At 38.6% G+C, this 70960-nt stretch overlaps 7 protein-coding genes, 1 long non-coding RNA gene and 1 pseudogene across 8 annotated transcripts in view; 2 read left to right on the plus strand and 7 right to left on the minus strand.

Annotated features, from left to right (window-relative positions):
• The first annotated feature begins 14124 nt into the window (after nt 1-14124).
• LOC147281990 (uncharacterized) lies at nt 14125-14931 on the plus strand. The gene has a single exon (XM_086248149.1). The coding sequence runs from the start codon at nt 14125-14127 to the stop codon at nt 14929-14931; it is 807 nt and encodes a 268-aa protein (XP_086104275.1).
• Nucleotides 14932-16462: 1531 nt separating this feature from the next.
• LOC147281991 (protein BUD31 homolog 1-like) lies at nt 16463-19707 on the minus strand. The gene is made up of 4 exons (XM_086248693.1): nt 19574-19707; nt 17783-17883; nt 17457-17644; nt 16463-16862 (listed from the first exon to the last, which is right to left on the minus strand). Exons 2-4 carry the CDS (start codon nt 17874-17876, stop codon nt 16707-16709), a joined length of 438 nt encoding a protein of 145 aa, XP_086104819.1. The 5' UTR covers nt 17877-17883; nt 19574-19707; the 3' UTR covers nt 16463-16706.
• A 749-nt stretch (nt 19708-20456) lies between these two features.
• LOC147281992 (ubiquitin-protein ligase) lies at nt 20457-29300 on the minus strand. The gene is made up of 17 exons (XM_086247981.1): nt 29200-29300; nt 28957-29095; nt 28813-28862; nt 28116-28204; nt 27922-28027; nt 27068-27104; nt 26817-26968; nt 25652-26183; nt 24853-25128; nt 23995-24140; nt 23366-23713; nt 22620-22863; nt 22270-22325; nt 21699-21779; nt 21482-21526; nt 21313-21381; nt 20457-21215 (listed from the first exon to the last, which is right to left on the minus strand). The coding sequence occupies exons 2-17, from the start codon at nt 29069-29071 to the stop codon at nt 21042-21044; spliced, it is 2520 nt and encodes an 839-aa protein (XP_086104107.1). The 5' UTR covers nt 29072-29095; nt 29200-29300; the 3' UTR covers nt 20457-21041.
• Nucleotides 29301-41509: 12209 nt separating this feature from the next.
• Nucleotides 41510-42055, minus strand: LOC147281993 (uncharacterized). The gene is made up of 3 exons (XR_015122900.1): nt 41839-42055; nt 41682-41732; nt 41510-41530 (listed from the first exon to the last, which is right to left on the minus strand). It is a non-coding gene; the product is annotated as an uncharacterized LOC147281993 (long non-coding RNA).
• A 1885-nt stretch (nt 42056-43940) lies between these two features.
• LOC147281994 (Protein kinase superfamily protein) lies at nt 43941-49082 on the minus strand. Its single transcript, XM_086246288.1, has 3 exons — nt 48851-49082; nt 45795-48101; nt 43941-45145 (listed from the first exon to the last, which is right to left on the minus strand). The coding sequence occupies exons 2-3, from the start codon at nt 47873-47875 to the stop codon at nt 44299-44301; spliced, it is 2928 nt and encodes a 975-aa protein (XP_086102414.1). The 5' UTR covers nt 47876-48101; nt 48851-49082; the 3' UTR covers nt 43941-44298.
• A 6811-nt stretch (nt 49083-55893) lies between these two features.
• On the plus strand, nt 55894-59444 carry LOC147281995 (monodehydroascorbate reductase). The gene is made up of 10 exons (XM_086246971.1): nt 55894-56053; nt 56482-56553; nt 56948-56999; nt 57171-57251; nt 57459-57577; nt 57673-57892; nt 58004-58122; nt 58214-58339; nt 58722-58862; nt 58965-59444. The coding sequence occupies exons 1-10, from the start codon at nt 56003-56005 to the stop codon at nt 59286-59288; spliced, it is 1305 nt and encodes a 434-aa protein (XP_086103097.1). The 5' UTR covers nt 55894-56002; the 3' UTR covers nt 59289-59444.
• A 1456-nt stretch (nt 59445-60900) lies between these two features.
• Nucleotides 60901-62704, minus strand: LOC147281996 (large ribosomal subunit protein P2y-like). The gene is made up of 4 exons (XM_086246861.1): nt 62602-62704; nt 62423-62516; nt 61528-61760; nt 60901-61125 (listed from the first exon to the last, which is right to left on the minus strand). The coding sequence occupies exons 2-4, from the start codon at nt 62508-62510 to the stop codon at nt 61099-61101; spliced, it is 348 nt and encodes a 115-aa protein (XP_086102987.1). The 5' UTR covers nt 62511-62516; nt 62602-62704; the 3' UTR covers nt 60901-61098.
• Nucleotides 62705-64535: 1831 nt separating this feature from the next.
• LOC147281997 (UPF0481 protein At3g47200-like) lies at nt 64536-65976 on the minus strand (annotated as a pseudogene).
• Nucleotides 65977-67752: 1776 nt separating this feature from the next.
• The window catches only part of LOC147281998 (UPF0481 protein At3g47200-like), a 4823-nt gene continuing 1615 nt past the window's right edge, over nt 67753-70960 (minus strand). Inside the window, exon 2 of the mRNA XM_086248150.1 lies at nt 67753-69187. Within this exon, the coding sequence (XP_086104276.1) occupies nt 67821-69187 (1367 nt within the window). The 3' untranslated portion in view covers nt 67753-67820. The remainder of the gene's footprint in view (nt 69188-70960) is intronic.

Raw genomic sequence — 70960 nt, forward strand, 5'->3', positions numbered from 1 at the left:
TCCCATTCTCTCATTCTTCTTCTCTTGATCCACCCCTCTCAACCCTTCTTTGTTTCTCTCTCATTCTCTCTCTAGCTCTCCCATTCTTCTGCATATCCACCCCCGCTCAAACCCTCCTTCTATTTTTATTTCTAAAAAATATATGTTGTTATTATCCACATAGTGCCAATTGGGTTTCTATATAAGAAAAAGACATTATGCATGTTATGTCACTGCTTATCGGTTGACCAAACGGTTAACTTAACGGAAGTTTGACAATTGATGATATTGACTTAAATTGAAAGTATATGTACTATATTGAAAAAATTAAAACCCCAAGGATTGAAGATGACAACAGACCTGAGAGGGTACTTTGTAATTAGCCTAAACAAAAATCATACATTTGTAGTTTACCTTACGTTGCAACTTGCAACTGAAGGGGGTTTTAAAGGCATACCAAACGGAAATGCCCTTACTCGTGGCAACCATGTAATTGATGTTTGACTTTTTTGTCAATCTCATTACCAAATTCAACAATTTGAACTTGATTGCACTCTGACGTAAACTACAAATATATGACAAATTTTTGAATTATAAAAACGAAAATGAAAGCCCCAACAAATTATACGGTGACAAAAAAATTGAGGATTTAAGATTATAATAAGAGATAATCACGCTTAATATTGGTCACCCCATATATAGGCCAAAGTAAGAATGTCAATCTTGGTAGAAATAGAAGCAGTAGTCTCTTAGTACTATTTCATTGATGCATTAAATATTAATGGAGATAGAGCTACTAGTGTTTTTGGGCACCTGAAAAAAATTCATAGCCTTGGTTGTCATGCATATGAATATTTGATGATGCATCGGACGAATTAGTCTTTGTGTTGGTTTTTCTTGGTATCTTGACCGCCTACAACAAGAGTGTGGGCGCCAACAGGATATACTTGCCCCTGCTGCCTAACATGAACAAAAGCCTATCCATAATTGTCATTTTTCAATTAAACAATTGTCTAGACACCATTAAAAATTTTTTAAAATGTGTAATCCCAAGTAGAAAAAAACTGAATCGACAGTACTAGCTTAGGGTGTAGATGCAATTGGAGAATTTTTTCAATGTAATCGATACATTGTCATGTGATGTAACCAATCCAACGTATAAGGGTATTACTAGACGGTATATTTATATTAGTAGGGTATAATATTAATAACATTCACTCATATTATGACACATATACGGGTTACATCACATGGCGGTGTATCGGTTACAATAAAAAAATCTCTCATTGGATTGGAGTCTCGGTAAAATCTAAGTATTTTCTTTTTTCTTTTTATGTTCTCTTGATTTAAAAAAGGAAATCATAAAATAAGCTAGTAAGTAGTAACATATTTTCTTAAAATTAAGGAAAATTATTATACATAGAAAGAATGTGTGTTGAATAGTCTATTGATAGAAATATGTCATGGTATTAAATTGTGAATAAAGATCATACACTAGCTACCTGATTTTATCTCAATAATCTTGATTTACAATCTCACAATATAATATATTTCAGTCTCAAATTGTCTAAAACAATATACAAAATTTTCTTATATATAATAAATCGACATAAAATGGATAAACAAAATATATAATTTTAATCGTTTGACCAATTAAAGAAAACATTATCAAAGAAAAAAAATGATCTCCCAACGAATCTTAAAAGCCAAGGATTTTCTGTGTTTGTAGAACATGACCAAAAATTCACCCATTGCATTGTTGAGTATTTTGGTTGATAAGAGATACAACTCTTAACAGTACCACGCATATGGTGTCCGTACATGTTAAACATAAAAATATTAGAGTATTTAACCATAAATGAAGAGACAAACTTTATTTTTCTAATGTAAAATACTAACTCTCAACACTCCTCACCTTAATTTGAAACTGTCCCAACAACGAACATAACCTTTTTAAGGAAAAAATAAAAGAGAACTTTGATGGTATTTATGGGAAAATATTTGAAACCTGCCGACACTCATATGGTTTTTTTTTTTTTTTTTTTTTTTTTTTTAATTTGATAGATACTCGTATGGATTTTCATAAGAGTCCATTAATAAACAGGTACTGACAATTTTTTTTTTTTAATCAAACACACCCAAAGTTCCATTATTTCTTTGCGGGCCACATTCTGTAAAAATTCAATAGCTTATTCTTCTTTTGCGGTCCACTTGCTAGATCCCTGCGCAACCTTGTTTTACCTGCATCTACACATAATCTACAGTTTCACCTGCATCTACACATAATCTACAATTTCACCTGCATTTACACATGATCTGCAGTTGCAACTTCAATAAACTGTAGTTTCAGTTCACTTACAACGTTCCAAAAATTGCAGTTTTAGAATTAAGCTTAAAAAAAAAAACTACAGTTTCAGAAACTGCAGTTAGTAATTGCAACTGCAAGTCTGCAATAAACTGCAGTTTCATTTGCAATTAGTAACTGCAACTACAAGCTTGCACCTCTAATAGTAACTGCAACTGCAAGTCTGCAATAAACTGCAATTTCACTTGCAATTAGTAACTGCAACTGCAAACTTGCAACTCTAATAAACTGTAGTTTCAGTTCACATACAATGTTCCAGAAATTGCAGTTTCAGAAACTGAGCTTAAAAAAAAAAAAATCAAGAACTTTCTACTGATAAGAAATCAAAGTAGGAGTCTACCACGAGCTGTGATCATGTCCAATCGAGGAGAAGCCGGAGTGGTCAGAGCAGATCCAAAAGGCTTCCATCGAGCTCGGAGTAGATCCATTGCTTCTTAGTCAGCGTTGAGATTTTCAAGGCCGTTAACAGCAGCGCTGCTCGTGGTGGTGGTGTTCGTCCCAGAGGTGCTTGCTCTACGAAGAAGAAGAACAAGAAAAACAAGAAGATGATGAAGAGGAAAGAGAAGAAAGACATAGCGGGGGGAGAGAGAGAAGAAATAGAAAGGCAAAAAGGAAATAAAATGACAATTGATCAGATTTCAAAATAAGCTACCTAAGCTACAACTTACCTTGCTGGCTTGCTGTTAAATAAAATTAATTGGTGTATTGGAGAGTAAAAACAATAGAAAATTAGGATTAAATACCAAATATTAATAGTTTTTCAATAAAGCAGCAAGCCACTAATTTTTTTTAGTTTAGGTACTAACCTAGAGTAAAACATTTTGGATTAGGTCACAAATCAGTTTGTTATATAGTTGTGATTGTCGAACAGTCACAGTTGTGATTAAACTGTGATTGTTTCAAATTTATAAAAATTTAAAATTTTTAAGAGTTTAATACTTTTGATTTAGGCTTGAGGGATGAAGTCATATAACTCAAAGACTAAACATTAAAGTTTAAGCCTTGCAAATATTGGAAAAATAACAAATCAATAAAAAAGTTATGACTGTTATACAGTCACAGCTCGATATAACCATGTTTTTTAAAATTGGTACCTAAACTGAAATTTAGCACCTAAAGTAAAATGACATAAATGTTTTGGTAGTTAAATGAAAAAATATTATAATTTGGTACCTAAAATTAACGAACCTTAAAAACAATAAGTAAAAGATATCTTAGGATAATTAATTCTTTTCATAACTCATAAGTAACTGAAAAGTATTAGCCAACCTTTGCCGCGTGGAAATTTGGGGCAATGAAGCCAATTGATGAGTATTGACAATGAATTTTTTTTGGTCATCTATTGACAATGACTTTGTATTAATACATCATGCTCAGTCTAGCAAGGATTCAAGGAAACGACAATGGAGTACAAAAACAGGTCAATTTTGCAATTAATGCTATATGATCAAGCATATAATCCAAATCAACCAAGGGATTAAATTAAGGGTTTTGAATTAATGCTGAGTAGTTGTTACACGTTACCTAGTCATGTATTTCAATCTGATTTTAGATTTCATATCTTTTGTTTTTTGAGAAACATTTAGATATCTATCTATAATTTTTGGTCAACATTATACCTTTATATATCTCTTTTAAGTTTTAATATTGGCTTTAGCCTTTGAGTCATCACTCATACGAAATATTGTATGGTATTTCGATTGATATGTGGTCACTTCTGATCCCTCGATCTCCATCTTATCTTTAACGAAAGGATAAATAAAAACCTCAGCTATTTCTAGTTAATTGGACCAATGAAAAAATGTTCATCAGTTTGTTGGGATATTGTTTATTAGCTTATATAAAATTGATTTACATAGCTTTCATAGAAAATATTTTTAATATTGTCTATGAATATTGAAATGAAAATTCTCTAAATTGGTTTTGGTCCTCCTTCTTCTTTAGGATTAAACTGACTATGTTAACTAATTAGATTTCTTGTGTATTGAAGGAGTAAGATGTTAAATGCCTTCTAACTTGAAGGAAGAAAATGAATTAGTCATAAGGGGTTAATAACTAAAGCAAATTATATTTGCTAACCCTTATGATTAATTATCTTATTCTTTCAAATTAGAAGTTTCTTTCTTAAATAGACATAAAGTCTAGTTATTTAATATATCCAATCTACTTATTGACACTAAACGAAGCCTAATAAATCAATGTGAGTGAATTATGATGACTTCACCTCTCGGAGTCTTCTTCATCTTGAGAAATTATTATATGTGGCCATAATACTATATGGCATAGTGACGTAATGTTAACAATGTACTCAAATTTTGAAATCTTAAACTCTTAAAAAAGTATATACGTATTATATTTTGAAAAGATTGATAACACTACGTTAACATGCTATATAATATTAAAATTATATATATACAATAATTTTTCAGATCCATGAAGCAATTTTTCAGGTACGTGGGGTCCCCGTCCCCAATTCAACGTCTTCTAGAAGCAAAGCAAAACAAACAAAGAAGCTTCTATATAAGTGCTACCCAAAAGTACAGAGTACAGACGCACCCGGCTCCTCCTAGCTATTATGTTCCCACCTTCCAACCAAAACCAATTCATAAAGATTAATGAGCCAAACTCGTACGTGGCTAACAACTCAGCTGTTGATCGACATGTGGTGATTAATTAGCATCAGATCTTCAGATGATAACATTGACCTGTGAGTCTCCCTGATTGTGACTACGAAATGTCAAATTATTTGTGTTGCTGATAGCGGTGAATTCAGAAATTAACTATTATGGGGTCAAGATTAAGATGTCAAAGATTAACAATGGTGGAGGCTGGTAATGGAGAGCTAGCAGGGCAGCAGAGGTTCAGGTCTGTGCGCAGGAGCAGAGGTTCAAATTTCACTAATTTGTTTAATTAACTTGCTAAAACGATGTCATTTTGACAAGTTTAGAATTTAAAGAAAAAACCCATATGCATGATGCATCTCACGTGCTGCAAATTCAGCCTTTCTCTTTCCTCTGTTCAAACTGTTTTGGTTCTTCTTATTCTTGCCCTTGCCAGTCATGGCTGTCACCAATAGTCTTGGTTCATTCATAGGGTCAAGAATTTTTATCAAGCCAAGCATTTCTGGGTTCATGAGATCAAGTGACCCTATTGACCCCACTGTAGATCCGCCCCTGGTTGCTGACGTGGTTGGTCAGTCCAGTTTCTCAGATTGAAATTGAATGTTGGACATGAATATGAAAATGTGACAATGGAGGCATACTTTTAAGGAGTCTAAAGGGATGGCAGAGCTATCCTTATATTTATTAATTTATGGAGTTATTTTATATTACGAATATGTATATCATAACATAAATTCTTATGTTTTAGTAGGAGAAAGTTAAAAGAAATATTTATATATCATATATGTTGGTAATGCTAGAATTTAGAATTTTGTATTTCATGTACTGCCAGGTGTTAGCAATCTTTGATTTTCATTACGATAGCAATTTTGGACTGTTTTGGAATTGGAGGTCTTGTTTCCAAATCTTCTCTTATTGGATAATGCATAAAAGTCTTTAGCAATAAAAATCTATAATGTGCATATGTACATGTATTTTTTTGTTTTTGGTCAAGGCATATATGTACATGTATATAAGAGCATCCTCTTGCTTACGAACCAAATATATATTATAACCCAAAAAGAAAATAGCAGTGGGTATTCTGCTTGATATACATATGAGATATTATTTTCTAATATTAAAAAAATAAAAGTCTTTGGTTACTGGGTAATTTAATTGCTTTGCACAATGCAGTCTACCAATGAATTGAAAATTTGATAATATTCCTGTGTTCAACTGTTCAAGTCTCTTGGTCTTGAAGTTTGACTAGGATGTATACATCTTCATCTTGTCAACAATCCAAGAAAGTTTAAGAATAAATATGTTACATGGATCCCTCCATTGCAGCGACTATCCCTTCAACTCAATCTTTAGCTGTGGAATCTTAGTTGGCTCCGATTATGGTGAGCCTCCCCATAGATTCTTTAGATCATGACGGCTGCAATTAATGGTTGCAAACTTGCAACTTGCACCTTGCTTCACAACCTAGATTGGTCAAACACAAGGCGACTTCTAGTGTACTGAAATTTTACTGTCTTTATATAAAGACTTGTTACTTCTAAAATTACTCAAAATGTCACTCGCTTAATTTGCTACTCAAAATAACTGTCCACAGCTAGCTGAAGCGCAATTGCATCTACATCTATACTGCGACTCCATATTTTTTCTTTGTTTTTCTACTTAATATTAATGTTTGTAGGGTTTATTAAGGTTTTTTCAGTATTTTTAAGTATGTTTTGGGTTGATTAAGTAAAATTAGTATTTTTTTTTACTAAAAATATATAATGGAGCTATAATATTGTAACTGCAGATACAATTGACAATAGTTTTTGTCATAATCTAATTATATATCATTTTGAGCGAAGTACCCAAAAATATATATATAATTAAGAGCATGTGTGTTGCTATGCTAAGTGCTTGTCTAAAGACAAGATTTAGTCCAAAAATTAAAAAAATTCTACATAGCTGGACCAAATGCAAGGTTATTATTGCCATGATAAAATTTAGGTTAAATTTAGCCTCAAATCTTGTTATTGCTATTTGCAAAGCCAAGATAAGGTGGAGCCCAGCTGAGAAAAGCAACTGCTGTAGAGCCCACACGGCAAAAATTGAGTGGACAAGACGGGACTCGTGCGCAGCTCCTGACCCGACCCACCTTCCCCTGATGTGCGCTAGCCCCAGCCCATGGGCTGCCGACACATGGCGGCATGGGTCACAAATTTGACCACTGCTTCTTCCCGTTGCAATATTAATAGGGGCAAAAATTTCACCAGCCAATGGCTGCACGCCATGTGGCCCTCCAGTGGCTTAAAGAGTTAATTTTGCTTATTTGTTTTTTGTTTAATTCGATTTTTGTCATTTTTTTTTCTATTTAAATATATTTAATATTATACTTATATTAAAGATCTTCTTAAAATAATTACAATAGTTTAATTAAACTATATTAATTTATAAATTTTAATTTATAAAAGTATATATGAATATACTTAGGGCTCGTTTAGTACGTCGGACTGTATTGACTAATTTCTGTCGGATAGTATTAATCTATTCCGGAGAGTACTGAATGTTTATCCATAATATTATCAGGCGTTTGGTGCTCTGTCGGATAGCAGCGGATCAGACTATTTTTTTAATTCTTTGATAACTTAGTAAAAATTAAAATTCATATGACACAAATTATTTTTGGCAAGATTCATACAACCAAGATTTTTTTTTCTTTTGTTTTTGCCAAGATCTATAGGACAAGAGGACATGAGGAAATTCATTCTCATAATTGTAGAACTTAGGATCATACGTTTTACATAGTATATAAGCACATCTTTATTCAAGAACAAATCATAACCTAATTTCCAAAAAAATGTAATAAAATAATCTATTGAATAAATTTAAAAGAAAAAATAAGAAGAGATAATTAGACATCATACATAGAAGAGGAAATATATAAACAAAGAGAAGAACAGAGAAGAAGCATATTGGAGAAAGTATGAGAGAGAGAGAGAGAGTGAGAGATGGATACCTGGAGAAAAGTGAAGAGAAGAACCTGTGGAGAAGATAGCAGAGAAAACCCTAGGGAGAAGAAGATGAAAATAACGTCTGTTGATTTTCAGCGTGTTTTTGTTTTCTCAATTTAAGCGTGTATTATCTAATCCTAGGTGTGTGTTGTATTAGTTAGTCAAGTAAGGAGAGTATTAAAAGCCCAGTCTGGTTTACATAGTCAGGTAATTAAATAATACAAGTGGACACCAAACAACTGACATAGATTATTTATTCCTATCCAGAGCCTAATACGATGTACCAAACATACCCTTAGTAAATTAAATAGATGAGTTTTAGCCTTTAGTCTTTTAGTAATGTACAGGTTTGTGCATTTGGCTATAAAAGCAAAAGCTAAATCTTGCCTTTAGCCTTGTCTTTTGCCTTTAGTAATGTATATGTTCTAATGAATTAAAATTCATGAATCAATATATACCGCTATTGTAGAATAACCCAAAAACCAAAGACAGTGGTTCACAACCTAGATGGGTTGAAAATGAGCTCAATGTACAAACTCTAGCAATCTGCATCATGCAAGGTTGGTTCCTTGAAAAAAAAAAAACTGCAAAAAGCATTAGTCAATTGGATCAATGGGAGTACTATTATACTAAGTTACTAACCATATAAAAATAATTTTATTAATTACTGCAGCATTATATGTAAGGGCTCCTGTTTTGAGGTTTCAATTAATTCAGTTTATTGGTATATGCATAATTTAAGCTTCTGTAACAATCAAGAGGGTCAACAATGATAATTTAGGTAATTAGGTCAGACGAAAAAAAAAAGGGAAAAACCTGCCCAAGATGCGCAACTAGTGTCTGAATGCATGACCTGCCAGTACAGCTCAATTCATGCATGTATCTGTCAAAGCTTATTGACTGCAAGCATCACATTTTAATTAATTAATTTCTTAACAATAATTTGGAGAAAAGTTTCAAGTTGGAATCTATCTTCAATTAAACAAAAGAAAAATAATAACTAGGTAATGATATAGTGAGATTTCTAGTTTGACCTAGTAGAGCTTAGTACGAGTTCGATTATTGACCTCTTGGCGCCTCACTGGAATAAAAATTAGCTCATGAGAGAAAATATTGGGGCCAAATAGAATATATATATATATATATATCAATACAATAATACTAGAAAGATCAAATTTTTCTCAAATTTTAATTAACAAATAATGTGGCATACTTATAATATGTGCAAACAATGACCAAATATGATTAAATAAAACATTATTACGTTAGTTAGTACTTAGTATCTTAAAATCAAAGATTTGTTTTTTAGGATCAATGCTCACCATCAATGAAGTTACAAGCTAGCTCATTTGGGATTTGCTTTGTTATTTGAAAAAACTAAGTTATGGGCTGCACGTGTCACATGTTTATAACTTTCCAAACAATAATTTGGTGATGGTTTGGGCAAATGTTGGAGGCAAATGTGATATCGCATAAAAGTAGAAGCTCACATGGTGAACTTTTCCCATGTCTAGCTTGATCCATCTGTCATATTTGTTGTCATGTTAAAGAGTGAAACATATTTTGAATGCCATTACAATTTACAAGAAACGAAAAAAAAGAATAATAATAAAGTACATGTTAGTTGAATAAAACCTGCACTCATTTCAATTTTGTGCTTAAAATAATTTAAATTTTGAACCTAGCTATTGTCAATGTTGAAAGCGATTTGATTCCAATATTCTTGATTTGATGTGGCTCTCTCTCTCTCTCTCTCTCTCTCTCTCTCTCTCTCTCTCTCTCTCTTGTTTTCACTTTTTTTTTTTTTTTTCTCAAATAAAATATACATTTCTATAATTGGCATCCATGTGTGGGATACTAGATTTGCGATTTTATTCCCTCTCCTTACAGAGTTTGCTGACAGTCGTGTACTATTTGATTCATGTCGTTTTACAAGATTCTTGAAAGGCATATTCAATATGGGCAATGCCTTATTGGTCTTCATTAAAAAGTCCAGATCCTATATTTGTGTATTGATTTCATCAAGTTTTTATTTGATTTTCTTTCTAATATTATAAAGAGAAATTTGTAAATTTACCACCCATATCATAAGGGGTGTATGCAATTACTATCCAAATAAATTTTTATTAGTAATTGCCATTTAGACTTTGCGCCATATAACAACGTGACACCTATGTCAGTAGTTTTGATCAGTAGTTCAGTACAAGTAATCAGAGCACAAAACATATTATCACAAAATCTTAATTATTCTCTAATGTAATTACAATTTTGGTCGAAAATTACAGAGCAGCCTCACAGAAGTCAAATAACCCGCCAATAATAGGACATTAGGTCTAAACTATGTACTGCTTGATATATGGTTTACATGAATCCAAAATGACAGTGGAATATTTGGACTATATTCCGCCAGGACCACAAACAAGTCTATTCACTTGTTTGGAAATATTTATTATTAATGTCTGTGGGTAAATCTAGCCTTGGCCTAAACTATGGACTAACCAAACCTATATACCTCATGAAAGCCAATGTTTCCAATCCGAATCTTTTGTTTACATATGATATGTTAGTTCTGTATATATCATTGTTTAACAATTTAAGTTTTTGAGGCACAATGATTGTCTAATATGATATTAGATTTTTGAGCTGCATTTGTTATTCTCGCTATTTCTTTTACTTTTCAGAATTGTTGGATACTTGATAATCTTTTGTCATCCCAAAAATAGTAAGAAAAAGAAATAAAGAGAAAGTTAATTCTTATTTTGTAGTGCTGCAAGGAAGTAAAATAAAATATTTAGCTTCTTCATGGCAAATTTGCAACCAACCTTTCTCTTTTATCCTTTTTCACTTTCAAGAACCGCAACTAACTTTTGTTCCCTTAAAATCTTACCTTTTTTCTATTTAAGAAATGTATTGGCTATCTGAACAACATGTTTTAAAATCCAGTCTAATTTTAAATTATAATTGTCCTTCTCTGAAAGTGAGCCACATTCTAATTCAAAATCAATAAAAGTGAATAGACGCATATTACTCGCTATTGTAAGGCAAAACTCTATATTCTTGATGTGGAATACTAGTACTCAACAATATATAGGGGGTTTGGGCCACCACCTAACAATGTGATAGTACTTAACAATTTGGACTAACCCTTCCACTCTCTTGTCAAGTTGACTGAAGTTTCATAATGTTCTATGAGCTCAACTGGATGTCCTTATAAATCAGTAATTGAGTACAGCCCTCCAGGTCCCAGTGAGCAACTTGGGAATTTAAAAACACATTGGGGTCTGAGAAGTTGGCGAACCCAATCATGATTTTACACTATCACTAACACCATCCAAATTGTGAAGCACTAAGGCCTTCCACAGTGGTGAGCTTGAGAGTGAGAGTGAGAGTGTCCTGAAGCTCTAATTTTGCTTACAATGGGCCGGAGTAATGAGAGTGAGGGTGAGTGAGGGTTAGAGTTGAGGGTGAGGAGAGGATCTGGCTGAGAGTGAGAGTGTGTGAGTTTTTTATCACAGTGGGCCCCACCGAAATCGAAAAGACGAAAAAGGGCAGAGAGAAGAATTAAAACCCTTCAGCACAGTCCGAAATTTTCGAAGAAGGCAGGGGCATTTTTGTACTTGCGGAGGGAGAGAAAACAGTGGCCGACAAGCTACTGTTCAGCCAATAAAGCACCGAAATGGAAAAGACCATGAAGGGCTTTTGACAAATTCAAAAAGTTGAGGCACGGTCCGGAATTTTGAAAGAAAGCAGGGGCATATTGGTAATGCGGAGGGAAGGAATAAAGTGGCCGACACGCCACTGTTCACCGCAGGTGCTGCCTCCCACTCGCCCACACGCGCGCCTGCTTCACACCGTTGGCCCAGATCACTTGCCCGTTGCAGATCAACGGTCCTCTTTTTAAGCCCGGTTTCAATTAAAAAATAAAAAAAAAAGAAGGCAGCAACACGTGGCAGCGTCTGGAGGCTCAGATGAGTGTATCCGTTGGAGATCAACGGCTAGAATTAATTGACCGTTATAATGCAATTAAAAATACAAAAAAAATTCGAAAAAATATTTAAAAATTCTGAAAAATTTATAACGGCTATTTCATCATTTTTCCTATAAATTGAGCATTCACACTTCATTTTTTCACACATCTATCTATCCAATTCATTCATTTTATCAATCTATTCAAATCACCTCACTTTTCCTAGAAAATTCTTTTTTTCCAATCATGGAAAATGCAAAGAAAAAGAATTGGTCCAATGAAGAAGAGGTAGCGCTTGTTGAAGCTTGGATGGAAAATTCGGAAGATTGTGAAATCGGATCCAATCAAAGAAACATGGAATTTTGGAATAAAGTGTACGATCAATTTATTCGGAAATCTCCTCTCGCCGTGAGGAATGGGCGACAAATTGGGGCGGTCATGGCTCACTTCAAGAAAATAGGGCAAGCCACCTCGAAATATCATAAATGTATCTTGGCGGCCGAACGATCACGCACTAGCGGGCAAAATCAAATTGATACGGTGAGTTTTGCTAATTAAACTCAAATATTTTTGTTAATTAAATTCACATATTTATGTTTGATTAATATGTGTGTACTCTATTTTAAATTGTGTATACTTTATTTTTGCTAGTTAAACTCAAATATTTTTATTAATTAAATTCACATATTTATGTTTGATTAATATGTGTGTACTTTATTTTAAATTGTGTATACTTTATTTGTGCTAGTTAAACTCAAATATTTTTGTTAATTAAATTCACATATTTATGTTTGATCAATATGTGTGTACTATATTTGAGATTGTGTATACTTTATTTTTGCTAGTTAAACTCAAATATTTTTGTTAATTAAATTCACATATTTATGTTTGATCAATATGTGTGTACTATATTTCAGATTGTGTATACTTTATTTTTGCTAGTTAAACTCAAATATTTGTGATAATTAAATTCAAATATTTGAGTACCATTTATAATTCATTAATTTGTTTTCATATTACTAGGTGACCTTTGCCAACGCACGATACCAAGCAATAAACCCGAAAAACCGTCCTTTTGCTTGGCACCATTGTTTTGCTAAGATGCAACACTTTGTGAAGTGGCAACATGCACAAACCGACACCCCCACTGATGCCGATACCGAAGCTGAAGCGGTTCAATTGAGCGCGGATGAGGATGCCCCGGCCTTTCAACCACTTAGCGGTAGTCGCCCGAGGCCACCTGGTAGAAACAACTCCAAGAGGGCCAAACAAGTTGATACTAATGATGATGACCTTGCTGATAGTATCAGGTTTCTTTGCCACGGGCAGAAGGACATAGCTGCTTCACGCGACCGATTGATCAAAGAGCACACAGATTTCAAACAAAAGCAGCAAGATTATGAGGTCATGGGCAAGGACCTCACCAACATGCACGGAGAACAACGAGTGTTTTGGGAGGCACAACAGCGTGAGGTTTTGGCGAGGTGGAGGGCAAGTGCTGCTAACGAGGCCAATCAGGGCACGTCAAGCTCGGGAGGGTACTTCCCCAACACTGACTTTTCACAATATGACTGACGTGTCATTGTTTTTCCAACTATTTCTGTCGTGTACTTTATGTATGCATTTTATTATGAATTAAAATAAAATACCCTATTATTAAATATGTCTCGGATTCCTTTACTTTTCCAAGATGATAAGATAGCCTGTTATGACTGATGATAAGATTTTGATTCGTTTAACTTTCCAAGATGATAAGATTCTGATTCGTTTAACTTTCCAAGATGATAAGATTGCCTATTATCACTGATGATAAGATTCTGATTCGTTTAACTTTCCAAGATGATAAGATTCTGATTCGTTTAATTTTCCAAGATGATAAGATTTTGATTCGTTTACATTATCACACCTAGTCTATAAATTTCACCATGTCGTGCCTTCACCAATTCACTCTGCTTAGTAATTGCAGAAAATTCGTTTACACTTTGCTTCAGGATGTCTACCCCCCACGATTATGATGCAGATGAAGAGATGTTTCAGGCACAACTAGACATGTACGATGACCAGCTCGCAAATATCACGGCGTGTGCCATGGCTGCTTACCGACGACATACACAATGAAGTGAAAGAAGGCCAATACATGGAGGCACATCCCAACCACGACGATATATCCCTCGAGACCGACAACTAGGCCATGGTCTTATTATGAGCAACTATTTCGACCCTGGAGCAAGATATACTGAAGAGATGTTCCGACGACGCTATCGGATGAAGAAATCACTATTCTTAAAGATGATGCAAGATGTGTGCAACAAAGATATCTACTTCCAACAAAGACAAGACGCTACTGGAAGATGGGGCTGTACGCCAGAGCAAAAGCTGACTTCGGTCATGAGAATGCTCTCCGCTGGGTACTCGGCTGATGCCCCAGACGAGGGCTTCCAAATTGCCCAAACCACAGTGCTGGAGTCATTCAAGAAGTTCATAAGAGTTATTCCGGAGGTGTACGGAGCGGAATGCCTCCGCACACCAACAGTGGCTGATCTCCAACGGCTATTGCGTAAGGCTAAAAAAAGAGGATTCCCAGGTATGATAGGGAGTCTGGATTGCATGCATTGGGAATGGAAAAATTGCCCAGTAGGACAACAAGGGGCATATCAAGGCCATTATCACACCCCAACTGTGATATTAGAGGCCGTTGCCGGGTACGACACGTGGATTTGGCATGCCAATTTTGGTTTTTCAGAGAGCAACAATGACATCAACGTATTGGATGGCTCACACCTTTTTGATGATGAGGAGCAGATGCGAAACCATCAGATCAAGTATAAGGTTAATGGCAATGACTACACAATGGGGTATTATCTAGCGGATCGGATCTATCCCAAATGGGCCACGCTTATACAAACAATAACGAATCCGGTAGGAGAGGCAAGTCAGCTATTTGCAAGATATCAAGAGTCCTACCGGAAAGATGTCGAGAGGGCGTTCGGGATTCTGAGGGCTAGATGAGAGATTCTAAAAAAGCCCGCCAGAGGATGGAAAGCCAATTATCTGGGCTATATTATGAAGACATGCATAATTTTGCACAACATGATCATTGAGGACGAGCGTCCAGAGGACGAGGACGATGAATCGGACGATGACATTGACCACGTTCAGGAAAGAATCTCCCGGGCTGTGGCACGGTATGACACTGAACCATATGATGGAGGCCAAAGTTATCAGCCAATTCTTTTAGAGCAACGGCTTTCTCGGGTTAGGTTGATACGGTCAACAACACTCCACCGGCAACTGAAGAATGATTTGGTCCAGCACCTTTGGACGCGAGAAGGAAGTCGTGGCCAAGCACAACGCCGACGCCGGCGATGAACGCCGAAATGTTGAAGATGTCTCCAATACCATTGTGTGTTTGTTTGTGTTTGTGTTTGTGTTTGTGGCTGTCGTTTTGTGTTTGTTTGTGTTTGTTTGTGATTGTTTTTTGTTTTATTTGTTTATGTTTATTTATGTTTGTCTTAAATTTTCTTGTTTTATGTTGGTGAAATGAAATAAAGGTATTGGTGGAGACAAAATATAGAATTTATATTTTAGGTAATAAAATTATAAATTCAAATATAGTCAATATTGACCTTATATTAAAGATCTCTTTAAAATAAAACTAATGGTATAATTTTTATAAATATTTAAACTATAAATTATAACTTAATTATAACTTAATCTAACTTAGGCTTAATTTAATTATATACAATTACATTACTCTCAGCTCTTACTCTCAGCACCACTGTAGCTTCAGCACATATCACTCTCACTCTCAGGACAAAAAATCACTTTTCAGGCCAAAAAATCACTTTTCAGGCTATGTCTTACTCTCACTCTCACTCTCACCACTGTGGATGGCCTAAGATGAGAAATTATTTTGTATATCTGATACACCGTTATATGATGTAACAAATTTAACGTGTCATAATTATAATATGAGTGTATGTTATTAATATTATATTCTACTAATATAAATTAGTTACACCACGTAATAATGTATCGGATATACCCAATAATTTTTCTATTGGAGAAGCATGTTTTTGGGACATTTCAGCAGAGTCGGACTCAAATTGTAGGGCCAGTCATGACATGTCAATTTTGTTCCCTCTTTTTCCTTTGTGCGGGACAAGAAAAAGCCCAATTTATTAGGCTCTTCCATTGGGCTAGAATTTGGAAACACTGGCGGCCCCTACAAGAGCCCAATTTAGAAGTAGCTTGTAAATTACTTCATGGGTCCAATAACCAACAAATGTTTGGGGGTCCCACTACAACTCACAAATGTTTGTGGGTCCCACACAGGCTTTTCTCTATTTTTCTTTTGTCTTCCCTGATTTATATGTTTCTAACAAAAGCATAAATGCTTATATCACTCAAAAATGCTTTTAACATTTTTTACAAAATACAAGCAAAAACACTTATAATTATTTGAAAGCGGTTTTAGCCCTTCTAAAAGCACTGCCAAGAAGCCCCAAATTTGTAAAACAAAAAATGGTGAGAAACACTTTAAACCCAACGATGGAGAACTTTGAAGTCCCAAATATGCTTTCTTCTAGCTTTCAAGTTGCAGTTGGTTAAAATATGACAACGATTCATTTGCAACATCAGAGACATGTTTACTGATACATTTGCAAAGGGTCCAGCTTCAGGAAGATCAAGGTCAGCTGAAGGTTACAAATTCCAGCAATACATGTACCAAGGATAATCTGGCCCAGCCATCTACTATTACAATTTGCAGAAGATACAACTGATCAATCTCCACTGGCACAGCCCCTACAGCCACAATGCACACACTCTATAACCTTCTCCTCCCTCAGATGCTTGGGCACTCGGCAGACGCATGTGGTGGCAAAGTTGTGATCCCGAGGCTGCATGCATCTTAAACAGCAGAGGCGTTCATAACCAGGCTGCAAGACAAACACAAACCATATGCGATTGATTTAGAGTTGAGAAACAATGTAATAGACTTAGATAAATGGACAGCAAGGTACATGTGCTTGTTGGCATATTTTCTTTATTTTCTCAACATCCTAATTAAAGTAACTGATATCCATAACAACCTGCAAATAAATGGTACAGAGGTTCCTTAAACATCCTAATATAAAAAATAAAAATGCACTTCCAAAGCATGTAGTATGAGAACTTCAAAAATGAGTTCAATCCATGTACAAGACCTCTCATATTGACTTTTATCCACATCACACTCCCCCAAGTCCTGAGTCTTCCATGAACCTTCTCAAAAGTTTGTTGAGTAGGCATATTCATGCCATATCATACATGTGTCCCATGCCTATGTATCTTCCTTACATTTGCTAATTTTCTAGCATGCTATGTTTGTCCCCATTCTCTTATATTATATTTTTTCATGCATATGTTCTTTGAACCTTATTTATAGGTTTTTCCTGATTAACTACTAAAGTTCCAAATCATAACCAGGCAAGGTAAAAACACAGAATAGTAGCAAATAAAAAATTCAAGATAGAAGAGCTTCTGAGACAAACCTTCTTCCACTTTGCAATTAGATTGCGGTCAGCATAGCCTTGGTCCAGGCAGAACTCGTACAATTCCTTGGATATTTCATTTCTCTGATGGTAAAGGTCAAAAATGTAGCGGCTCATTTGATGTGCTATTTTGAAAATAGGCCACAAGGCCTCACATTTTCTCTTACCATCATGAGTATCATTCTCAGCTGTCCAGAAGATAAAGGGAATATACATTAGTTTTTTTTTCTTTTGTGTGTGTGTGTGAGTAAAGGGGGAGGGGGTTGTGGATGGGTTCTTAAACATATTAAAGTGAACAATGTAATAAATACATGGAAGATACCAACCTTCTCTCATCTTTGCTTGGAGTTCACGAAGAGTAGGCTCAATCAGTTCCCATCCTTCTGGGTAGTTGACTCGGTTAGTCTTTACCTTAGGCATTTTCTACCTGGTATCAGTGGCAATATATAATGAATAAATTGTTTGGAAATTTCAAAGGCTATCAACGTTTGAAGCAGCAAGAAACAAGAACCAAGGTGTAGACAAACGTCTAAACCCAAAACAAGAACACTGGAATCCACCAGATTGAGAAAAGTCTCAAAGTTTTATTAAAAGATTGACAGATTATCAAATACACAGCAACTATGCCTATATATAGGCATCAAACCCTACTCTAGCTAGGAAAAATAGAAGGGAAAGCCTAATTAACAAAGGAAACTAATTTCAAACCCTATTCCTACTAGGAAACATATAAGGGAAACTCGTCCTACTAGGAAACTAATACTAATCCTAACTGAAAAAGGAAACCATAAAATTAGAAATATCCTAAATTTTGACCCTAAAGTTGTCCTACATCAACGGTCAAACAACATATTCTTCCCACAAAAAATTAAAAAGATGTCTCAGATATATGAAAATACAACAATAATTTAATCAGAAAAACTATTCAATACAAAGAAAATGATCAAAACACCTTTACTATTAGTTATAAACGATCATCAGCAGCAGCAGTAGCAACAATGAGGAAAGCAGCTGTTTCAAAGAATACATTCCATTTTCATCTACTTATTGTTTTAAGAAACATTTATTTTCATCAGGGGAAATCATAGATAATGAAAACACCATGAACCTATCCAACTCTACTTTCAATCGGAGAGTACTGTATTGTATTCAACTACACCGTATTATAAAGTTCAAAGTCCTATTGCGCATTTGATGTTGCACCAAACTAAGAGGCTGGATAAGTTCTGCTGTTTGATGCAACATCAAACTAGACTGCATTTACTTTTTTTGAAATTTTTAAATAAAATTAAAAAATAGTTTTTGTTATATAAATTTTTTATTTATATCTTAATAATTTTTATCAAATGAAAGAAAGAATAATTACACATTATGCAATTATTCCAAGAAAGTTAGCACAAAAGCATAACTTCATATTAATTTTTAACACCAATATATAATCAACCCTCTTAATTTTTTGAAAAGAAAAAAATCCCCATCTTACATTACTTAAGTTCATATTTTAACATAAATATACAATCACCCCATCTAAGTTAGTAGTATAATTGCATTAATTAAGCCAAACATCATCCTCAACGACATCATGAAGACCCATAGTTTGAAAGTGCCAAGCTAATAAGAATGTATGCCACTATGCCACTATCTTTATTTCTTCCATATTATGCCATAATCATTAACTAAACACAAACACAGTCTGACATTTTGATTCAGCTAAAAAACTATAAAATTCAAGTTTTTAAATTAAGATAGTCTTCAATTAATCATTAACTTGAAAAAAAAAAATTGAACCCAATAACTTAAAATAAGTTATTTCAGAAGTTGCTCCAGTCTTCACAACCAACATAACGCGATAGTTTAAAGCATGAGACCTGCAACAGTTGGGTTCCATGGACTAAATTCCTAGACCACATATTTTGATCAGTAGCATGGAAAATCGCTCTTCCAGACAGTGATTAATAAGACAAACACACAATCTGAAACTAATAAACCTTTTATTCTGAATTCGGATATTTTAGCAAATTGAAACCACCTAAAAGAGAAAAAACACAAAATCCAAAATCCAAAATCCAAAATCCAAAATCCAAAAAATGGATTTAGAAATAGTTGCGTTTGAGTACCTGATGGAGATGAAAGGAGGGAAGGATGCGGTGGCGACGGCGCTGCGGCGAGAAGAGAGGCAGGGCACAGCTACAAAACAGAGGGAGAAGAGGGTGGTTAGGAGAAATTATTACGTGTAACTATACACTGTAATTAATCCAATCGTATTATAAAATGGATACATATTATTAATATAAATATATTTTTTAATAATAAAAAAATTATTAGACTTAAAGTTTTTTAAAAAAGTAATTTTTAAATGAACATCGAAAATATTTTAAAATTTATAAGAAATTTTTTTTAATTTATAATAAAATCATTCTATGATTTGAAAGGTATTTCTTTATATTTAAAAAATATTTCTTTTTTTAAGGTGTAGAGTAAATTTTGTAGAAATTACCGCTCAAAATTTTAAAATTAAAACATAACATAAAAACGTAAAAAAAAAAATGACTTAATTAAAAATTCTAAATCACTATCAATTTTTAATTTAATAAAAATTTATAAAATAAATTAGACTCTAGTCTCCTTTGAATTAATTATACCACTTAGATACACCTATTAATTTTTGCCGCGTAAAATAGATTTCAATTTAGGAATTTCAGAATTTACTAGAAATTTCTATTAACCGCTTTTCCTCATTTAACCATAAATTTTACCGACTTTTGGATTAAACCCCACCCATTCTTTCCTTATCCATCGGAAAAGTTATCCTGCTGGAGTGCTGACACAGTGTTATGAATTCATGATTGTATTAACAGGTGTCTACGTGTTATAACACCAGATCAACTTGTAGTAACTATTACACACAATAATTATCTGTAAATTAGACACACCAACTATTATCATAATGCTCTTAATTCTTAACTTGATATGACAATATGTTATTTGTTTATATCTAGCTCCACATTATTTTTTTCTTTTTTGAAAAAAAATTTGAAATCTACTTTGAATCTCAATTATTTACAAAACTCTGTTTGTTTTGTTGCTGCAGATATTGGCAGAACATTCGGTCGCCTGATATTAAAATGCAAAAATAATTTATCACAAGTTTTACTTTTACAATAATGCACAGCATACAACAATTGTTCCACTTCCACCACACTGCCACCACTCACCCGTCACCCCCATAACGGCATTGGTTACTCTATGGCCGGTTAACGGATTCACGAGGGCTACTTTTAGCTTGGGGTAAATTGGAAACTACCTGTTTCCGTTACTATCCATAGAGTGTTTCGAGTTGATTGTAGAACGGGGAGTGGTGACCCCTATAAGCCTCTTTCACTCAACTGCTACACTATACTCGACGGTGGCTTCATACGGTGGGATTTTCCTAGGGAGTCAATGGAACGCGGATAATAGAATAAAATCCAAATTCTGCTGGCTCCCAAACGAAGGGGAAAAGAAAAAAAACAAAAGGCTTTTGGGATGTCTGGACATCTTTACATATCAATCTGCTTGAATCCCCATCTCACCTTTGATCAGTTTTTACAGTCTTTCCTTCACCACTGTTCTAACGACAGTTTTGCTGTTCCATACCAGTACAAGTGTTTCTTTGTGCACTGACCTCCTACGAGCCTCGACAAATGAAACGTCCAGTCCATACTTCTCAGACTTACATCTTGCTATCTTCACAGTACTTAAGAAATACCTGTCAGCATGCTATGGCAAATAAAATGGATTAGACCTTATGTGAGAGAGAGAGAGAGAGAGAGAGAGAGAGAGAGAGAGAGAGAGAGAGAGAGATTTCTTAACTTACATCTGGAATATCAAAATCACCTTCACTTGCATCACACAAATCTAACGATACTTTCCTCAGCATTGGCAACTGAAGTCAACATGACAGGCAGTTGATATTAGTATATTGCCTGTTAAACTTGATTCCTCTAACTGAAAACAAGAACTTGGTGCTACATTTTTAATATTACCTCTGAAGCAGCCTCGAAAATAAAGCTTCTTCCTATCCCAGGACCCTGTATAATGTAGATTAATCCAGCACCAAAAAGACAAGCAATCATTATATTATTGGAATGCATGTTCAAATTGTGAAAGTAGATTAGTGCCAGCACAACAATAAGGTTTATCCATTCGATAATCGATAAGATGTGAAAGCAAGTTGAAAGGAAACATTCATTAAAATCTCACATTATGACGCAGCAAGAGATCTTCAAGAGCTTTACAGCCAAGAAGAGAAGAAACCCCCTCTGTTGTGACTTGTCCACATTCCTAAACAACAACATTGATCACATTTGTAAACATGAATGAGCACCTAAACATAATAAAGCTTTCATGATAAAAGTAGTGCAAGGACCAGATGTGTCAAATAAATTATTCATCGACACATAGCATGTATATTGGCTAAAAACCAAGAAGCACTTAACTCACAGAACAAGAAATGAATGTTGAATGTCAGGTTTTCTTAGGCCCCATGTCTTTCGAGTAATATATACAATTAGTTTCATATTTCCTAACTCAGTCATAATAAGAGTTATGTATACATTCTCTTCACATTTTCATAACTCAAGCAGGGCAAGAAGGAGAAGAAGGCAGCATGCCCAATTCGCATATAATCCTTGCTCCATGTAATTCCACACAGACGAACAAAATTATATATTGGAACTAATATATAAGTCATGCTTCCACTTATTATCATGAAGCATATTGAAGAACCAAAAGAAATTGGAAACAAGCAATAATAAATTTGAAAATGGCAAACCTCGAGATGGATAGAAACCAAGCCTGGCCATCCATGCAAGATTATCAGTTGAGACTCTGCAAGGAAGACAGAACAACAAGGTAAAATGGCTTATCAAATATCTTCCTCTAACTCAAAAAGAGTGGCTATTATTTTCAACTGCTCCAGAGGTACATCCACACACAGATGAGACAAGGAAAAGAAATCCCTGTAATGCACTGCAAAGAAACCAATAACAGGTCACACACTTACGGACTCCTTGTTATTGAGATATTGGACCATGACTTAGATATGAACGAGGAAATGTCTATGTGCTACATCTAATATAAGGCAAGTTTAAACAATACCCTTTGAAATAAATAACTCCTAACCTGAATTAAGAAGTCTACACCCTAGCAATGAAAGCTCAACCAGATTTGCACAGCTTTGAGTAAGAATAACCAAATCGGTGTTGGTCATCCAAGGGGTCACTCGCTCAAGCTTCAACTTCCTCAGGTTTGGCATAGAAAACTTGAAACTTAAAATACATATATCACCAAGACAGTGACACAAAGCCAACTCTAGCAAGTTCTTCAGGTTTTCCATAATGTTCAAAATGATGCTATCAGATATTACCTGTAAAGAAATGAAATCTTTGGTCAAATGACAAAATATTTCATATTTATATGTAGGTTTTGATGCAAGAGCAACATATATTTTGACATTAAAAGAAAGGAAATAGACTGCTAATAGATTGAATCCAAGAGTGACCAAGTAATAGCACCAAAACTGCATGGAGATACCCAAGGTGACATCAGTTAACTCATACTAATCTGATCACATAAGATTTTATCTGACGAGTTTCTGAAGCAAATACATGAATAGGGTCTTAATGCAACCTCCTCAACAAGATTTCTTGACAGACCATAATCAAGAATCCAAGAAAGTACAAAGTTCATGAAGATCTATAGAGAAAGTGTATCTCTTGCAAAATTCAAACTATTAAAACACTTATCCCAAAAACAAATGAGCATTTTATATTTCTGATATGACAGCTAATGCATGTATAACAGTACAAACCAAAGGGGACACCACAGGTGTTGCCTAAAATTATCAAAAATTCCACTAATAAGTATACCTGAAAGTAAAGAATAATAGACTCTAGCAGAGGACAAATAGTTGGTAGTTTTCTCAGTGCACCTTCACCTAATGATCCACCTAAGCCCACTGTTATTTTCCTCAATGATGTGATTGCAGGCTCCAGAGCTTCAAAAGAGGAGTAAGAAAATCCCCATCCAAGTTCAATTTCTTCCAATATGCAGTTTCTTCCTATTTCATTATGCAGTTCTCTGGAAGAATAGGAGGAAGAAAATTCTCCCTTTTGAGCGTCACTTTCCTGTTGAGACAAATTTCTACAGCCCCTCGCTTTCAAACACTTCAAGCCTGGATTTCCACTGACTAGATGAGCTAAAGCAGCTGTGGAAACCTGAAATTTTACAGGCACATAATTACTATGGTTGCATGACAATAGGGACACATGATTTTGCCTGTTTTTGTTTAGTCAGCCGTGAACCAGTGAACCATTGAAAAGTATAGTGACAAAAAGGAGATCTGTTGGCTCATTATTTGGACCAGTATTTTCCAACAGACTTATATGCCAAAAACCGATGCTACTTTTCTATTTTCCCTTTCTTTCTTTCTGTTTTTGTTTTTTTGGGAGGGGGGGGGGGGGGGGGGGGAGATGTTCCGATAAACTTGATGACCCACCTTAGTATTAGAAACATCAAGCATCTCCAAGGAAGAACCTCTGAAAATATATAGAGCACCATCACTAAGGTGAGTATCATGCAAGCAAAGAGTCTTCAGCTTTTGCATTTGAGACGTAAGCTTTAGAAGAGATGTTTCGTCAACACCTGAGAAAAAAAGTGATTGATCATACAAGTGGTCCCATGACCTTTAGGCCTAAGTCCTTTTTTTTTTTAATATAGACAAGGAAATGTAATTCAATCAACTTAGAAACCATGATTCTCAACTGACTGGATTTGTTACATCAACCATTTGAGCCAATTTACAACTTAGGTCCTAACTTTTGTCAAATCATCATCCAACTGGTCAATGGTGACAAACATTAGTTCCTATTATAACAGATTATGGACCCACAGATAGCAGAAATGCAAAGAAGGAAGGGGGATATATATTACTAACCTGAAGTACCCAATAGAAAGTGTAGTTAAGTTAATGCTTTGTCAAGCAACATCCCAAGGACTTCCCACACTTAGAAAATGTGACTTCTCTCAGGTTTTATTTGTTGTATATGGAAGCAAAAGTAGTGGGCAGAGAAGCTATATACACATTTCACTGTGAACTATATGGATAATGGTGCCTAAAAACAACTATTTGCAACTGAAAACACAAGTGCTATTATCTCAATTCTCAAAAAGTATAAATTAATCAATAAAAAAAAACCCTCAAATTTCTGCCTGACAAAAGAAAAAAACATACAAAATGGAAACATATTCAACTAAAATATATAACTCTATTTGTGCCCTTTGGCACCATTTTTCCGAATAGAAGAGAATGAGAATGTTGATTCGAAAAGAAGAACAATAAGGGAAAGACACTTACACTTGCAGCCACCCATGTGAAGTGTTTGAAGATTAAGTGCCAGGGAATCCAAATGCTTATTTTCAATATGTTGGACAGCAGTATAATTGGAAGAGCTAGAGCAAAGAGCAGAAACTGAATTTATCCCAAAAGAAGTATCACAAACTAAAACTGAATGCAGCTTAATACATTCATGTAGAAGAGTAGCTATGCCAATGTCAGTTAATGAAATACACCCTTTGAGGTTTAGGTATTGTAAGGAGACACAGAATTTGGAGATATGCTGGAGGTCTGAATCTGAAATAAATTATAAGGAAGAGTTAGCGAGGCAATCAATGATGCAAAAGGTGACACCCATAAAAAAAGGATAAACAAATATTGCACAATTATGAGTTGCATGTTTGTGAAACTGTGCATTCACTATATCGAACCTTTCCTGGGCCAGTTAAATTTCATGCAAAAGTTGTTAAATAAGAAATCGAATAATTAGATACTTTTCATTGCAAGGCATTCAAACATCAGCATAAAACATTTTAAACATCCCTAGACCAGGACATTAACATATGCATGTGAAATGCTGTCATCAATTGCATGCCATAGATGTGCAAAAATTTCCTTTTTATGAACTCTACAACACTCTCATGCCCTATATGCAATAAAATGGCGAATTTTTCCCACTAACTTTGTCCACAAGTTTAACAAATGAGCATGCCACTGCCAATCCCATCACAGAGGTATTCCAAACTATGTTTTGGAGGTATGGAGCATTAGTGACTCTATTCTACAGCACATGTGAAAAACATATTGAAAACTATCTCACCACAGAGATCGCTTCGGCCCTCCAGTGTGAGCTTTGCTAGTGACAGTCCAAACTTGTAAAAACCAGTCTTATACAGATGACTATCCCCAACATTTAAGGACAAATTTGATAGTTGTGGTGTTATAGCTGGACTTGAGGATACAATGGACACTTTTGATGAAATAATTGGACTAGTATCAACAGTTAAGTCAACTTCACAGATCATTGGGCATTTCCGCACCAGTTGACGCAAGGTGTTTGTCTTTAAGTTCAAAAGAAAAGCTGCCTTCAGTGTTTTTAAAGATGGAAATGATTTGCAGAAGCACTCAATGGCAGTTTCAAGATGTAGCCTCGGACACTTGGAAATATCCACTTCTTGTACTGCTTCAAAAGACGAAGTTGGCAACGATTTCAGTAATGCTGAACATTGATCTTTGTCAAGACGTTCAAGCTTAATACTCCTTAATGTGGAGCCCATACTGTGTGAAGAAGGAAGCAAAGACAAAAGTAGCATTGCTGATGTTATCTGTGGGCAACTTGAAAGGTTTACCTTCTGCACAAAGAGAAAAGATAATGATACAATCATGAGCATTGGGCAGTTGGACCCTTATTTAGGCAGGTTACATTGGATATCAAAACAAACTGTCTTCCAAAAATATTAGGAAACTATATACCGCAAGGATCTATGATTTATCTCTGTATTTAATAAATCAATAGTTTCACAATAAGCACATAGAATATGTCTATCCTTTTTCTTAATAAATTTCAAATTTTGCTTAGTCTTTATATTGCATTATGGAACTTGATACACCCATATAACTCTCCCTTAACTATTTTGTGTACAGTACTCAGCGCTACTGCCTTCATATGAACAATACCTATTTGGCTTTTGAGAAAATTTTATCTGAAACAGCTTTTTATAACCTTTTGTACCACTGAACCCAGAAAGAGAGAGATAACATCAACGACAAGTGGAGATGGAAATTCAAAAAAAAAAAAACTCACATCTGTTACTCCCCTCCCAAATGTAGGTTTCAGGAAACGATGCATATGCACATGATAAGACAGGGAAACACCCCAAATGCTATTTTTTCCATTGCATGCATCTTCAATCATATGAACCCTCAACCAAACAAATTTACCAGATAGCCTTCTGAGGTCCTTATAGAGAGAGTGACAGGAATACCTTAGAAAATTTTGTCAGCCGAATGCTTAAATCATGCAAGTGTCCATCTCCGAAGGCATCTATTGAGCCAGTGGATGGAATTTTCAGTAGTCTGAAAATTGAATTAATGCTCTCATCAGCAAACTTAGAAAATTGACAAGAACGCCTTTTTGCTGAAAAAATATCCCAATCAATTTATGTAATTAATGGATATGAAAAAGAAAAAAGTATCTATCAGTGCTCTATGTATAACACCATAAAATTAAGCATACCTGCAGCAAACCACAGCGGCAAAAGGCTTATACGGATCTGTTCAACAACAATAATAGATGATTCAATTGAAAGTAACTTACTAAAGATTTGACAGATAATATTGCCTGATAAGACATACATAGAGCAACCCAGAATACTATTTCAGATTTTTGGTTTATGCATACTTAAAATTAGCAAAATTAAGATCTTAATGTTAAAAAAAAAAAATTAGTCGCCCTGTTACTATGGATTTTACTTAATATATAAAGTTAAAAAAGCAAATTTACAGGAAATATGCAGAAAGAAGTTCAAGGTGCAAATACAGATGAAGTAATTTTTATGCTTAATTTAATCATGGACAGATACAGCAGCGATTAAAATACCAAACGTATTTGTTTCCAAAGCATCTGAGGGATCAATTTGGTAGCATTACTAATGAACTTCTATAATACTGTAAATCACAGTAAATAACCCTTTACATGGTTCATATAGACTTATAATTAACTTTGTCGTCCCTATGTCCACATACTTGTGAATGTCACATCATATCTTGCTGCCCACATTATGTTAAGAGACATAATAGGTAGAGTTTGGTTCATATGGAAATATAATGCTAAGCAGCCATTAAGTGAACTAAAAAGTTTGAGCGGTCAAGTTGTTAAGATGATATAGTTACTCACTCTTCGGTAATTTTCATCTTGAAGGTTTAAGGCATTTCCTTCCTATTACTAATCGTCTGTCAAATATGGTGTATCTTTTTCTATAACTAATATGGAGTCATGTTAGGTCATGGCCTATAATGTAGCAATTGGAAGTAAGAGATCCTAGGTAAACAAGTCACCTTTCCCAGGACTGAAACATTTTCAATCTGTACCTCTTTTAAAATTCCAGGGCAGTCATCTTCATTTCTGCTCAAGCCTTCCATCCGTTCCGTGTTAGCATCGAGCCAAACTAAAAGTCCATCAGAAAGATACATCTCACTGTAAAAGACCACTAAGAGCCTATCAGAGTGCCAGGATGTCTTACAGGAAATTAAAATTGAACAAGGCTATTCAAAGGAAAACTAACCTGTCTACTGTCAAATTCATGTGCTTTACACAAGATTGTAATAAGTCATATGGAATAGATACAAAACAATTCATAGATATGGCCCACATCTGGAAAAACAAACCATAATCTGTCAGCTTCAATTAGTGAGTAGGTTGAGCACAGTGACAAAAAAATATCACACCAAGCACAGAATTCATAAGCCTATCAATATTCGAATCCCTAGGATCTGATGTAACTTCAGTGAAAAAAATATCTCATTCAACCATTAGCAACAACCTGATCTGTAAGGAAATATATGGAAGCATCTGTTTCAGTTTAGTCCATCCTCAGTAATCATGTCAGTTCTCATTGCCTCTACGGCTCTACCCATGTCCCTTTTGGGCTTCCTTCAACCCTTATATCCTTCTCATTTCCTAGCCGTCTCCAACAGAACCCTCTTATTTTTTATAGACCAGGCATGATATATTAGGCCTAAACGCAAACATCAGTAATCAAGAGAAAACCCAACTCCTATCAGCTAAATGTGACATCATACTGAAATAAAATTGTCTACTCCTGATCGCATCGATCTGTACCTATAACCCGCCTCTACGTGAATTAATATTCAAGCATAGTTATATTTTTAACATACAATCTGATTGTGCAGAAGTCAATACCATGAAAAATTTGGGCACAAAGAGGCAGCACAGAAGCTAAATATAAGTTGGGAACATACGAAATTTCTTGCAAGATAGCTCGCACATAATTCTGGAAGAAAATCACGGGCTGCAATGTATTCCAATTTCATCTATTAGACTGGAAACCATGAAGCTAACATCAAACATGAGTTCACTAGTATAAATATCAGATAGTTTCTGACCATGCTCTAAACCAAAGCTCCAAATAGAAATCAAATCATCCAATTGTATCTGTTGTGGCACCTCTGACGATGCTACTACCTTAGAAAACCAAGTTGTACATTTTGTGATAAGCATCTCCACTCCAAAATAAAGTGCACCCTGCAAACTCAACACAGTGTTTTCAAAGGAATGTAATGGCCAAAAGGATGATGGTTTGAACAATTTAAACCAATAAGTAAATAAAGCAAACTTAATTTATTTACCTCAAAAAGAGGGAGGAAATTATTTGATGTAACATCCAATGGGCAGCCATATACACAATTGAGAACGTTTAGAAATGTTTCCAGGTTCCATTCAATTGCTATACAGTGTTTGTGGGAAAATCCACATCAATCCGAACAGCCAATCACAGCTCGACACGTGGCTGGTCAACATCCACCTCGGAGTTTGACTCTCAGTGGTCAAAACTTTGACCCCCACGTCATCACCACTCGGCATCGCCTCTGCCAGCTCAGACCGGATCTCCACGCCGGCCCTCCATGTTCGGTCCGAGCCGAACCGATGATCTTCCGTGGGATCGAGTGTCCATCTTCCCACGATCATCCCGGTCCGGCTCGGCTCGGCACAGGAGATGGCCTCTTTTCGGGTTCTGGCGTCGACCAGTTAGAGCTCGGAAAGACCCCCAGTCTATGGGACCGGCTCGGCCTGGAATCCCATGCCCGATCCGACCACACATGGACTTCGTGTCTTCACATGAAAACATGTGTTCGTATCGGCTCGGCTCGGCTCTCCGCCGCCATTCCCGGGAAGATCACGATGGGACGAACCGCCACACTTGAATGCACCTGACACAATCTTCTGACAGACAGAATATCAGGCTTGCATTCATGACTGCTGGACAGTTTGCCTGCACCTTCCAACCTTGCATTCAATGCAGCATTCAATGCTGAGGAAGCAAGCAGCTGAGCATGCAACTAGGTCTGACCAGGTGCGTGGGTCTCTGGCAACCATTCATTCACATGCAGGTAACTTATTCATTAAGTTTTCCTTTGCCTATATAAGGCACCACATATGCACAAAATGAAGCATCTAGCAATCTATCAATACACACGCTAAACACTTTGCATTTCCATCCAAAAAAGAGCCTACCCAACTTGCTGAGAATAACCCAGAACATTTGCCTTGTTCTTCCCATTCTCCCAAGTTCTTCCTTTGTTCTTCCTCATCCACCATCAAACACCACCACTGATTTCATCATCGGAGTGTGTTTGGCTGGTACCACACCGGTCCATCTCCTTTGATCTTGTTTTTGTCTACAGGAAGATCTCAACCAGCATCCACTTCATCATCCAGCGAAGCACTTGATCAGCCAGATCAGCATATCTAAGTTGTTGCATCTACCTTACGAGAATTTGCATCAACAGATTGGCGCCGTCTGTGGGAAGCTGACTTCAGCCGTTGTGTTCATCACCGCAAACGCTAAGCTCTTCCTCCACGCAAGTCATCATGACTACCATATTTCGGGACACCAGTTCTTCTTCAGGAGCGTCTCAGAATGATGAACAACATCAGCCTGAGACACCTGAGAAAACGAGGGGAGCACAACTCCCCAGGACGCCAAAGTCCAAAGGTTCCTCCAAAATCCGAGCCGCTCACAAACTCCTTAAGGAGAGTCAGCGACATCTGGCCGCTGAGAATGCACTCCTGAAGCAGAATAATGAGCTGCTCGCAAAACAGGCCGAGCTGGCCGGGGAACTTGCACGCCACCGTGCTCAACTCGAGAATAGTGGGGGATCGGGCTTCCGATCACGCCGGACCCGAGCCGAGCAGGAGGTCCTTTCGCCGTCTCCTTCTCGGCAAAGCACTCCTGCCGAGCCGAACGACCAGACCGATCAGCAGGACTCGGATCACGTCTTCCCGGGCTTCGAGGACATGCCCCCGGCCGAACAGGCTGAATGCCTGAACGCCCACCGTCTTCTTCAGCAAAAACAGGCGGCTTTCGGGAAACGTGCCCCCAGGGATTCGGGCGGAGACCGTGCCGACCCGAATACAAATCGACGACCCCCGGCCCAATCAAGGTTGGGGGCCAACAGTCCTGCCGGTTCGGCCGAAACCAGGGGCCCGATTCGGAATAGACTCGGCCCTATCGCCAGTCAGGATCCTTCCCCATCAGGAACTTACTCGGGGAGGCGATCAGTGAGCGACCGACTGGGGTCCACCATGATCATGTCGGATCGACAACCGGCAAGCGAGAGGCTCACTCGTCAGCCGGTGAGTGAGAGACTCGGCAACCAGGCCGAGTGCTCAGGGGAAAATGCGGCCGAGCCGACCCCGCCCAATGTGGAAAATCTTGTTCGGACTTTGGTCCAGGACCAGATCCGAAGCGTCCACGATCGGCTCGGACATGTCGAGGTCTCCAGGGGGTATACCGGTAGAGCCGACCACGGGGAGGAACTTCCCCTCCCGTACACCAGCAGAATCATGGATGCTGAGGTCTCCCGCGACACCAAGCCCCCCAAGATGGATCAGTATGACGGGACCAAGGATCCCTACGACCATCTTGACAGCTTCAGATACGCCATGGAGGCCCGCCAGGCATCTGAAGCCACGAAGTGCAGAATCTTCCCTTCGACCTTGAAGGGCTCGGCTCGGGGTTGGTTCCGAACCCTCCAACCGAACTCCATCGACTCCTTCTCCGACCTCCGGAGGGCCTTCCTGGCGAGATATCGGGTTGTATCCGAACGACTCTACAACTTGAACGATATGTCGCTCATCAAGCAGCAGGAGGGGGAGAGCCTCAAGGCCTATCTGATCCGCTTCAACATCGAATATACGAAGTGCGACGATTGCGACGATAGGTCAGCTAAGAATGCCCTCATGCAAGGCCTGCACGCCGGGGGACTCCGCTCCCACTTGATGAGGAATCCTCCCTCCACTTACGATGAGCTTTCTGCCGAAGCCACTAAGTGGGCGCGGGCTGAGGAGTGGGATGCTCAGGTGGAGGCCCTGAATCCCAGGCCGACCTCGGCCAAGAGGAAGGAGGGAGAGGTTGCAACTCCCAAACCCCAGGTCCAATCCAAGAAGACCAGGACCGAGGAGCCACGCCAACTTCTGGGCAAGGGACCCAAGTTTGTCCAGTACACGGAGTACACTCCCCTCAACGCCGGTCTGGAGACAATCTACTCCAAGGTCAAGGACCAACTCCCAGTCGCAAGGGAGATCAAGGGACCACCCCCAGACAAAATCAAGGAGGGCGTCTTCTGCAAATATCATTCCAATCACGGCCACGTCACGGGTGATTGCTACGCCCTCCGCGACGGGATTGAGACTCTTGCCCGGGCGGGTAAGATCAATCAATTCCTGGCCGGTGGGCCTAGGGTACCCAAGGCCGCGCCGAAGAAGCCCACCAACACCATCGAGGTCCAGGATGCTGCCATCGGATCGATCGGGGGGGGACCAACCTTCGTGGGGAACTCGAACCGATCCCAGAAGGAGTATGTCAGACAGGCGGCTCAAGCACACGAGTCCCTGTCGATCCAGGCGGGTCAACCCAGCACTTCCAAAAGACAGCGGAAGGACTGGGCACCGGTCACCTTTGAGCCAAACGAGGCAAACGAGATCATCTTCCCCCACTATGATCCGGTCGTCATAGTGGCTGAGGTCGCCGGGACAACCATCGCGCGCTCCTTCGTCGACGGAGGGAGCTCAGTCAACATCCTCTACCACTCTGCGTTCGCGCAGATGGGCATCGGCGAGGATAAGCTGGAGACCGATACACCTGCCTTGGTCGGGTTCGGGGGAGAAGTGGTTCAGCCCCTCGGACACATCTACCTTCCCCTTTCGCTCGGGAAGGGGCCGATCAAGAAGACCTGCATGACGTACTTCATTGTCGTCAAGCGGCCGTCAGCCTACAACATCATTCTGGGCAGACCGGCTCTGGTCGACCTTGACTGCATCGTCCATTACGCCAACCTCCTCATCAAATGTCCGGTGGGCGACGACTGCATCGTCATTCAGGGGGACCAGTGCTCGGCTCGGTCGTGCTACGCCGCTTCGATCAAGCAGAAGGGTCAGCTGCCGAACTCGCAGGAGCTTGACTCCATCGCCGATTCGGGCAGGTGGCCGAGGGCGGAAACATTTGACTTCACTTCCGAGCCGAACCCAGAATCTCGGCCCCTTCCCGCCGAGGCCTGGGAGGAAGTGACGATCTCGGCCGAGACACCGGATCGGCTCGTCCGAGTGGGAACTCAGATCGGCCCCGAACAACGTTCTGCCATCGTTGACTTCCTCCGTGCCAACGCGGAAGTGTTCGCCTGGTCTTACGATGACATGCCAGGCATATCGTCTGACGTGATCACCCACAGGCTGAACACCGACCCGGGATGCAAACCGGTCCGTCAGAAGAGGAGGTCATACGATCCGGTCCGATACGCCGCCATGGCTGAAGAGGTAACCAAGTTACAAAACAACGGGTTCATCCGGGAAGTCAACTACCCCGACTGGCTTGCCAACGTGGTCATGGTGAAAAAGAACAACGGGAAGTGGAGGATGTGCGTGGACTTCACCGATCTGAACAGGGCTTGTCCCAAGGATAGTTTTCCCTTGCCCAGAATAGATCAGCTCGTCGATGCAACAGCAGGACATCAGCTCCTCAGCTTCATGGACGCCTACTCTGGATACAACCAGATCCTGATGCACAAGTCCGACCAGGAAGGCACATCTTTCATAACTGATCGCGGCATGTACTGCTACAAGGTCATGCCCTTCGGCCTCAAAAACGCCGGAGCCACCTACCAAAGGCTGGTCAACCACATGTTCAGATCATCCATCGGCAAATCCGTAGAGGTTTACGTGGATGACATGCTGGTCAAAAGCATCAAGGCGGACGATCACGTCAAGGACCTCTCAGACATGTTCGGAGTCCTGAAGGAGTATCAGATGCGGCTGAACCCAGCCAAATGTGTCTTTGGGGTTCGGTCAGGCAAGTTCCTTGGCTACCTGGTCAGCCAACGGGGGATTGAAGCCAATCCGGAGAAGATCCAGGCTTTAATCAACATGAAGTCCCCAAGGACACGCAAGGAAATCCAGAGTCTGACTGGAAGAGTTGCCGCCCTGAACCGGTTCATCTCGAAGTCCACCGACCGGTGCCTCCCTTTCTTCAAAGCCTTAAGGGGAGCAGGGAAGGGCATAGAATGGACCCCCCAATGCGAGCAGGCCTTTCAAGATCTAAAAAGGCACATGGGGGAGCCTCCCATCTTATCCAAACCAGAGGAAGGTGAAGAACTTTTCCTCTACCTCTCTGTCTCTGACTCGGCTCTCAGCTCAGTTCTAGTAAGAGAGGTCGGCGGTGTACAACACCCCGTCTTCTATACGAGCCGAGCCCTCGCCGACGCCGAGACCAGATATCCAAAATTCGAGAAGATGGCTCTCGCCCTGGTCAGCTCGGCTCGGAAACTGAGACCCTACTTCCAGGCTCATTCTATCGTTGTCTTGACGGATCAGCCCCTCAGACAAATCCTAGCAAAACCTGAGACTTCAGGTCGGCTCATCAAGTGGTCAATCGAGCTCGGCGAATTTGACATCATCTACCGTCCCAGGACGGCCATCAAAGGTCAGGCCATGTCGGACTTCATCTGTGAGTCGACCACCTCGACGGAGGATCCACCGCGCGCCGACGCTATGCCAGCAGCAGCCGATCCGAACAAAATCGGCGAACGCGACCAGGTTGATCTCATCACCTGGACCCTCTATGTGGACGGATCTTCCAACGCCATGGGAAGCGGGGCCGGGCTTGTTCTGATCTCCCCAGAACAAGTTGTGATGGAGTATGCTCTTCGCTTCAGATTTCAAGCATCCAACAACGAAGCAGAGTATGAGGCACTCATCGCCGGGCTCAGATTGGCAAAGGAGCTCGGCGCGACCAAACTAAACATCTTCAGCGACTCCCAGCTAATCGTCAATCAGATTTTGGGAGAGTATGAGACTCGGGAGCCCAGCATGACTGCCTATCTCGAGAAGACCCTTTTGCTGCTCGGAGACTTCCGCGAATACAAAATATCACAAATCCCGAGGGCAGAAAACTGCAGGGCCGACGCCTTGGCACGCCTGGCTTCGGCCACAGACACCGGATCCGCCAGGCATGTTCCAGTCGAAATTCTGGACAGACCTAGCACCGCCGAAACCGAGGCCGCAGTTATGCAAACCGAGGCCGAGCCGAACTGGATGACTTCAATCATCACCTACTTGGTCTCCGGGGTTCTCCCCCCGGAGAGGGACAAAGCACGTCTCATCAAAACGAGGTCGGCTCGGTTCAGCATGATCGATGGTCAGCTCTACAAAAGGAGTTTCTCCCTGCCCTACTTGCGGTGCGTCACCCCCCAAGAAGGTCAGGACGTGCTGAGAGAAATCCACGAGGGGATATGCGGAAACCACTCTGGAGGAAGAGCCCTCGCCTACAAGACGATCAGACAGGGTTACTTCTGGCCGACGCTGAACAAGGACGCACACCATCTGTCTCGCGCTTGCATCAAATGCCAGCAATTTGCCGCGGTTCCCCATCAACCTCCCCAATTGCTGACCTCCATATCCTGTCCCTGGCCGTTCGCGCAGTGGGGACTCGATCTGATCGGCCCAATGCCGAAGGCGAAGGGGCAAGTCACCATGGCGGTGGTAGCGGTCGACTACTTCACCAAATGGGCCGAGGCCGAGCCCCTAGCCACAACTACGGCCGAACGGATGGAGACCTTCGTCTGGAAGAACATCATTTGCCGGTTCGGCATGCCGCACACCATCATTGCGGACAATGGCAAGCAGTTCGACTGCAAGAAGTTCAGGAGTTTTTGTTCACGTCTGAACATCAACTTGCGCTTCACCGCGCCATACCATCCGCAGTCGAACGGACAGGTCGAGGCCATCAACAAGATCATCAAGAAAACCCTCAAGACTAAACTAGATAAGGCTAAGGGAAATTGGCCTGAACTCCTGCCAGAGGTACTTTGGTCCTACCGAACTTCCTATCGCAACTCCACGAAGGAAACTCCCTATGCGTTGGCGTTCGGAACTGACGCCGTCGTCCCGGTCGAAATGGGGACTCCTTCATTCCGGACCGGCACGTACAATCCCGAGACCAATGACGCCGGACTTCGGCTCGGCCTGGACATGATCGAGGAGAGGCGAACCGACGCCGATCTCTGCCGAGCCGCCTACCAACAAAGGATAGCCAAATATTACAATCAAAGGGTCAGACCCAGAAGCTTCGGATTGGGCAATCTCGTCATGAAAAAGAATCCCCTTGCCATCAAAGAGAGCTCATTCGATCCGAACTGGACCGGACCATATAGAATCACGGGCATAGTCAAGCCCGGCACTTACAACTTGGCCACTCTGGCTGGGAAGCCTCTCAAGCATAGCTGGAACGCTGAACACTTGAAGACTTATTACCAGTAAAAATGTAGTTAGGATCGGGGACTGTCCGACCTAACACCCATTCCAATCAATGAAAAGATGAGCACATTTCTACTCATTTTTCTTCTTATTTTTTCGAAGTAAACACTGGGGACTCTACTCCTATACACTTCTAACAAAGAGGAAAGATCTAAGTGTTTCCTTCGAAAAAATTCTAAACCCATGTGCCGAGCCGAAGCGCCATTTCCGGCCCGATGCTCGGCATATTACAGACTCATCAGGTCTATAAACTCATGTGTCGAGCGGGCGCGCCATTTCCGGCCCGATGCTCGGCATATTACAGACTCATCAGGTCTATAAACTCATGTGTCGAGCGGGCGCGCCATTTCCGGCCCGATGCTCGGCATATTACAGACTCATCAGGTCTATAAACTCCCGTGCCGAACTAGCGCGCCACTTTCGGCCCAATGCTCGGCATGGTACAGACTTATCAGGTCTATAAAAATCCCTGTCTGAGCCGAAGCGACTTCCTACAGTCCTAACGTTCAACAGGATATTTCTAAAAGAAAAATATACACTCCAACCAAAACTTTCATCGTGCATGCCGAGCCGATCTGAAAGTAGGTTTGAATATTTTTCTCAAAAAACTGCATTCCTAAATATCTCAATGGGTATGCCGAGCCCATCCGAGATGACTAGGGTTTTTTAAATTTTTACTTATCCTGGTTATGCTTATCAAGCTGATCCGAGGACAAGTTCTAATTTATCATCACCATTCATTTTCATTTTAATCGGCATGCCGAGCCGATCTCAAAATGTCTTGGTTCTTATTATGTTTTCACTTTTATCATTTTTCTTTTCCATGTGTTATTAGTTTTTGTCGTTAGCTTAATTTCCGAGCCGAACTGACAGCAGCTTGTATCATATAAAGAAAATTCTGATAAAATTAAACAACATAAAACCAAATACAAATTGTTCCAAAAACAATTAAACCCGAGCCACACTTCGGCTCGGGAACAAAAAACAAAAACAAGACAACATAAAATCATGCTATCATGCAGATCGCTCGGCAGGGCCCTCCTGGATCGGCTCGGTAGACTCCTCGGGCGTCTCCTCGCCGAGCTGCACCACCTCAACCCCGCCGATCTGCATCTCAGCATTGGGATCGGATTCGGGGACCGGGGGAATCGGGGTCGGCTCATATGCAGGCAGTGGAGGATCTTCCGGAGTCGGCTCGACTTCGGCGCGGACTTGGCGATCGAGAGGAGGAAGCTCATCCTGTTGACTTCCCTGGGTGTCTTCGTCGTCCTCGGACTCGCCAAGGAATGATACATCCCAGTCCGGCCTCTTCGATTTGATCGCCTCCAAAAGCTCCTGATACCCATCAAAATGGGCATCAGCCAGTGCCTGGGCGCTCGGCACTTCAGATCGACGTCGGAGTTCGACATTCTCGATCCTCCGTTCAGCGGCCTCGATGTCTCGCTGGAGATCGCCGACATAATGCCTCAAGTCCGCCACATTTTGCTCCGAGGAGGCAAGCTCCTTGCCGAGCCGACCGACCTCCTCCTCCTTCCTGGCCAGCCTGGATTGCAGACCCTCCGACCGTTCACGCTCGGCATTAACCGTCCGCTCGGCCTCGGCCAACTTCTCTTTTAGCTCCAGGATTCGTGCCCGAAACCTCTCCAGTTTCGCCTCGGCATCGACGGCGGCCTTGGCAGCTTCGAACTGCCTCATGGCGAGCTGCAAAAAAAAAAAAAACAACAACAACAAAAAACAAATTCATTACTAATCCGAACCGAGCGAATAGACAAAATCCGAAGTAAAGGAGACTTACCAACATGGCCTGGCGGGATGCGATCAGAGCCTGGTGGCTGAAGCCCGGCTCGCCATGGTCAGTCCACAGCCCCTCCTGCACCCTCGCGGTCATCACGCGCTTAAGGCCCGTGACGAACGGCTCGAGGCCGGGGTCTACCTCCACCGCCTTCAGGGGCGCCGAACCGGACGCTCCGGCACCAGAACCGCCGGGCTCGGCCCGAGCCCTCTTCTCCACCGGGGCCTCGGCCTGGGGAGCCTTCCTCTTCTCTGCCTGCCGAACCGGTCTCGGCGCAGGAGATCTAGGCTGAGCTGCCGCCGGGGCAGGAGCCTGGACCGGCTCGGCAGGGGTCCGCCCCGCTGCCTTCTTCTGGACGCTCCGAGCCGCTTTCTTCCTAAGGCGAACCTCCAGTTCGGTGGGCGCCATTCCCCTCTCGGCTCTAGGATTCCACCTGGGCACAAACCAGGAGATCCCGCTCTGTCGGATCTGAGTCTCCCCGAGCAGGAACTTGGTTGACAAGTACTCTCCTGGTGAGTCCCTGATCGCGGCGATCTGGTCCTTGAGCTCACCTCGGAGCTTGTACTTGCCCCAGCTTACTGCGAAGGCGAAACCAAAAAGAGTTAGACAAAAATATAATACAATTAACACAAGACATATGCAAATTGTCCTCGGACCGGCCCCAAATTCCCAATGCCCACCTGGAATTCTAAAAGCTCTGGGCACCCGAGCCGAGGTGATTCTGTTCGGATCGGCGAACTCCCAATCCCCAGAGACAAAGAAATATCTTTTCTTCCATGTCTTCTGGGAGGAGGGATTCCCACCGAAGAGTGGCCCCGAGTACGCCTGGAGGTTGTAGAATCCGAGCTCGCTCTGCTTCGACCTCAGTGCGTAATTGCAGAACAGGATATCCTTGTGTGGCACACACTTGTGCACTTTGTGCCACAAGATGTGCATGGACAGGATGATCCTGTATACGTTCGGGTTCAGCTGGTGTGGCGCCGCGCCGATCGTCGCGAGCCAGTCCTGCAGGAAGGTGTGCAGGGGAAGCCGAACCCCATTCTCAAACATCTCCGGGTACATGGTCACCCATCCTATCGGGGGTCGGCTCGGCTTCTCCCCCTCGGTCGGCAACCTCATCAGCACGGAGTCGGGGACTGAGTATCTACTCCTCAAATCCCTGAGATGGTACTCGGTCATCTCATTGGGGATCTGATCGGCCTTCCACGGCAGTTCCTCGTAGAAGTCCGGGTCGATCGGACTCCCCGTCACCCCCTGAGCCGAGGTCGACGCCTCGTGCCCCCTATCCCTTTCATCCGAGCCCGAGGTGAGTCTGCTCGGAATGGTGGCGATCGGCTCGACGTCGAGAGGTTCTTCGTCACCTCCTTCGACCGTCCCTTGTTCCCAGTCGGAACTCAGTATCTCGGGGTTTTCCTGATCCCCTCGGGCTCGGCGCTCTCCTCCCGGATTGCGGTTCAATGCCGAGCCGGCCTCGTCCAACTCTTCGGACAAGCCATCCCAACTCGCCTCACCCGCAGGTGGGCTTCGGCTCGGCTCGGCCTCACCCACAGATGGGCTTCGGCTCACCTCGGCCCCACTGTCTCCCTCGAAGGCTTCCCCCGATCCGAGCCGACCACTCGAATCAGTCTCTGACATTACTAACAGTTTTTCTACTTTCTCTCTCTCACTTTATGGATCAAAAAGTTCTTTTTCTCAAGAACACCAAGAACACACCCAGAAAAACCCGAAAAACACAAAAACTCAAGAATGGACAGAATCACTTACTGGTTTTTGTCCGGCCAATCCCTCCACCCCTCACACACTCGGAATGGCTTCGTCTATGATTACGCTTGCCCGAAACCGTGACCGAACTGCTGCACTAACGACGGAGGTAGGAGGAAATTCACGGCGGAGGAGGGAAGAGTTTGCAGAGAGAGAGTGGGAGTTTCTGAAAAAGTTGGAAAGTGAGAGGGAAGAGAGAGAAAGGCATGATTTATACCCCCATGCAAACCGATCTCAGCCCTTCATTTCTGGCGCTTCATATGCCAGATCTTGACACCTGTCAAACATTCAAAAAAATACCCATAACGAGGTGACCCTTACGTTCCCCCATGCAGAAATCAAACGTCTCTTCACCTGTCCCTGAGATATTTTGACTAATCACAAGTCGTCTTGTGTTCGGATCTTCGGGAACCTGGGCTCGTAGGGTTCGGCTCGGATCAAGCAACATACTACCTTTGGGATTGTCCTTACACTCCAACTTCCAATCCACCACTGCTCGCTCGGATCGGAAGTTGGGGGACTCCTGTTTGTGGGAAAATCCACATCAATCCGAACAGCCAATCACAGCTCGACACGTGGCTGGTCAACATCCACCTCGGAGTTTGACTCTCAGTGGTCAAAACTTTGACCCCCACGTCATCACCACTCGGCATCGCCTCTGCCAGCTCAGACCGGATCTCCACGCCGGCCCTCCATGTTCGGTCCGAGCCGAACCGATGATCTTCCGTGGGATCGAGTGTCCATCTTCCCACGATCATCCCGGTCCGGCTCGGCTCGGCACAGGAGATGGCCTCTTTTCGGGTTCTGGCGTCGACCAGTTAGAGCTCGGAAAGACCCCCAGTCTATGGGACCGGCTCGGCCTGGAATCCCATGCCCGATCCGACCACACATGGACTTCGTGTCTTCACATGAAAACATGTGTTCGTATCGGCTCGGCTCGGCTCTCCGCCGCCATTCCCGGGAAGATCACGATGGGACGAACCGCCACACTTGAATGCACCTGACACAATCTTCTGACAGACAGAATATCAGGCTTGCATTCATGACTGCTGGACAGTTTGCCTGCACCTTCCAACCTTGCATTCAATGCAGCATTCAATGCTGAGGAAGCAAGCAGCTGAGCATGCAACTAGGTCTGACCAGGTGCGTGGGTCTCTGGCAACCATTCATTCACATGCAGGTAACTTATTCATTAAGTTTTCCTTTGCCTATATAAGGCACCACATATGCACAAAATGAAGCATCTAGCAATCTATCAATACACACGCTAAACACTTTGCATTTCCATCCAAAAAAGAGCCTACCCAACTTGCTGAGAATAACCCAGAACATTTGCCTTGTTCTTCCCATTCTCCCAAGTTCTTCCTTTGTTCTTCCTCATCCACCATCAAACACCACCACTGATTTCATCATCGGAGTGTGTTTGGCTGGTACCACACCGGTCCATCTCCTTTGATCTTGTTTTTGTCTACAGGAAGATCTCAACCAGCATCCACTTCATCATCCAGCGAAGCACTTGATCAGCCAGATCAGCATATCTAAGTTGTTGCATCTACCTTACGAGAATTTGCATCAACATACAGTCCAGGCGTGATTCACTACAAAATGTTGGGAAGGATGATTTGATATACAAATTGAAGAAAATCAGAACCTTTTCATTTCTTGGAAGAACCATAATCTACACTGAAACTAATTAACTAAGCCAAGCACCAGCGTTTTTACATAAAGGAAGTGATTGAAATCGATTACCTAAAGCTCCCGCTCAGGAGTCCATGGAAGTAGGAAGAGTGTTGGATAAGCCTGCAAACACATAGATGGAAACTCGAAAGAAGAGAAATGAGTCCTTTTTTTTTATTTTCTGTTTGATTTTCCCGGGAAACTAATGGGAAATTGAGAAGCCACGAACCTGTTCCGATGTGCTCGAACTTGGACTGTTTGGTGACAGAGAATTGCTGGCAAATCCCAGCTTAGGATATTTGAGACTGAAATGAGAATCTCTCTGTCCGTGGTGGTGTTTAGTTGGATTGGATGAGGGCTTGTGCATACGACGGTGATCAAGTCGTCGTCCGAGCTTGACACCATGCTCTGGTTTCCGATGCTGGAAGCAATGACACTCTCGCCTGTGACAGAAAATACAACTCAACAAAGTGCATGTATAGCCTTTTTTCTTCTATAGCATTTTTTTTTTTTTTTACAACTCATTTTGTTACATTGGAAACATATATAGAATCGTAGACAAATTTTAACCCATTATCCTCGATTTTCGTACTGCTTGAACTAACTCTACAAATTTTTACTCACGCCTCTCCTACTAATCTTTCATCGGTAGCAATTTTTACAAATGACATATAAAGAGTAAAAAAATTCTTTTTGCAATAACTACTCATATAGTCATATGACCAACACGGCAACACGCGAACAAAATGATTAAAAAGAATTTCTAATCAAAACTCGAATTTGTCTAACCCCTCCCTATGGCTATGGACCTCAGAGCCCACCATACCACATCACCAATTCAGCAAATCGACTTGAAGGTTGAAAAAGAGCACCAAGAATAGGCTTGCATATGATGAACTTTTTTTTTTTTTTTTTTAGGAGGAGTGAGAATTGAACTTGAGTGCAAAGGGGCAAACTCTACGGCCCTTTCAACTAGGCTACCCACCAACTGCACATATGATGAGTTTATATGACATTTATTTCACAATAACTGGTTATGTAACTAACTCATAAGATATGTGTAAGAATTAAGAAAGATGTTATATAGAATTTTTCTTGTTAAAATACTCTCTACCATTGGACTAGATGTGCTCTCGTAGTAGTAAGTGGCAAACTCCGCGTCAGACTTCAACATCAGTGTAGCAACCAAACTGTTTTAGAAATTGGCCAACACACCCACATGTAATGTTCAATTAAATGTTAGGTTTGTTTAATAGACTACATAAGAACTGCCCTTCCGGACTCAAAAAGAAGTAGAAGGGCTCAAAAAAGTGGTGTCACAATTATGATGAACCACATATCATAAGGCAGAAGACTTAGGGCATCAAGGGTTCATTTTTAGTCACCTCCTTTTTGAACCCGAATGGGCAGTTTTTAGGTACTATACGGTGACTCATATGGTGAGGAGGTCAAGATAATGTTCAAAAGATGCCTTGAAGATCCATAAATATTTCCTTATGGGGTCAAGTTATTATTTCTATTTGGTCATCATGATATCATTAACTGATAAGTGATAGCTATTAGCCTATTACATAAATTCTAATGTTTTCATCAAGATGTTTTATAGAACATAAGTAAATCAATAAAAAAACTAAAAATGCTCATATACAAACCGTAAAGACTCAAGATTCATTAAGATTAAAAAGAATAAACAAAAAAAAAATCAACCTCAGTTCTTAGACAATATATGCATTAGACAATGCCAAGAAACAACCTTATATCCTGGATGAGTCAATTAGTAAAAGAATAGCCTCCTCCCATACACATGATGTGCTCCACTTCTACTCCTCTGCACCTTAGCCTAGCCTCTTTGAGGCATTTTTACAAACACTTGCCTCCAAAACGAAGTTTTACCATAACATTCCTTCAGTTTGGAATCAGTATGTAACTGATGCAATTATGGAATCATGAATAATCATTGGTTCGGTCAGTACATAGTAATCTGTACTTGTTCATTCTATATGAAGAATGGGTAGTTTATGAAGGAACAAACTATGAGTCATGGGTCAAACTTCTGCATCTAAGGGAAGAAATATGGGTTCATGGGGTCAATTGACCCCATTTGCTCCTTGCTAGATCCGCCCCTGCTTGAAGCTAGAAATCCTTACGCCATGTTCGGTATGGCTTTCATTGAACACTTCATCTGCTAGCCAATTATTTTTGTATATTATTATTATTATTTGTCAACGTATTTTATTATTTTTTCTGAATATGTAAATAACTCAGCTGAAACTGAGTGGCTTAACCAAAGTGCATAACATGATAACATTCTAGTAATTAGTTCCAAAAACATGCATCCATATATATACATCAACCTCCATTGAAATAGGTATGCCTTCCTTCTAGTCAATGGCAAATCTCCTGAGAGACAACACCACCAACAAATGTTTAACGTTTTACACGGGGAGAAAGAAAAGAAAGGTCGTTTAATTTGCAAGGCCGTTCTTTTCATCCCATCTCTGATACACGATCCATAATGTACAAAACAAAACCTGGAATCTGATATATGCGCCATTACTGAAACTCTACCAGAGTGTGTACTACCAAATATACATAAGCTAGACATGAGTTACATTACAAGAGGAAAGGAGGAGGTCTTTCAAGAGCTGATACACAAGCAGACAGCTTCTCCTAAAATGGTGACTTTTCTCTAAAATAACTCAAACTCTAGGCTCTCTCCTGTAGCTTTAAACTCCAAATACTTGGTGTTCTTTTCCTGAGTAGGCATTTCTGGAGCTTCATAATCACAAAACTCTGGCAGTTCCGGTGGAATAGCACAGCGTATTAATGCCCAATTCAGTCCCTCAAAGAAGGGATGCTGCTTAATCTCACCTGCACCTTTTTCTGATCCCAACCGATTCTCTGGCTCCTTTACCAATAGCCCTCTGATGAGATCCCTAGCCTGGAGACTAACAAGTGGGGTGTCTGGGAATCTTAGGCTCTGCAACACCACATTGGCTAATGTGTCCTCGTTGTTTAGACCTTTGAATGGCGTTTTGCCATATAGAAGCTCGTAAAGAAAGATTCCAAACGTCCACCAATCAACTGCAGCTCCATGACCCTCTCCTTTGATGATCTCAGGAGCCAAGTACTCATGGGTCCCTACAAACGAATTGGACCGTGCATCAGTAGGCTCTGCTACAAGCTGTGGCAATGATCTGATCTGGGCTGCAGGGTCATTTTTTAATTTCCTTGTTTTTGCAGCAGCAGGTAAAAACCTAGGGCTGAAGCATGGAACTTGGCAGGAGGGTTCAATGCAGAAGGGCTCAGCACAGCTAGATGCTCTACATGGACCAGACATTTTTACACGATCAGCATCGGATGAAGGTGATTTCAAAAGAGTTGGATTGACAGTGCACCTCAGAGACAGGTCAAAATCTGTGAGCATAATGTGACCATCTTCCCGGACAAGAATGTTTTCAGGTTTCAAATCCCGATAAACTACCCCAAGCATGTGCAAATACTCCAAAGCAAGGAGGACTTCAGCCACATAAAACCTGAAAACACTTTTAAATTAGATTTGCAATGGTGTGGTATGGGAAAATCATACATAACAAAAGTATAAGACGAATAAGCAATTATAAGAAGAATTCCGATTAGCTAAGTAATCTCAGGGAAGCATCTAGTTCATTAAGAAACAAAGACTAGATCAGAGGACATGAATCTAACGTTCAGTTGCCCAATTAAATTACATAGTGCTATTGGATCTCTTTAGAGCTGGCATGCACACAGAATAATTATTAGAGATGACCAGAAGAAAATAAGGATCAAAGACAATTCAAGATGTCGTTTAGCAATTTCTCAAAAAGGACACATCTATTTCTGAAGGTCAATAGCTGAATTGACAAAACACAATAAATAAAACATAAGACCATTGAGTTTGTCGTAGTGAGTGATGGTGTAGGAGGAGGCTTCAACTTTAAAAATGCACGACCAATCATTAACACATGCAAAATCATAATCCATGTATATTTAAAGCAGTCACAGGAATATGCATAATAAGCCAGACATGGTATATTTGTATATTTTCTCAAACATGTCATGCAACCTATTGCCTAATTGCAGGTTAGTATCAATAAAAATTAAAACAAAATGCATAGTTGCACCAGGCTGAGGATACTATAGACCTTATGTCTAATTTTTTACCTTGTTGCTGCTTCAGAAAAACACCTTCCAGGCTGCTTCTGCCGGAGGACATGAAGATCTCCACCAGGACAATACTCCATAACTAAACATGATAGATTATCTGATGTAAATTGGGAATACAGTGTAGGAAGAAATGGATGATCAAGCATCCTCAATATTTCTCTTTCAGTTTGAGCCCTTGGCATTTTCTTCCTTCTAGCCAAGAACTCATTGTCCATTACCTTTATGGCAAAAAGGCAGTTTGTACTAATTAGCTCGGCAAGATATACAGTTCCAATGTCTCCACAACCAAGCTTCTTCAAAAGATTGAAGTGTCTCAAGCCCAGGAGTCCATGCTGCATCCTAACATGACGGATGGCTTCCCACCTCACATCCTTCGACATATGAGGTTTATTGCTACAACTAGACCCACTTACATTGCTCTCATCACTCAAACTCGTACTACTACTATACTCACCTTGGCTACTTTTTGAGCTTTGGGAAAACTCCCCCTTTTCTTTCAGTTTTGGGTTCTTTTTTTCTTTCATTACATCAGTTCCACCTGTATTACCAGTCTTGCAGCTGTCCAAGGTGAAGCCTGGTTTACTTGGACTGGAGTGCACATTATTTGAGCTTACTTCAGCAGGAAGACTGGTAAACTGGGGCACCAAAGAACCTTGGTTGGATTGTTTTCCAGTGCCTTTTATTGTGCTATGGCATTTCTCACAGACCAGCTGACTTGTACAAGGATCAAAATCAGCATCAACTTCATCATATTTACTAGAAGTGCAGACAGCAGAACTTGAATCCTGCCTTAGCTTCTTCTTTATGATACTCCTATTCTTGCTGACTGGTTTGAAAGAGCGCAGGGTATTATTTCTGGATAACTTGCTTGCCATATTACCTTTGACCAAGCTACTTGAAGAAGGTCCTACATGCAACTTGACTTTCCGCCCTGGTTTTCCTGCTGATACCTTATTTGCTAACTTGGTTTTGGCAGGAACACTTTCAACAAGTTCTGAAATATCGTCACTTCTAGGTTTATGTTTCACTTTCTGCCCCAGCTCTGATTTTATTGTTTGCACCCCAACTGTCCTTAACATAGAAGCACTTTCATTTTGCAATGTTGTGCTACCAGCATTATTGTTTGTTGTCCCAATGACAAGTCGAGGAGTAGAACGAACACTTTGGCCTGACGACTTCATCTTGGGCATTTGAGGATGCTCAGGCATCTTCTCACAAGAACTTGATATGCTCCCAGCATTATTGTCTGTTGTCCCAATGGCTAGTCGAGGAGAAGAGCGAGGACTTTGGCTTGTTGACTTCATCTTGGGCATTTTTGGATGCTCAGGCATCTTCTCAGAAGAACTTGATATGCTCCCAGCATTATGATTGGTCCTTAACATGGAAGCACTTTCATTTTGCACCGTTTTGTTCCCAGCACTAGTGTCTGTTGCCTCAATGACAAGTCGAGGAGAAGAACGAGCACTTTGGCTTGATGACTTCATCTTGGGCGTTTGAGGATACTCAGGCATCTTCTCAAAAGAATATGATATACTTTCTTCTGGCACCAGAGAGATTTCAACCATATTTTCCCTATCTTCACTTGAGGAAGGACCCGATTTACTGGCTTGAGCAACAACTGCATTATACAAGGTCTTGATCCTCCCAGCTTCGGAGGCTCTTGAAGGACTTGTCAACTTTGACAACCGTTTCATAGCAGCCATTTCTGATGCCTTAGTAATGGAGAGCTCCCTTAATGCCTGCTTCAGAGTCGCTGGCTCAGAATTTCCAATCCCTGGTGGACGAGACACACCAACTGTAATTGGCTTCTTTAAGGCATTTTTATTTGAAGTGCTAGTTCCTACTTGCTTTGAATGATCTGAACCCTTGGATGCAGTTTTAAGATTGATTGCCGCAAAAAGCTTACTAATATCATCTTCTAGATTATCCTTGTATCCCAGTTTTAGAACAGGAAGCTTCTGATCTTTGTCACCCACACTCAACCTGGAATTTGGTCGATACATTCCACGAGAATATTGACCTGAACCCAGCTCGTCTGTCACTTCAACAATTTCAGAAGTACCCGCAAATGAACCCATTTCTAACGGTACTCACTCTGACAAGGTTATTCAAATGAAGTACCAAAAAGAGGAGGGAGTTTAGTTCAGCAAGTTTATAATGATCAGTTCCTCGAGAAGCATTTCAGGTAAAAATTCTGAGTTATCAAGTCAGAAATGTTGCTCTAGACTGTTCTCCGACCATATAAAAGTAAAATACATACACCATGTTTTGTCTTTTCACTTCAAACTATCTAACATCAAAACCCTGGCATGATAAAAAATAAAAATAAAAAAAAGAGTAGCAAAACCATCAGTCAACTAACAGCAGAGGTAGTTTTCACCAATGAGTACAACAGAAAGTAAGAATGAGCCACTCAGCCACAAAAATAGGTCTTCAATGAGCACTAATCTAGAAAAGCTTTCAAATTGCAAACTAACACAACACTGCAATACTACTTGACCAAATAAAAATAGCATCGAAAATGCTAAATACAGTCAAAGCATCTATTCAACATCGCATAAAGGTCATATGATAAGGACAGTAACATTGACATAAAACAGATTTCCAATAATCTAAATGGGTGCAAACCCAAACCATTCGATTATAATTTCAACATCCCTATAGGATGCACTATTTTAACTTAACACCCAAATACCCATTTCAAGAAAAATAAAACCAGACAATTCTGAATGAAAATTTTTTATTTCTCTAAATTCATTTTCCTTCATTTAAATTAACAAATCATAAGCAAACGTGAAGCAAGACCCAAAACCCAGTTGCATTTTTCCAGTTTCTTTTAGTTTAAGTTCAACCAGTCTTTTTATAGTTTTGCTTCACCTCTACTAATCCAACAAACAAATCAATCTGAATCACAAACAAAGACAAAAAAAATTAAATTAAATTAAATAGCACCAAAATAACAAGGTCCTGAAGCTCAAATCTCAACTAAAAACGTGTATGCAAAACCCATATGAAAATGCTTAAAGCAAGCAGATCGGAGGCACGAACAGTACCTGATTGAGCAGCGGTTCAAAGACACATTGGCGGCAGATTCGGTGACTGAATCTGGGAAATGGGGAAGGATTGAAGGAATCAAAGTCTCAGAGAGGAAGCGAAAAACCCTAGAAAAGCTTGAAACCCTGAGGTTTGAGTTTTGTTGAGGAGGCAGCGATAATGGGCAAGATGGGAACTTGGGAAGAGGAGAAAGGAAAGCGGTAGTACTACTGAGACGACAAAAACAAGTTCATTCACCCCTGCTTCTCTCTTTCTCTTTCCATATGCTGGCACTGATTATTTTGAAGGCACGTGGGTCCCACTTCTATATGCTGTGGAGTGTGGACCCCGGAGAAAAAAACGTGAAAATATTTGAAAACCCTTTTTGGGATTATCCAAAATCTCAGTCGTTTTGTGAATTTTAGGGTGGGGCTTTTCATTTTTTTGATTAAAAAATAGGATGGGGAAGGTTAAAAATTGAGTATTTTTACTGTGTCATGTTTTTACTGTGTGACAGTTTTTTGTTTTACATGTACAGATTTTTTTTTTAAAAAAATGTGTATATATAAAGCACATCACATGCATAGTCTTTTGATAGAAAAAAATCACATATATATATTCCAAACTTAATTTTCAAATAATTGGATGAGCATATATATTGTCTTTTTTAATTATTCTTAAAAAAATACTAAGAAACGAATATACACTCATGATTTTGACTTTTCATTTAACATGTCGGTTAGGCTTAGAAAGTCCAACTGTTTCGCCGAAAAACACATAAATTCTTAAAATGGGATCTAATATACTTTTGCCAATCATGTTGGAGAGATCTTACACGTTTCATTCATATTAATCATTTGTGCATATAATACGTGTAAACAACATTTGAGATATGCATATCTACCATGTAACTGTCAAATAAGTAAAAATTGAGTATTTTTATTGTGTCATGTTTTTAGTGTGTGACAGTTTTTTTTTTTACATGTACAGATGTTTTTTTAAAAAATTGTGTATATATAAAGCACATCACATGCATAGGTCTTTTGATAGAAAAAATCACATATATATATATATTCCAAACTTAATTTTCAAATAATTGGATGAGCATATATATTGTCTTTTTAATTCTTCTTAAAAAAATACTGAGAATTGAATCTACATAATTTTGACTTTTCATTTAGCATGTCGGTTAAGCTTAGAAACTCTAAATGTTTTGCCAAAAAACGCATAAACTCTTAAAATTGGATCTAACGTACTTTTGTCAATCTTGTTGGAGAAATCTTACACATTTCATTCATATTAATCATTTGTGCGTATAATACGTGTAAACAACATTTGAGATATGCATATTTGATAATTAACTAATTCATTTGGAAAGAAATTATAGTATAACATTCCTCTTGTATTTTATTCGATGTAGATAGTTGTTGAGGTTGGTGGCCATGTTTGACTTCCCGAGCTATCAATACATAAGATTCACTAATTATTTTATGCATATTAATTCTAATATAAAAAATAGTTGTTTATAAAATTATAAGCAAAAACGGACAACTATAAACTGGAAATGCCTACGAATCCACTGCACAATTAATATGTTAATTAAAGCTATTAGTATTAATTAAATATTATTCACTTGTACTATATATGTCAATAGCATAATCTTAACAATGAATAAACCAAATCGATTTTACCTATCATCTCTCTTCTTGTTTGATTCGATAATGTTTATCTAACATCTATTAATCTATATGAGACCAAATGGAGTATCATGTATCTAACGGTATTCAAACCTCATCTCATAATTTTACCTGCTAATTACCACCTAATTAATTACTCTACCATGATTATTTTTCAATAAACATTGTTCAAGGTTACAGGGGCATTTGTTTGGCTACCAAAAAAATAGGTTACAGAGAAGCTACTTGAATCAAAGATGGATATAACATTAGGCAATGTGTGTGGACACACAAAGTCGGATTTTAATTTTCCGATGCATTCATTTTTACTATTTTGAATTTAGCTATACATTACAAACACTTTTTTATATTTAAGCTATATATTACAAGAAAATGTTAGAGATTTTAAATTTATATCATAAATTTAGATTCCAAATAATAGAGCAATGAATATATCAATATCTATTTATTGTAAATAAATGAGTTTAGAATAATTCCTAATATAAATATATAGGGTTAAATATAAAAATGGTCCACGAACTTTATAGTGCATTTCAATTTAGTTCACTATCTATAAAAAGTGTCAATTTGGTTCACAAACTTTCTAATTTGTATCGAAGCAGTACAAACGCTAACTTTCATTCGAAAATTAACGGAATTGGTCACATGAAAATATGATGAACGGACTGAAATGCTTCTGAAAATGTGGTTACTTACTGTGTACATGACCACTTTTCGTTAAATTTTTCGATAGAAGTTAACGTTTGTACGGCTTTGGTACAACTTGAAAAATTCGTGGACCAAATTGACACTTTTTATAATTAGTGAACTAAATTGAGATTCACTGTAAAGTTTGTATACCATTTTTGTATTTAACTCAAATATATAAAACACTATCACATATATTTAGAATTCAAATTGAGAGTTTTAACCGTACTTATATACAAATAAAAATTATAAATGTATGACTATGACACTAAAAAAAATATTATGAATCCATTTTTTATGTTTTGTGTATGTTTAATTAATATTTATACCACATTACCACCTTAATTATTTTGAGTCTAAAAAACACTCAAAAGTTTATAGTCATTTTTTAAAAATGACCTTAAAAAAGAACATGACATCTTTAGTTAAAAACTCACTTGTGGGCTAGTGGAATCTAGCCTCTGTGCATTAATGAGATAGCCAAAAAATCTTCCTTCAATATATAATATTATAATTGTTATTAAATGTATTGTCTATTTATTTTTGGGCAAATAATTGAATGCATTGTCAGTATGTAGGATTTTTGCAGGCTTGCAGCTGTACTGCATCGCCAGGAAACACAATTTCTCTGACCATCAGACCATGTTTGGTTTCTTTCGAATTCAATGTCCTATAGTGAGTCCAATAATGATCTTCATCTCCCTAGTGAAAGTGAAATTTCAAATGGGTTCGAGGAACTTAATACCGAATGGTTACCATCTGATACTCATGGGCATTTTGACAAAAAAAAACTCTTGGGCATTTAAGTCCTCACTTCACATTACTTTGATATTATTTCACTGATTATCTTTTACCTAACCCACTAACTATTGGGGGTGGTCCCAAAAAAAAAAATTAAAAATAAAAAAACAACTAACTATTGGTACTAAACAAATTGCAAACTAACTATTAATCTAATAATATTTTTCTTCTTTTTTTTTTTGGTCGAATATATTTTCTTCTTAGAAATGTCAAACGGGTGGTGTCCTCCTAACCTGACCCGTTTAAATTAGATCTATTTGTGTTTTATGTCGTGCTCATTTTGTCTTATTTAATAATCGTGTCGGGCTTGTATTGGCCTAGATAGCTAAGACTTATGCTCGGCATTGCCTGCAGCCCGTTCGCGTTTATGTCATGTCTATGTTGTGCTCGTATCGGTCTGGCTCGTTTCATGCTCATATTGTGTTGTGTCAGTTTTAATCGTGTCATGCTTGTGTCGATCCGATCTATTTGGCACATCTATCTTTTCCCAATGTTGGAAGAGGCCCCGAATTTAAATCCCTCTTCCCTCGTATAAAAAAAAGAATATAATCTTATATTTGATAGAGTGAGTTGAGTTGAGTCGTATGGTTTTTCTCGTTAGCTCATAATGTATGAGACGTACACACTAAGCAAAGAGTTTGGTTCATGAGTGAGCATATTGTGAGGATCGATTTGCTTCAGCAGTCACTTGTAATTTTTGTCATTCCACATGTTTTAAGCTTGGAGTTTATGGTTTAGCTCTTGAATGTCAGGTTATCCAAAATTCAATAGTTAAATCTTAACTTTTAAAAGGACAACATACGCCGTAATCAATCTTAATAAAATCCAAACAAAATAAAAAAACACAAAAACCACCCGAACAAATTGAGCAACAAATCCGCCTCGAGGAAAATCAAGATTCGCTGGAGTAGATCTTGATATTTCTCGAACAAATCTTGATTTCGGTGGAGCACTGGACTGGTCCACTAGTTCTTGAAGACACACCCGTATAAAAGTATTGTGAAGTGGAACCATCTTTTTCACATGCATGGTATGCCACCACTTCGCCGCCCGAAAGGGATGGGTTGGTCAGTTGGTGTTTGTCTTCTTGGCCCGCCTTCGCCTTGGACCTCGAGTTAAGCAGTCAACATTGGAAACCATAATAAGTACTATATAAAGTGCCCTATTAAATTTGTTAATCCCAAGCCCTAGGCAGCTAAAGCCATCTTTCTCTTCATATTTTATGCAGATTGGGGTCACGCAACTTTATTTTGGGATCAGCAACATTTTAAGTTTGAATGAAATGGTTGAAAGCAGCCCTCTAACTTCTTAGGCAAATTGCTCAAGGTAATCATAAGCTTGGTTGGTACTCTCTTTTTATTCCCATCCATTGTACTTGAATACCCTTTTGAGTGTTTGGCTGGGGAGAGAGTCCACCTACTAGCTAATTGTATGATTCATACCACCATGTGATGTTGACAATGAATGTTTGAACCAATTAGAGTTCAGTAACGTGTTGCAAACTAGGAGGATCAAGTCAGCCCCAATGGTTTTGGAACTAGTTTTATAAGCATGGAAAACTACATGCATTAAAAAAACTTAATTTAATGGTTGAGCTACACTACTTATTTCATTATTTGTTTTGGTGATGTTTGGTTTGTTGAATGTAATGGGCAATCATATGAGATGGCCATTCATTGTTTGTTTCACATAAATAGTGTGACAAATGCTCATTTTCCCAAGATAGTGGACATTTCCAAATTAAAAGTAAGAAAAATGTCCATTTCATTCATGCATTTACTTGAACCACCTAAACACTTCAAACTTAAAATCCTGAACAAAGAACATTAGTGCTTGGACCCCAAACCGCAGAACCCGGATTTTGGACTCAATATTCTTGACATCGAATTAGGACCACAAATGCCGAACACTAAACCAAAAACTCCAAACTTGGAACTCAATGAAATAAACAATGAAAATACCATTTTAAATAGTGCTACTTTTTTAATAGTTTAGGTCAAACAAGCCCAAGCCCAATTCAAGCATTTGAATGGATGAGTACGAGTGTAATTGGGCTTAACTCAAAGTTTGTAGATCCAAGTGCTGGCCCATTTAGTACCATCGCAAATGCCATGCAAACTGCAAAGCCTGAAGTATTTAGCATTACTCTTTGCTAAAGGATGGGAGAAACATTTTAAATCATTAGTTTGACTCTTTCTGTATTAAAAATATTAGGATAGGAGAAATAATGTTTATAAGAATATTTTAATAAAAATTAAATGCTCGAACAAGGATTAAGGAAAGTTTGACCTGACATTAAAGATGATAAGTTGATATGGATCGTTGTCATCACTGATGACGTCAACGGTTTCATCCCAATTCCCAAAATATCGTTTTTAGCCGCTACTCGCTATGTGCATGTCACTATGTCAGCACTTCATTTTCTATTAATTTTATTAATTTTAAGAAAAATTATTATGTATAATCGATGTAGTGAAACGTAATATAATTAATTTATATATTATAATATGAGTGAATGTTATTAATAGTATATCCTATTAATATAAATACATCATCTAATAATAACTTTATATGTTTGATTGATTATATTATATAACGGTATATTAGTTATATTCTATAATTTTTTCACTTATAAACTTCTAATGGACAAAAATACCGGAGAAATCCAAAAATGATGAAGATACTGTAAAAAAGTCCCGAGATTTAAGGGTTGGTAATCATATATCTTCAAAAAGAGAAACAGAGTTGGCAAGTTGGCAACCATATAAATTAGGAAAAGAAATAAACCAAAACGAAAAATAAAAAGGTAATTATACAATTTATACGAATTTGTCTTTAATAGTTAAATTATTAATATCGAAATTTGGACAGTTGTAACTTGTCAATCATGTGGCTATGAACGTGCACTTCTTCTTGGCACTATACATTTTCTATTTCTTCATCGCATGTAATATAAAACAGGAAAAAAAAAACCGCGAAATTCCAGACATTCTTTTTTGGTAAGGTGATGACTGTAATCAAAGGATTTCCAAGTAGGTACCCACCTCAAAATAGGATCAAACGAGTTCACACTATAAGCACATACCCCTTTTCTCCTTTTGTGGTTTTCTAGGGTATACTACCTACTTTATTCAATAAGATTTCTAAAAAATATTTAAATTTACACATAGTTTGCTGATAATTGCATGTATTTGTGATATATTGTAAACTTTTATATATGAGGAATTTTTTTTTCTTTTAAATATGAGGAAGATGAGTTATTAAATTGCAATATATTAATAGGTGTTTTACAATCTAATAGCTCACATTTGCTTATGCATGCTCGCATTTCTCATACTAACATATGCTTAGATTTATCTCGCTTATAAAATAAGGTTTTTTTTTTTAGTATCATTAAAATCATCAAATTCGTTTCCAAATAATGAGAGAGACAATGTTTATTAATTCACATGTATACTAATACATAATTTGAGATCCATATTTGATGCATATATCATTATTGTTATTATTTCTCTTTTTTCTACCATATTTTTCGATGCTAAAAATATATTGTGTCGGTTAAGAAAACGAGTAAAAGAAGATTTTCATCATTTTTTTGGGTCAACTAGAAGATTTTCATCCTAAAAAAATAAAGAATCCCAGAAAATAGCAGTATCCTTTTTTGTTTTTAGTTTCACCAATAACTTTCAGGAAGTAAATGAAACGACAACATCTTTTACGGGATCAGTTGTCGTGGCGATTGCACAGTCAGCAGCGATGGACGGCAGAGCCTTCGCCACGTGGATAAATTCCGTTTACACGGAGGGACACGAGAAAACTCTTACTCTCTGGTTAGCTCAATCACAAAGCTCCCAGTCGCCATATAAATATCTGAACAATCACACAGCTCACAATTCACAAACCTTAGCAGAAAATTTCAGTCACGGAGAGCAAAAGCGAAGCGAAGAAGAAGCAGAAAGCTCCTTTCGTCTGATCGATCAGTCAGCAATGGCAGAGAAGAGGTTCAAGTACGTGATCCTCGGTGGTGGAGTCTCAGCCGTAAGTTTCTCTGCTATCAATTTTTCATCCGTTTGGTCAAATTTTGTTAATTCTAGGTGCTACCTTGTTTTTTTTGGTCGAAAATCACATGAAAAATGTTTATTTTTACTCTGCTGGAATTTTCTTTTGTTCCAGATGAGCTTGTGTAAGCTTTAGATTTTGAGATGTGCATAGATCTAAATATTTTTATTTTTATTTTTATTTTTGAATATTTTCAGTACTTGATGTTCTTAAACTTAAAGTCAATGCGTGTTGTCGTAGTTGTTTTGGTATAGAAATTATGCTAATTATGAAAAATAATTATATAATGATCCCGCATTGAAAACATTATATTATGACAGATAATTACAATTTTTACAATATTGTGGAAGCCTTGATCATTGTTAATGCTCTCTCTTTATGTTTATTTTATTTTTTAAATACTATAGGGATATGCAGCTCGGGAGTTTGCCAAACAGGGGGTTAAGCCAGGCGAACTAGCAGTCATTTCAAAAGAGGCGGTATGTTTTCTAATACCTGTATTTTTAGGCTCAATTTCATACGTGTTTGTATCCAGGTGATTTTGGATTACGAGATATTCTATGCGATTAATTGTGAATTTTTGGAAAGTATATCAGATGTTGTTTTGTCCTGGTACTGTCTTGAAATCTGGCAGGCATGAGTATTGCTGATTTTCGTACTAATTAAATTTAGTTTTCGCATTTAACTTGTATTAAGATTCTTCGCTTCATCATTCATGTTCATGTTCATTGCTTGCTAACTGTATGCTCTCTGTACTTTATATTATATCTGCGGTTTGAAATTGTTTTTCTTTAATGGCTGTTGGCATTTATTTTTGTTTTACCTCATAATTAATGTATCATTCATGTACTTTTTAATTTGTATTACTGCCAGGTTGCGCCCTATGAACGTCCTGCACTCAGCAAGGCTTATCTTTTCCCTGAGTGTAAGTTTTGTTATTTTAATTCCTACTTTCCATTGTTTAAAGAAAGCTGCATCATTACTTATGACCTCTAGCATCTCACTTACAATACACCTGGTGCATTGATGATCCTCAACCTCATTTTGTATGTTTTTCTTTAGAATTGTAACTTAATGTTGAGATTGGTTCTTGCAGCTCCCGCTAGACTTCCTGGGTTTCATGTCTGTGTAGGAAGTGGAGGAGAGAGACTGCTTCCTGAGTGGTACAAAGAGAAAGGTTTGTTTTTCTTCTACACAATACTGTTTATGCGATTCTTAATTGGATAATGTATGATAGCTTTCCAAAGAAATATTTTGAGGTGATTAAACAGACCATTGTTACTTGTTTTTGTCCCAGACTCATTTTTTGCTATGTTACTTGTTCCTTCATTTTGTTGGTATTTAGAATGCATTATTCTCATGGAAACATAATTTATAATTACAGGGATAGAATTGATTCTTAGCACTGAAATAGTTAAAGTAGATCTTGCTGGGAAGACTCTTGTTAGTGGAACTGGGGAATCCTTCAAGTATCAGATTTTGGTCATTGCCACTGGCTCATCTGTAAGCAACTCTAGGAATTTTCAATGCCTAGCTTGTATAATCGCCCTGCTTTCCTCCTCTGCATACATAATGAAATGCATTTTCTGTTTTTGTAGGTTATTAGATTGACAGATTTTGGTGTCAAAGGAGCTGAAGCCAAAAGCATTTTCTACTTGAGAGAAATTGATGACGCTGATAAGCTTAATGAAGCAATTAAAGCAAAAAAGAACGGGAAAGCTGTGATTGTTGGAGGAGGGTACATTGGTCTTGAGCTTGGTGCAGCTTTGAAAATTAACAATTTAGATGTCAGCATGGTTTACCCTGAACCATGGTGCAGTAAGTGAATACTACTCCAGGCCTTGTTTCGTATGTGCATATGTGTACTCATGAAATTGGCTACTCTTACTCCATGAGCCCAACATCCCTAATTTTGCCTTGCTCTTGTAGTGCCTCGGCTTTTCACTTCTGATATTGCTGCTTACTATGAGGGCTATTATGCAAACAAAGGAGTTAAAATCATCAAGGGAACAGTTGCGGTTGGGTTTACTGCTGATTCAAATGGAGAGGTAAATACACAATCACCTGGGCTCTTGGTCGGGATGTTCGTATGAACTGTGCTTAACTGCTTATGAATGGCTACTTTTGGCCATAATGCAGGTCAAGGAAGTGCACCTAAAGAATGGCACAGTGCTTGAAGCTGACATTGTTGTTGTTGGTGTTGGGGGAAGGCCCCTCACATCATTGTTCAAGGGACAAGTTGAAGAGGAGAAAGGTGGCATTAAGGTATTGTGACTTATGTACTCCCTTAATTTCTTCTCCCTTTCCTGTACCTTAAATAATTCGTTTGGATCTTGGAGTTCTTAATAAGAGTTTCTATCTTCATAATATCAATTAGTTGGTTATGTCATTGATAAGCTTTTATTTTAACCACATATAAGGATACAACACAGATAGGAAGCGGGATTTAAGTCATTATGGAAGTAGACTGACAATCCGTTCAATTACTTGATTTCTTTTTGCACTTTACAGATTATTTGAAGTAATAGCCATGTTTATTTTACCATGATGGGGTATATTTATTTTAGTTTCAACATTTGACTAGTCATCTCATTTTTGTGGTTAAAGTTCTGTGTAATCCATTGTAATATGTTCTAGTTGATTGCAGACTGATGCATTCTTCAAAACAAGTGTTCCTGATGTATATGCTGTGGGCGACGTTGCCACTTTTCCCTTGAAGTTGTACAATGAGATTAGAAGAGTTGAGCATGTCGACCATGCACGCAAATCTGCTGAGCAGGCTGTAAAGGTGTGTAGCTCCCCTTATTATTCAAATTAGGCATGTTGTCCCCTTCCAGTGGGATTGCCAAAGTAACCAAGCCTGATGATATTTATTGTCTTGATTTTTCAGGCCATCAAGGCAAGCGAGGAGGGGAAGCCAATTGAGGAGTATGACTACCTTCCATACTTCTATTCTCGCTCCTTTGATCTGTCATGGCAATTCTATGGCGATAATGTTGGTGACACTGTGCTTTTTGGAGACAATAATCCCGCCTCACCAAAGCCCAAGTTTGGAACATACTGGATTAAAGACGGGAAAGTGGTCGGAGCATTTCTAGAGGGTGGGAGTCCTGAGGAAAACAAGGCTATTGCCAAAGTTGCAAAGGTCCAACCTCCTGCTGGCAGCTTAGATCAGCTTGCAAAGGAAGGCCTTAACTTTGCTAGTAAAATTTAACTTCACAATAGTGAAAAATAAATAAATTGCTTGCCACTGGATGTCTATATAGCTTTATAAACTATTTGCTGTGGTTTCGATTGAGTGGTTGCATTGTTGTGTACTTTGAGATTAATTACATAAATATTTCAATAGTGTCTATAAGTTTTTTTTTTACTCTTTCTATTATTAAAAATAAATTATAGAAAATTGTTAAGTTGTATACATATATATATATTAAATCATCATAAATTAGTATGAAATTTTTTTGAACGGCACTACTACACTTAAAATATAATCATAAGAATTTTGTGAATAAGTGAATTCATATAAATATTTTCAATTAGAGTTAATTTATCTCACTGCAAACCCCCCTCGTTGCATATCACATCACTAGAATTGACATGTGCACTTCACATCGCAGTTATTGGTCAAAAGCATATGAGATGTTATGGCAGGTTCACAGTTACATAATCTCATGCCCTATAGTTTCTGTTATTGGAAACTCCTCCGAGTAGCTCCAACATAATGTTTGATGTGCCCTGTATATTGTGCACGTCACATTTCGATCACATTGCATCTTTGAAATGACGTGTACATCCCACTGCATGTTTGATGTTCTTTTTAATTTCGATCAATTTAAAGTTTTGGACCAAGGTTGGAATAATAGGCTGATGAGTGATGATGCAGTTTTTTTTTTGGTCAAATGATGATGCAGTTCTGCACAAATAATCTTGACCCCTTGGGGTTAAAACTCTTAAAAAAAATTCTTCAATGTCGAGTCCTTCCCTTTTTCTTTTCTTTTTTTTGGCCAGACACAATGCTTTCATTATTTGCCAAAATACATAGCTCAATATGAAAATATATTTCACTTATACATGGAAGTCCCATCTACACGTGTGTGTAATATTTTCACACAATATGTTAGCCCAGATTTTATTCATCATTTACACAAATTTGTTCCAGGGGATTCTAAATGCACCCAAGAATTTCATCAGAACACTCATCTGTTGTTTTTTATTTTCTTTCAAATTCCAATTTTACCACTGAATGTACTGATGAGAGATTCTCCTTTCTGCGTTCATCCAACACCACCTCCCAACATTTAACATGTCATCATCTCTGCGATCTTTAGAAGTGCCAGTGGTCACCAGGCCCAGTGTTACGGCAGGAGAGAATAAGGGAGGAGCTTACCATCAAATTTTACATTTTGCATAGCCCTAATAAGCGAGGACAACACTTTAATTCATCTGAATTCAAATCTACGACGAAAGTCCATTGAGGGTTACATGGGGACTACAAGTCAAGAACAACCCACCTCACCATATAGTTTTGAGTAACATCAAAGAAATCATTTCAGGTATGATTTCTTTAATGTCTTACAACTTAATTCGGTTAAATTTCAACAATAACTAAACATTTAGTTAAACTTTCCAACTCTATGTCTTCTTAGACATCACATGGGCATAAACTTCACAATAAACCAGCAATTTCAAGAGAAACAAGTCAGCAAATCAGTTTCCCTGAAACCAAATAAGGAGGCCAGGCATATTTGGATATATTTCATGAATCCACATACCATGCATAAAATTATGCATCTATGTAAGAATAGCTAGATGCAAGACATTCTCCATTAAGTCAAAAGATTCATAAATTTTGATAGGAAAGAAGATTAAAATCCACCATAACTGCATAATCAACTACATTTTAGATTGTCATGAAGGCTTTTACCAACTATGAACCAAAAACCATACACTCCATTGAACAAAAATTTTCTATGCAACTTGAACAAGAAAAATGGTTCCTTCTGGATGCAAGCATTTCAACCACTCTAGTCAAAGAGACTGAAGCCCATATCCTGCAACAAGGTAAAAGAGGAGAATGTAAGATCAGACTAATACCAAAAGTTGAAAAACATTTATGATGTCTCCTATGATAATGCAATCTGAGTTTGGGGCATATATCCCATTAATCAGGAAAGCAAGCCTCTGAGTGTGCTATAGAAACAACTCAAATAAAGTCAAATGGTAAGACTGATTTGTGACACGATCCTGTACACAGGCAAAATATGGCGCCCTTCAGCAACACTCTTCCCATGCAGATACAACTCCCACATTTTGATGTAAGCTGTTTAACATGTAATATACCTTGACTAGAGCATGAGCAAGGGGCTTGGTATTAGAAACATGCAAATTTTTCCCTCAATGACTAATGCATGAACAGATACTGATCTTTAGAGATAATCCCAAGCATAACTTACATCATCGGACTCCTCTTTCTCCTCCACCTTTTCCTCTTTCTTTGGCTCAGCTGCAGCAGGAGCAGCGGCACCACCACCGCCACCAGCAGTTGCAGCCACTGCAACACCACCACCACCACCGGATGGTACGGAGGCCAACTTCTCCCGCCCAGATGCAATAAGCTCTGTTATGTCCTTACCCTTAACTTCCGAAAGAAGAAGCTCAATCCTATCATTGTCGGCCTCAGCTCCAACTGTGAACAAGATGAGAGTTTTAACAATTGAGCAATAATAAAAAAAAAAAAAAAAAGAGCATCCACAGACACACTCCTATGAAATTGAATGTTGACATTGGAATAGAACCCATGAATTACATGTGGTTAGCATTTCAATAATCCCAATATAGTTAATAAATAGCTATACTCTAAAATTCATTGTAGATTTAAAACCAAACGCAACCAAGCAAAAAACTTGAAGAAAATAAAATGTAACTGACATTCATGTGCTCCCTTTAACAGCAATGGCACATAGGTGATAAGTCCTTATTGTAGTTCATCAACAAGACTGGTGAAGACTGAATCACTTCTAAAGATGAATCATTTAACAATTAAGGAAAGTAAATCATCATCATCTTCATGATTCAATACTGAAAAGAAAAAAGACTTGAGACCCAATTCCTTGTGGTTGTCAACCATTCATTTTCATCAAGGATTAAGTTAACCCATTAAAAATAAAACTCCATTGTTAAGGGTCAAAACTTAAAACCCAGAAGTAAAATACGAATACGTAAATAGATTTACAAATCAGGGGCAACATCGCACTAAGCAACCACCAAGCCACAAACTTAGATGCACTCATGCATAGTTTATACACACAAAATGAGAAAAATGAAGCATAGAAAAAAAAAAAGAAGTACCTGAGCCAAGGATGTGCTTGAGATCTTCAGCAGAAGGGCTGGTCTTGCCGCCCAACACCGCCAACAAATATGCAGCTACAACCTTCATCTCTGCCTACAAGTCACAAAATAATCAATTACAATAACTACCAGTCTCTAACACAAAGAGAGAGATGGAGAAAAAGCGAGAGAGAGAGTACTTGTGAGGCTCTGGATCTGCGGAGCACGGAGAGGTGTATACGAGCCGCGGATGCAATGAACGAAGGAGGCCAGAGATATGAGGTTTTATTTTCAGCTGCTAAGGTTTTTAAACGGTAGCTTACGATACGGGTTCGGGTCGGAAAAGTAGTCACAGGCCCATCTTAGCTTTCATGTGATTCCCTCCAAAAAGAAAACTTGGCTCCAAAATAGAGCATGGAATGGGCCAGCAGTCCATATAACACCCAGGGCCCAGCCCGTCTCCAATCTCTCCGACGAGTAATTATTCTCTAAAACTGTAATGTGATCACATAATATAACTAATTTACGCCCTAATAAAACTATAAGAGTGAATATTATAAATACTATATTTATAAAACTCGTTATCCACTTATATTATAACACATAAATTAATTTAAAAAATTAAAATTAAATACCAAATATCAATAGTTTTTCAATAAAGCAACAAGTCACTAATTTTTTTTTAGTTTAGGTACTAACCTAGAGCAAAACATTTTGGATTAGGTCACAAATCAGTTTGTTATATAGTTGTGACTGTCGAACAATCACAGTTGTGATTAAACTGTGACTATTTCAAATTTATAAAAATTTAAAATTTTTAAGAGTTTAATATTTTTAATTTAGCCTTGGGGGATGAAGTCATATAACTCAAAAACTAAACAGTAAAGTTTAAGCCTTGCAAATATTGAAAAAACAACAAATAAATAAAAAAGTTATGACTGTTAGACAGTTACAGCTCGATATAACCATATTTTTTAAAATTGGTACTTAAACTGAAATTTAGTACCTAAAGTAAAATGACATAAATATTTTGATAGTTAAAATAAAAAAATATTATAATTTGGTACCTAAAATCAACGGACCTAAATTAATTATGGCTTTACATAAACTGACCCGTCCTTTTTTTGGCATTTTTCTTCCAAATCATATGTCCTCCGAAACCCACTTCTCGACTGAGTTGCAGATTGGGCTATGAGCGTCTTGTCTTTGAAAGGAAATGCTTAAGCTATATTGGGTTGGTTTGGTGGAGTTGCCAATTTGCCATGGAGTTCTTGTGGTCTCGTCAATAACAAGGTTCGGTTTTTTGGGCCCAATCTCAAACTCTCACTCACTATTTACTTATGGTTTGGTTTAGTAATATAATTGATTGGTTTGACCGTATGCCTTAACTAACTGGTATTAGATATTCTGGTTCTTCTTGATAAATTTCATCTATTCACTATATATTTCTGGTTCTTCTTGGTATGACTGCTTTCATTACGCCAAGTTTTTTGTACCAGTCTCTCTGTGTTGTTGGAGTGTGAACTTTATCTCAGTTCAAAGTAAAAAACAAGAAAACCTTAGAGGCTGCATTTGCTAGCTTAGGGACAGTTGAGAATGTCAAATAGTAGTGCCAAATGGGCCCTAAGCGTAAATTTAGAGATGTCAAATAGACAAATGAGATTCTGCCAAAATTTTGGAACAAATTTTTCACTGACAAGGAAAAAATAGTTTAGAGGTTTAGCCCACCTCAAATTAGAATCCCGACTCCGTCCCTGTTTGCTCAATTTCTTGTCAAATTTAGGCTTGACTTGGCTTGGCTTGGCTAGTTGGCTCATATGTGGGATGAAGGATGCTCAACTCGAATAAGTTATAAATAATGGAGAACATATAGATACATAAGGAAATATAGAAAATGAGCAATGAATAATAAATTAATAACATAAAGTTCAAGCTAATTAAATTATATAACTGGGAAGTTGAAAGAAATGTCAAGTCTAAATTACTTATTGTTCAATTTTAAATAAGTTTTGCAAGCTTGTGAACAAAATAGTCGAGCACACAAAAGGCTCTAGGCCTTAACACACCCACAAGATAATAGAATAGACGGAAAGTAGCAAACTATAGAGCCAACCTGCAGCACATTGTTTTCATCCTATATGCTCAAGATAACAGAAATTAGGATGATAAAGAGGATAAGAAAGCTGAAGGCGGCGAAAGCTGAAATGAAGGACCATGGTCTGCTGAAATAAGTTCGCATTAAGGTAGCCCAAGGGGTGCTGTAATAGACCTCCACATCTCTGAATTGCTTGGAGAGGTAGCACTCATCTCTTATGTTGAAGATAACTTTTTCCCCCAACTTTCCGAACAAGGCAGCTATGTTTTGATCATTTTGGGAGAAGCCAGTTATGATCCCATCAGCACAAAGGAATGCCACGTCTCTAGTTGAATTGATGAGACAGCTCATGAAGGCAACATAAGTGGTGAAGTATGTACAACTGTGTGGGTGACATTGTTCTAAGGCCATGCAATTGATGAAGATGGTAATGATGAAGTCATTGATGGTTATAGGTGGGATTTGGAGTACCCTATTTTGGTAACTGATCTCTAAGAAGCTCTCAGCTGCACTGTGTGGCCTAAACTCAATCCCGGAGGGTCTTAATTGTGTAGTACATTGGATTGACTGATGGGTCGACGATGGATTAGAGTGAACATCTGGAGTTGAGGGATTGAATCTTGACTGAAACGAGTGAAGCATTTGCTTGGCCTGATGACTTTGGAATATTGTCCGGGAGGATGGACGGTGACTTTGAATGTCATCTGAAATTGGGGGAGTGAAGCTTAAGTTAAACAAGTCAAGCAAGTGCATGGCTCCCCCTAACATGGTTGACCTTTGAATGACTTCACTAGGCCTAGGCAATGAGAGATATATCAAAGAAGTTAAAAGCAAACGAGTTTAGAGGGTCTTCATTTTCGGAGCGAGAGAGCTCGAATAGTTTTTCAAGGACCAAGTAAGGGAGTTGGTTTTCAAGTTTGAGGAGGTCCCTAGTGAGAATTGGAATCAACCATGGCATGCTTAAAATGGGGTCCTTTTCATCTTTGGAATCTTCCTTCTTACAAACACGTCGAAAAAGCTCGATGAGAAAGCACCCATCAAGCACCATCATTTCAACAAATTCCATGCTTGACATGGGGATGAACTCAGAATAGCATTTTCTAGTGCTCTCCTCCAATTGTTTCATGGCTTTGAAGTAGTTTCTTAGATCATGCCCTTTTGCTTTATTTGTTCGAAAAAGGAGGGCCTCAAGAAACCGCCATTTGTGGCTTTCGAATTCCAATAACTCCTCCTTGCCGCGGTGGTAAGGTCCAATGGAGACCATTTCAGGCTGAATGGCATTTTGGCTGATTCCAAAGAGGCTGGGAGGAACTCTATATATGCAGACTGAGCTCCTACCTGTTGTTGTTCGGATTTCTTCTCTCTTTTCCTTTAGGCGCCTTCGCATAGCAGCTACAGATTCTTCACCATCACTCACCACTTCTTCCTGATCACTACTTGAATCGGATACTGTGATACTATGATACTCTCCATCCTCCATTCTCTCTCTCTCTCAGTCACACACTATCACTTGAACAAAAAAAGATGTTAGACCATTTAAAGCATCCCTGGCCTCTTTCTTTTTAATGTTGCGGATCGATAGAAAGTATGCATGAGTTATATAGAGTGTTCAAATTAAGCGGTAAAGATTACAAAGAAAAGTTATGTTTTTATATTGTCACATTGTTGCATTATATTTATACATATATTGTCTGGCATATGTGGTCTCTTCTCACAGATGATAACATAAACATCTTCTTGGCCAAAAAAAGACAACGTAAACATCTTATATCAGTAAATTGTTTAACAAGATAATTAACATTACCCATTATATAAAATAATTCTTGTGTGGTCAATGAACAGAGTTGGTGTAGAATTTATGTCATGAGCTTTGAATTAGCCGTGAAGTGACAAACGACAAATCAGATAAACTGGATTCCAACAATGTGATATTGGAGCTGGTTAGGATGTGTCTAAATTCATTGTAACAATGAATGATCAGTTATGTTGTTGCATCCTCGGAGGCGGAGGAGACAACAAGAAAGTAGAGATGATGAGAGACTTTGGAGATAACTTCTTCAAAAATAACAGCTGTACAGCCAGGACTTTGGAGACCATTTCACTTAAATTGCTTTATGAACAACATTCAAAATCGGGAAATGCCATTCACCTTTTTCTTTATTATTTTTATTTTGCAATGTAAATGTAAATTAATGAACATAACATTTTATTTTTTAGATCTAACTATAAAGATCATTTCTGCAAAAAATTAACCAAATCGAAAATTATTTGGTTATGTAATTATGATCAAATAAATATACAGTTTTCGTAACAATTTGATTTACTGTTAATTAATTTGTAACAATTATATAATCAAATGATTTCTGATTTAGTTCACAAAGTATAATTGAATTGTACTAATCAAATTATTGATATGGTTTGTTTTATCAGTAAATTGTTTGGTTAATTTGATTGTTGTTATATGCCTAAATTAAGTGATATTAGAGATACTGTTTCTTCTTGATAAATTTCATCTATTCACTATTTATTTCTGGTTCCTTCTTGGTTTGACTGCTTTCATTTGTTGGGATTTTGTTTTCCTTTTATAGATTCTGATACTTTGTCATGTCCTCTTGTTTTCTGCTAAAAAATGAAAGACACAATCTCTCTCCTTCTTTTACTTTTTTTCGGTGAGTCCCTCCACTTTTTTGGTGGCAAATTGGCAATTGGCAATTGGTAAGTCAAATGTTTCACCTATCAATTTGCTATTTCAATTCATCTATTACCAATTTACACTCCATTATAAACTATTTTTGTTTCAAATTGTCAATACATACCAATTGATCACCATTTGCACATGCACTAACACACTGAAAATCTGAGACATTTATGTTTTTTTTCCAACCAATTAAGCTAAGTTGTTGTAGTGTGAACTCCATCTCAGTCCAACGAAAATAAACATTAGAGAATAATGGAGAAAATATAGAATTATAGATACATAAAGAAATACAGAAATGCAGAAATTATTTGAAAATATCAGGGTAGATTTTCTTCATACATGAACAGGGAAGTGAATTAAAAAATTTGCATGCAAATTAATAAACACACACACCAAATACAAGTGATAATAATTACTATAGAATATAAACATGCCAAAACCAACTAATCCAAGCGTTTTAGAGGGTGCTACAGCCAAACCACTAAACACAAGGTTTAGGCCTTAACACACCCCAAGGTCCTCAAACAAAATGGTCGATCAGGGAGAGAGTACGTCGATCTGGAAATAACCCAAATCCAGAGAAAGACAGAAAGAAGCAAGCTATCCAATCTGCATCTCCACTCTTTTCACGATCTTTTATTCATGTAGCTCAAGATAGACATAGCAGTTTGAACCCCAGTGAGGACAAGAAGGATAAAGGCCGAGAAAACTGAAATGAACGACCATGGGCTGCTAAAATAAGTTCGCACAAAGTTAGCCCAGTGGCTGCTGTAATAGGCATCAACATCTCTGAATTGCTTGGAGAGGTAGCAATCTCTTATGTTGAAGACAACTTCTTCCCCTAACTTTCTGAACAGCCGAGCTACATTTTGATCGTTTTGTGAGAAGCCAGTGATAATCCCATCACCACAAAGGAATGTGACGTCTCTATTTGAATTGATGAGACAGCTCATGAAAGCAATATAAGTGGTGAAGCATGTAGGATTGTATTGGTGACATTGTTCAAAGGCTATGCAGTTGATGAAGATGGTAATGGTGAAGTCATTGATGGTTATAGGTGGGATTTGGAATACCCTATTTTTGAAATTTATCTCTAAGAAGCTGTCTGTCCTGTGTGGCCTAAACTTGATCCCAGAGGGTCTTAGTTGTGTGGCACATTGGATTGACTGGGAGGATGGTCGGTACTTTTGAGAGTCATTTAAAGTAATTGGGGGAAGGAAGCTTAAGTGAAACAAGTCAAGCAAGTGCTTGCCCTCTAATATTGTTGACCTTTTAAGGACTTGAATAGGCCTTGGTAATGATAGATTGAAGAATTTCATGGCAAGCAAGACTAGAGGATCTCCTTTTTTACTAGGATTCTTGGAGAGATCAAATAATGCTTCAAGGACAAAGAAAGGGAGCTGGTTTTCAAGCTTGAGGAGGTCCCTAATGAGAATTGGAATCAACCATGGCATGCTTAAGATGGGGTCATTATCATCTATGACATCTTCACTCTTACAAACATGTCGAAAAAGCTCAATGATAAAGCACCCATCAAGCACCATCATTTCAACAAAGTCAGTGCTCGACATGGGGATGAACTCAGAATAGCATCTTCTTGCGCTCTCCTCCAATTGTTTCATGGCTTTGAAGTAGTTTCTTAGATCAAGCCCTTTTGTTATGCTTGTTCGAGAAAGGAGGGCATCAAGAAACCACCATTTGTGGCTTTCAAATTCCAATAACTCCTCCTTGCCGCGGTGGTAAGGTCCAATGGAAACCATTTCAGGTTGAACGGATTTTGGGTTGATTCCAACGAGGCTTTGAGGAATTCTATATATGCAGACTGAGCTCCTACTTGTTGTTCTTCGAATTCCTTCTCTCTTTTCTTCTAGGCGCCTTCTCATAGTAGTTACAGATTCTTCATCGATCACTGCTACTTCTTCCTCGCTATCTGACTCTAATACTGTGATTCCATCATACTCTCCCTCCATATATTCTCTCTCCCTCTCTCTCTCTCTCTCTCTCTCACACACACACAATGATACAGAATCACTAAAACAAGAAAAGATCTTCTCCAAGTAAAAGTATCTGTCTTTTCTTTAATGTTTGTGGATAGAAAATTTGCTTTATTATATAGACAATGAAGTTTGCAAGAGTTTAAAGGAAAGTCATATTATTGTCTCTAGTGGAAAATTTCGTTGAAAACCTTGTCACCTATGTTTGAATTAATTATATCTTGGCAGGGGCAAGGGAGTTTCATAGAAAGAAGCTATTAGAATACAGTACTCTTGCTTTCTGGAAACTATATATCTTTGAGCTTTCACGAAGACCAAAGGTGCATGTATGTTGATCGCAAAGTTTTGATTCAGTCAAAAACTGTAGTCAATAATTGTTGATGAAGATCGACCAAATGGTTAAGATGTGACCACCTGTAAAAATAAATAGCACAAAGAAGGCTATCGGAAATTCGGTATTATGAGACACTGATGTGGTGTCGACCACAAAAGATTCCAAAGTCAGTCATACTGATAATATTTTGGCTGAAAATTTGATAGGCAAGTTTTACAGCTGTGAGCTGTGTAACTGGTTTACAGTGAGTCTGTGATGGTATATATGTTAATTAGATAACCACAATATGGACAAACATTAATTGATAGATATGAGCTTTGAATTACGTGCAAAGTGACAAACGACAGCAAGTTCGTTGGAACTGGATTCCAACAAGGTGAAAGATGGCGGTCCAATGACATTACAGCTTAATTAGGATTTGACTAAATTTATTGTATGATTAAGCTTTTGTATGTTATTGGCCAAAAAAAACAAAGCTTATGTATGTTGTTAGTGAATAGTGACTATGCTTGCTCTTTTCTTTTGTTTGCTTGTTGTTTTATTCAAAGGGTTAAAACTGGAAAATTTTGAGAAAAAAAATAAAATTAGTGAGATGGGTATACTTAGCAATTTGGAATAGAATTCCCCTACAAGAGCCCAATTGTTCTCTTTTTTTGTGTCAGGCCCAATTTTTCTAATTTTGTACCAAGCCCTTGTTGTAAAATGACATCAGTTCTCTATTTGAGCCCGCTAGCAAAATGCAAGAAAAAGAAACTATGAACTTTCATTACTATTGTTGAAAATCTTGAAATTAGGGTAGGGTTTGGGTGTGGAGAATAACAGGATTTGTTACTATAGGGAACTGTATTCTAAATTTGTATGCAAATGAGCAAATGAACACACCAAATACCAGTGATACTACCATAGCATTAGAAGTTAGAACATACCAAATTCAACCAACTTGAGTTTGAAAAAAAAATGTGAATGTTTAAGAATTTACATACGATTATATATAATCACAGGTTTCTTCATAAAACAACCTATTTACAAAGGCTCATTAGAAGACAGACATTTCTAAAAAAAAAAAAAAAAAAAACAGAAGTAAACTACATGCTTTGAACTTTAAAGAGATATAGGTCGAAAACAAGTCCAAAACATTTTGATTTATCTTGAGGATGGTACTACCTTGACAATAAATTGATTGGTTTGTTTTAGCAATAAATTGATTGGTTTTGACTGTTGTCATATGACTTAATTAAGTTATATTAGATATACTGGTTCTTCTTGATAAATATCAGCTATTCACTATATAATTTGGTTCCTTCTTGGTTTGGCTGCTTTCATTTGTTGGAATTTTGTTTTTATAGATTTTGACACATTTGTCATGTTGTCTGCTAAAAAATGAATGATATAACACTCATTTATGTATAACTGAAAATCTGAGACACGCTTTTATTCA

This window comes from Dryas octopetala, chromosome 6, assembly GCF_963921425.1.
Source record: "Dryas octopetala chromosome 6, drDryOcto1.1, whole genome shotgun sequence".
In the NCBI taxonomy this organism is placed as follows: Eukaryota; Viridiplantae; Streptophyta; class Magnoliopsida; order Rosales; family Rosaceae; genus Dryas; species Dryas octopetala.

Bases quoted from the DNA above. Each gene is read 5' to 3' on its own strand.
- LOC147281990 (XM_086248149.1), top strand. From the start codon at position 14,125: ATGAGCAACTATTTCGACCCTGGAGCAAGATATACTGAAGAGATGTTC.
- LOC147281995 (XM_086246971.1), top strand. From the start codon at position 56,003: ATGGCAGAGAAGAGGTTCAAGTACGTGATCCTCGGTGGTGGAGTCTCA. The intron at 57,000-57,170 runs GTAAGTTTTGTT...TGGTTCTTGCAG, and splicing joins GGCTTATCTTTTCCCTGAGT to CTCCCGCTAGACTTCCTGGG. The intron at 57,893-58,003 runs GTAAGTGAATAC...TTGCTCTTGTAG, and splicing joins TTACCCTGAACCATGGTGCA to TGCCTCGGCTTTTCACTTCT.
- LOC147281991 (XM_086248693.1), bottom strand. From the start codon at position 17,876: ATGCCTAAGGTAAAGACTAACCGAGTCAACTACCCAGAAGGATGGGAA. The intron at 17,645-17,782 runs GTTGGTATCTTC...TCTTCTGGACAG, and splicing joins CCAAGCAAAGATGAGAGAAG to CTGAGAATGATACTCATGAT. The intron at 16,863-17,456 runs GTTTGTCTCAGA...TTTGTCTTGCAG, and splicing joins TAATTGCAAAGTGGAAGAAG to CCTGGTTATGAACGCCTCTG.
- LOC147281992 (XM_086247981.1), bottom strand. From the start codon at position 29,071: ATGCTTATCACAAAATGTACAACTTGGTTTTCTAAGGTAGTAGCATCG. The intron at 27,105-27,921 runs GTACAGATTGAA...GTTGTTGAACAG, and splicing joins GCCCTGGAATTTTAAAAGAG to ATCCGTATAAGCCTTTTGCC. The intron at 21,527-21,698 runs GTGAGATTTTAA...TACATTATACAG, and splicing joins ATCTCTTGCTGCGTCATAAT to GGTCCTGGGATAGGAAGAAG.
- LOC147281996 (XM_086246861.1), bottom strand. From the start codon at position 62,510: ATGAAGGTTGTAGCTGCATATTTGTTGGCGGTGTTGGGCGGCAAGACC. The intron at 61,761-62,422 runs GTACTTCTTTTT...TCTTGTTCACAG, and splicing joins CAAGCACATCCTTGGCTCAG to TTGGAGCTGAGGCCGACAAT. The intron at 61,126-61,527 runs GTAAGTTATGCT...ACCTTGTTGCAG, and splicing joins AGAAAGAGGAGTCCGATGAT to GATATGGGCTTCAGTCTCTT.
- LOC147281994 (XM_086246288.1), bottom strand. From the start codon at position 47,875: ATGGGTTCATTTGCGGGTACTTCTGAAATTGTTGAAGTGACAGACGAG. The intron at 45,146-45,794 runs GTAAAAAATTAG...AAGTGTTTTCAG, and splicing joins TTTTCTGAAGCAGCAACAAG to GTTTTATGTGGCTGAAGTCC.